This window comes from Tachypleus tridentatus, chromosome 7, assembly GCF_004210375.1.
Source record: "Tachypleus tridentatus isolate NWPU-2018 chromosome 7, ASM421037v1, whole genome shotgun sequence".
NCBI classification, from domain to species: Eukaryota; Metazoa; Arthropoda; class Merostomata; order Xiphosura; family Limulidae; genus Tachypleus; species Tachypleus tridentatus.
In genome coordinates this window covers 173,371,235-173,443,323 of record NC_134831.1, presented here as the reverse complement: position 1 = coordinate 173,443,323, position 72,089 = coordinate 173,371,235, and the positions used below count along the sequence as shown (strand labels likewise).

The following is a 72,089-nucleotide window of genomic DNA, read 5'->3' as shown; positions in this document are numbered from 1 at the left end:
ATCGCACTACTCTTAGTACGACCTTGAATAGACTGATAACATATTATATAAAAGATAAGGAATCACGGTTAGAAGAATGAGTTATAGACAGAAGGAAAGAATGATAACACAGGAAGTAAAAATGTTCATCTGTCCTTTGGGGAACACGGGATTATAATTTGTTTGAAGTTTAGTACAAAGCAACACTATGGGCTATCTGTACTGTGTCCACCAGAGGTATCGAAACCCGCTTTCTAGCGATGCAGTTTCTCAAACATACCGCTGTGCTACTTTGAGGGGGACATGATTATAAAAAACAACGTCAAAAAGCAGTCTCCATGATTAAACTGATTTTGTTTGTTTTTTTAAATTTCGCACAAAGCTACACGAGGGCTATCTGCATTAACCGTCATTATTTAACAGTGAAAGATTAGAGGGTAGTCAGCTAGTCATCACCACCCACAACCAACTTTTGGGCTACTCTTTTACCAACGAATAGTGGGATTGACCGTCACATAATAACGCCCCCACAGCTGAAAGGGCGAGCATATTTGGTGCGACCCTCAGATACTAAAACTAAAACTAACGTGGCAGGGGTTCAGTTTAGAGAGAGAGAAATCAGAAGAGTTCTCTCTCCAACTGGGATGTTCAGGAACTTTGTAGTTCCTCTTCGTCCCCTTTCGTGGATTGATATTAAGATTAAGTGGTGTTTTTTTATTATTATTATTATTTTAATAAATTAATTATCGTTATTATTCTTGACTTTTTGGGTGGAGGATGTCTCTCTAAATGTTGTTTTGGGTGGAGGCAAAGGCAGCAGTGGAAAGAAAGGCCGGGACCTGTCCCGAAAGGAAGAAGTTGGGCAGATGTGAACATGAATATAATTCATTCAAATCCAGATCAAATCAAACGGCACGATTCAGGGTCTGGCAAAAGAGTTGCCTGGGCTGGGATCTAGAAATCCAATGCCTAAAGATTTTGATGTGGGGGGAAACGGGAGTGCCCCGAGAAAGCCCACTTACATAAGACAGGCGACGAAAGTTTTGCCTGTCGTGTGCCCTGTACCTGAAAAAAAGGAATTCATGTTAATAACATGGATCTTATTTATTTAGATTCTTTGTTGAGTGGATTGTGATTCTTGAAATATGTTGTAAGGTGATATGTATTTTGTTGGTGCACTTGATAATTTGTGTAGTGATGCCGTTAGTTTGTTTCTATTTTCTGCTTTTAGATAATATTTGAGAGAAAGTTCTGTTATTCTATCTCTTATAGTTGGTAAATTACTAATTTGGTGTAGATAATTTGTTGGCGTAAATGATGGTAGGCTGAATGCGGATTTTAATATTCTGTTTTGTTGCACTTGGATTTTCTGGAGTGTGTTGTTTGACATATTGTATGTTACTTGACATCCGTACTCTATTAGTGGACGGATGTAAGCCTTGTATATTTGTATAATGGTGTTCGGTGCGCATTTCGATTGTTTACCAGTTATAGTCTTTAGATATGAAATCCTTTTTCTGATTGATGAGTGTATATTGTTTATGTGTTTTTTCCATGTTAGTTTTGTGTCGAAAGTGACGCCAAGGAATGTAATGTTTTTGCTCATGTTAATGGTTGTGTTTCCAAGTGATAGTTTTATTTTTCTAGATTTTTTCTTTGCTTCTTTAGTTTTCTATAGAAGGTGATTGCTTGTGTTTTTGTTGGATTTAACACGACCCTCCACTTGTTGCTCCATGTTGAGACGTTGTTTAGTGATTCTTGTACGCGAGACATGGCCATTACTGGGTTTCTGGAGGTGCTCCAGATTGCGATGCCGTCTGCGTATTGTGAATTGTGTGTGTATGTTAGATTTGGAAAAGGTATGTCACTGACGAAAATTATGTATAGAAGTGGAGAGAGGACTGATCCTTGGGGCACTCCTGCCGTAAAATTAAATAATTTGGATATGGTTTTATTGACTTTTACTTGTGCTGTTCTATTGGTTAAGAAATTTGAAATCCATTTGACTATCGTGGGATTTATTTGTAGGTGATTTAGTTTGTATATGATGGCGTTGTGCCAGACAAGGCGAATGCTTTTTTGACATCTAGGAATACCCCGATGGTTACTTGATTGTTGTTGTAAGCTTTGTAGATTGATTCGGTGAGTCGTGTGAGGTGATCTGTTGTTTGTCTATTTTTTCTGGAGGCATTTTGAGATTCTGGAAGGATGTTGTTTGATTCGCAAAAATGGAGGAGACGGTTGGAGATAATTTTCTCCATCAGTTTGCCAAGGCAGCTTAACAGACTGATGGGGCGGAAATTATCTGGATTTTGTTCTGTTAGTTTGTTTCTTGGGGATCGTTGTTATGATGGCTTTTTTCCACGTGTCAGGGTAATACCCGGTCGCTAGTGAAATGTTCATGATGTTTGTGAGGTGTTGTAGTAGGAGAGTGGAACCTTTTTTGAGAATAATATTTGGTATTTGGTCATGTCCGGGGGAAGTGTTCTTCAAGTTTTTGATATTAATCTTTAGTTCGGTTATGGTTATTTTTCTATTGATTGAATTTGACTATACTTCTAGTGTCTCGCCGGGGAATCCTGGTGAGAATGAAGCTTGGTTTGTATTTATGAAGTTGTTGACATGGTGTTGGTGTTGTGTGTCGAAATCTACTGAGTTTAAATCGCTAAAAGAGGATTTGTAATAGTCAGCTAATAAGTCAGCTTTCTCTTCGTCCGTCCTTGCGATTTTATTGTTGTGTGTGATATGTTGTAGCATGTGATTTGTGTTTTTGTCTGAAGCAATACTCTTGAATTTTTTCCAGAATTATTTTGGATTGTTCTTGGTTTTTTGAAATTACCCTCAGATTACGAGTCAAACGCCTTAAACCACCTCGCCATGCCAGGTCTAAACTGATTTTATCTAATAACCCATCTAGGGAATTTTGAACATTTAACCAGAGACATGTTTCATTTAGAAAACTTCAAAAATGGAACAGATTGTTTCAAAGACAGTTTATTCTGCTCTGAATTTATTAAGGGAGTTTTTAATTCCTCTTCAATCAACCTAAGATAACTTCGGCATTTGTATAAGTTTTATATTCTTATATTAACGTAGAAATTTTCAAAACTTCCATTTATTTTAAATCTACGCAGTTTTCACACAAGATGTGGTTCACAATAACATTAAGCTCACTTTGTTTTAGTTGTCTTTGTTTCTTTGTTGTTCTCTACCAAAAATTCTTGCACTGCCCAAAGGAGATATTGCTATAATGATGTATATTGTGCAAGAAGGTCAATGACAGCAGTGTCCTTCACTGGTTGAACAGTTAATGTTTAGATATTACAATAATTATTGAACATTACTTTCATATATATTCTTGCTATAAGAACACACACTCTAATTTGAGTAAGATGCGTATGCCAGTGTAAAAAATGTTGTATGGATCATCAAACACTCTTAAGAATAGTCGATGTTTCGAATGACTTTGTTGAGTGTTAAGTTTCATATACCTTTTGAGAAGGCCCGGCATGACCAGATGGTTAGGGCGCTCGACTCGTAATCTGAGAGTCGCCGGTTCGAATCTACGTCACACCAAATATTCTCGTCTTTCAAGCCGTGATGGCGTTATTATATGACGATCCATTCCACTGTTCGTTTGTAAAAGAGTAACCCGAGAGTTAGCTGAGGGTAGTGATGACTTACAATGCTTATTTAGGGTCAGCTAGCGCAGATTGCCATCGTATAGCTTTACGCGAAATTCAAAACAAACAAACTCTTTGAGAATTACGAAAATAAATAGAAAATTAACTCAACATATTAATGACTTAGTTTATGGTTTAAAGAATAAAGAGATATAGTTTTAAAGAGAAAGCATAATTCGAACCTCATTGCCGCAAGAATGCCCTCCACAATCGAAGTTATAAGTTCGTTATAAGTATGATGATCAAATCCCACTATTAGATCAAACAATAGTAGCTCAGGAAGTGACAGGTGGGAATTTGTTGGTCAGCCAATTATTAGACCAAACAAGAGTGACTCAAGACGTAGCGTGGGGGTAGGGTGAGATATGTCGATCAGCTAGCTGCCTTCCCTTTTGTGTAGTTTATCACTTCTAAATTAATAACGACCACATGCAGGTATCCATTTGTGTAATGCCCTCCAGTGGTATGCCTAGGAACTTATACCTTAAGAAATCGGATTTCAATACCCGGAGTAGACATAACACAGTTAGCCCTTAGCGTAGCTTTGTGCTTAATAAAAAAAAAAAACAACTTTTTTATAAGTTTGCGGAAAAAATATAAATTAATCTTAAAGAGAAAGTAAGTGATAAATTATTGTGTACTTCTCACAATACGATGAATCAATAAGTTAAGTGCTGCTCAAAGAACAATGTATTTGTGTTAACCAAACATATTTCTCTTTTTCCGCCTGATACCAGCATGTTTTTTTTTCAATCACAAGCGATTTTTCGCACAATTAAAGAAAGCATGCTGGGTGATTCACGTGAGGCTAATTCGAAACATATCATAAATTAAATGGTAGAGTACAAAGTAATAAAAATAGTAATTGCAGTGTGTTGCACCATTAAAAGTAAACATGAACACCTTGAATTTTTCCACAGATGAGCAACTGCACACGAACCTTGCTTCGTTCGTTAACTTCCTTTTTTCAAGCTAAGCCTCATACAAGTATGTAACCTATAATCAGATGTTAAAAACAAATGGTAATCACAAAGTTATTGTTGTTAGGATACCTGTTTCCTAGGTTACTGCCCGAATAAACACTGTTCTTTATTTTTGTGTATAACTACAAGGACCTCTTGAGGTTAGCCACTGGAACGACCACCTTCGGTGGTTCTGGAGATGTCCAGGGCTATGCCACTGGAACCAATGGCTAGTGGTCAGCCAACCTTGACCACAGGCTAGGAGAGAATACATTGACTTTGTCTTCGTTATGATACACAAAAAGGGAACGTCTTTTAATTTCAAAATGAATTAAAACGATAATTTTCATTGTCGAATCTCGTAATCCTCTTACATTTAGTTTCGTTTCTACCCACAATGTAGCCACTCAAACACCATATCGTTACTTTCAATTCGTTAATTTAAGAAGCGCTTTTATAATGAGTTTAATAAATATCAGGAAATACTGACTCAATATTAACGTTTCTGGATTTCATTGCTCAATATTATTTTCTATTACTGAGCTATATATAATTAGTTTTTCATTAATAGAAAATAGTACACCAGAGAAAATATGTAATTAAAAAATAAAAGAATGTACAATCTTCACAACAAAATTCCTGTGAAGTTTTTTTTTTCCTTCACAATGCACTAAGCGAGAACTATCGTTAGCGTCATAAGTCGACCACTAAGCCACTGAGTTAAAACAACTGGAAATCCTAGAAACCAAGACTTTTTTAAAAGATGAATTCTTGTTTTTAAGAGAGAACTTAATAAATTAAGACATGTTTCTCCTTGGTTTGTTTGTTTTGAATTTCGTACAAAGTTACTTGAGGGCTCTCTGCGCTAGCCGTCCCTAGTTTAGCAGCGTAAGACTAGAGGGAAGGCAGCTAGTCATCATCACCCACCGCTAACTTTTTGGCTACTCTTTTACCAACAAATAGTTGGACTCATCGTCACATATAACGCCCCCACGGCTGAAAGAGCGAGCATGTTTGGTGCGATGAGGATTCGAACACGCGACCCTCAGATTACGAATCGAGTGCCTTAACTACACGGCCATGCCAGACCTGTTTCTCCTAGGAAAGATATAGCTTTCTGTCATTAAGACACGTTATAACACTAGCCTTTTAGTAAGACACTTTTCGGTATACTGAAAGAATATTGAGATTAGAAAAAAATAAAAATAAAATTGTCACAACAATTAACATGGATATATAAGCAGCGTATGTCTAAATTATAAATTCACTTCTTCATTAAAAGCTTGGGTTAATAAGTTTTATTTTAAAATATAATTTATTTCAATAACTACCTTGGCGGGACAGAGGTAACTTACGGACTTACAACTCTAAAATTCAGAATTCGATTCACGCGGTGCATACAACAGATCGTCAGCTGTCGTTTTGTCTTTGAAACAGTCATTTGGTCATTTTAATAGTAACTATTTCTTATCTTTTTTCTTGCGCCTACATAAGAAAAATCTAAAGAGATGGCCCCTCTTTTATTTTTCCCCCCTTTCTTTTTGCTGTTGAATGCCCTGTGTAAAGGATGTTATTCGCTGAGCAACCTTCCTCATGTTTACCCCCCCCCCCATCCACTTAACTCCCTGGTTGGTATAAGTATTAGCTCAGTCATGCAGTTTCTGTAAGTTAGTTATGTATTAAGTACATTAGCTTTTCATACTCTTACATAGAAATTCGGTAGTACTTGAGTTGGTCATGTCTTATTTTTAAGTACTTTTTAAAATACTGTCCGGTGTTTCTAGTCTCATTTGTTTTCTTTCTGTTTCAGTAAAAATTAAACAGCCTTTCTAAACTACTTTCCAGAGTTCCTAGTCTCATTTGTTTTCTTTCTGTTTCAGTAAATGTTAAACAGCCTTTTTAAAATACTGTCCAGTGTTCCGAGTATCATTTGTTTTCTTTATATTTCAGTGAATGTTAAACAACCTTTTTAAAATACTGTCCAGTGTTCCTAGTATCATTTGTTTTCTTTCTGTTCCAATAAAGGTTAAACAGTCTTTTTAAAATACTGTCCAAGATTCCTAGTCTCATTTGTTTTCTTTCTGTCTCAGTAAATGTTAAACAACCTTTTTGAAATACTGTCCAGCGTTCCTAGTATCATTTGTTTTCTTTCTGTTTCAGTAAATGTTAAAAAGCCTTTTTAAAATACTGTCCAGTAATCCTAGTCTAATTTGTTTTCTTTCTCTTTCAGTGAATGTTAAACAACCTTTTTAAAATACTGTCCAAGGTTTCTAGTATCATTTGTTTTCTTTCTGTTTCAGTAAAAGTTAAACAGCCTTTTTAAAATACTATCCAGTGATCCTAGTCTCATTTGATTTCTTTCTGTTTCAGTAAATGTTAAACAGCCTTTTTAAAACACTGTGCGGTGTTTCTAGTCTCATTTGTTTACTTTCTGTTACAGCAAAAGTAGTTAAACAACCTTCCATTGTCCACTGATTCATCGCAGTGGGTCATAGAATTAAAATCTTCTTAAATTGATAAACATTCTTGGTTGACCAGTGTTTTCCTACTTCCGTTTAGATTCTAGAAAAGCTTTACTTTCGATTGGCGTACAAACAGTTTGATAGGCCCGGCATGGTCAGATGGTTAGGGTAGTCGACTCGCAATATGAGAGTTGGGGATTCAAATTACTGTCACACCAAATATACTTGTCATTTCCATCGGCTGGAGCGTTATAAAGTTACAGTGAATCCCACTATTCGTTGGTATGAAGAGTAGCCCAAGAGTTGGAGTGGAATGTTTGTGATTAGATGCTTTCCCTCTAATCTTTCACTGTTAAATTAATGACGGTTAATGCAGATAGTTCTCGTGTACCTTTGCGCGAAATTCCAAACAAACAAACAAACAAACAACAGAGTGTGGTTTTAGGATGTTTAAAAGGGTCAAAAGCCGAATGGATAAACATTATTGGGATTGGCCTTGGAGAGTGGTATCCTGAAAAGTTAAAATCTTGAAGCGATTTACAGCTATGTCCTACATTTTGACACAATTAGTATGATGTCTATTGTTTGTTTTGAATTTCGCGCAAAGCTACACAAGGATTTTCTGCGCTAGCCGTCCCTAATATAGCAGTGTAAGACTAGAAGGAAGGCAACTAGTCATCATCACCCACCGCCAACCCTTGGGCTACTCTTTTACCAACGATTAGTGAGATTGACCGTCACATTATAACGCCTCCACGGCTTAAAAGGGCGAGCATGTTTGGTGCGACGGGTATTCGAACCCGCGACCCTCAGATTAGGAGTCGAATGCTTTAACCCACCTGGCCATGCCGGGTCTAGTATGATGTCATCATGGGTCATCCTTTATTTTTCTGTGCCGCCAGGGGAGAGACAAAATATTTGTTTTTTGGTTTATTACAAAACGCAAAGCTACACAATGAGTTAGTTATCTGTGCTCTGTCCACCATGGGTATCGAAACCCGGTTTTTAGCGTTGCATGTCCGCAGACATACCGCTGAGCCACTGGGGAACAGAAGGAAGAGAGAAAAAACTCTTTATAACTTCGAGGGGGGCTTTTCCTCCGCTAGGTATAAACCTAGAAGGGAGGGTTCTATCACCCTCTCAATTTTCTCGATTCCTTGCTACTTTTTTGTAACGCCTTCATATATGAAAAACGTTTCATTTAGGTCTACAAAGCATCAGAAAATAAACGTTTGTGGTTAAACATAAAACAACACAATCGACAATCTGAGCTTTGCCCATCGCAGGGAACTACATTACTCTAAATGAATTAATAAACGACGAAATCCTTCTCAACACGGAAGTTATTACAAGATTCACATTTCATTTTCTAAACGATTATAATTTAAGTACTAGAAAATCACCTAGTATTTATACTCAGTGGCCCAGCAGTACGTGTGCGGATTTACAACTCTAGAAACCATGTTTGGTTAGCCGTGGTGGGTAGAACACAGATTGCCCTTTGTGTAACTTTGTGCTTAACTCCAAACAAACAAAACCTATGTACAGTTAGTCCAATTTTTAAAGCTTTTTTATTTATAATTAAAGCTATATTCTTTTAGTTCTAAGTAATTATTATATATTATACTACATTAAACAGTTACATTTAGAAATGAGATAACAATTAATTCTTACACACCTTCGAACTTCAACGTGTCGTTTTGCACTTGTATTCCTGTTTTTGCATTTAATGATAATGCTACTAAGGCTGTCTCTCACCATCCCTAATTTTGAAATACTAACCAGAAGTAATCCAACCAATGGACATCACTTTATTACATACCATTTCCGCTAATGGATTGATTGTCACACTTATAACTCATCCGCAACTTAAAGTGCTAAAGATATGTTGTGGTATCACACGGATTTGCATTGGGCTCTTCAGCTTCGATATTATTAACCCTAATTAAGTAAATAAACCCAAGTCTCTTTGTTACGTGTTATTTAAATACACGCCAGTTAGTCCTAAGTAAAATGTAAATCATATAAACTCTATGCATGCTTTAACGATAGTTAGCTTGCCTTTAAACTCTAGAATATCTAATTTTTGGAATAACGTTATCTGGCATTGAGATTTTTTTTTGAATAATGTTAAAAAAAGCGCTTTCCATTACAAACTTTTATTCAAATTATCAGAATTTACTTAAGTCTTCATTCAGACTGGTTATATGTTGCTGACATGACAGTCGCAGAAAAGGTGGAATATTGAGAGAATGTTGTAGTTTTCAGTAACTACAAATGATTCTATGTAGAAATGTTATATATGCTTATTATATACATTCCGATGATGTTAAGGACGTTTCTGTGTTGAAACTTTGATTGAAAATCAAAATGCATGACAAGAGGATACCCAATTTTAAATTCCAAACGTATAAGAATATGTGATATTTTTATAGTCGTCTTAGATTGTCATAGTTCCTGTTTTGTCCGTAAGGTTCTTGTGTAACAAAACAATATCACCGATTATTGAGATCCTTTAACGAAAAACCTAACCTAACAAAATTGAAGCGAAATACACATAAACTTAACACAACTAGCCACATAATTAAATTTAAGAAAAAATTAAAGAGAACAGAAACAAACAAAACAATGATATCGAATATTGAATCGCTAAGCAACACATGGAATTTGACAATTAACCAATAATAACGTTTATCACTATTATCTGTTCTCTTTTTTTTTCTGTACGTGTATATATATTTTACACATAATTACCCTGTTACATGTTTTCTATTATTTCTTGTTAGTTGATAGTTAAAAGTTCAAAATTTTTGAAACTTTGGAAGTAAACTCTATGAAGAGTTCGTTTAATGGATTGTATCCAACGTTATCCACCACATTTATTTAGGCCTTGTCCTCCGTCCGTACTATCTCTTTAATAGTGAGTTCTCCCAACATACAGAGCTCACATGAAAAACCACTCCGCAAGGTTTCTCTTGGGTAACATCAATCATTGTTAGGCTTAGCAGGATGGTTTGGGTGATATCATTCGTAAATCACGTGACTGATAAGGTGAGATATTGATGTGGAAGTGGAGAGGTATGAAATAGAATTGTACTTACAGTACGGTCCCTTGTGGGATTAACTATGGTATGGGAGGATTTATGGAACAAAACTCACCTGAAATTCTCTCAAATATAACAATATCAAAAAATAATCGAAAATTATATCGAAATTAAGATAATTTTTCGAAACCTTTTAAAGGATCTACAAAGTATCTCTTAAGTAAGCTCGAAAATAATGGAAAAACATATGGAAAAATAATGGTAAGTGATAAGATCGTGTTTGTCTACTTTTTAAACAACTTTTAACAAACTGTTTTCTAACTCATAACATCAAATATTCTTGACTATTTTACTTTGTTGGAGATGCTATATTTATTATGTAGTTTTGAGATGCTATATTTATTATGTAGTTTTCTTATCCATTTAGTTACGAATAACGTTAAACAATTTTAATATAATCATCAGTGTTAGGTCACATATAAAATATCCGAGAAACCGAGTGTTTTTGAAAAAAATGAGCTTCTACACTTAGAAGGTATTCAAGGTTTCGGGTTACATATTTCAGAAATTAACATAAGATTTAGATTTTAACATATTCCCATAGTTACGACATTTTAAAATAAAATTATTTAAAGTTGTTTTATAAAGAGAAGGTAACATAACATTTGACGCGTTTCAAGGCAGATAAAACAATCGAAAGACACCTCGACTGGTTTTAAAGCAGGACTAACCACAGTAACATAAAAGAAAAAAAAAAGATGAACGAAAGAGACTACAACGCTCACAAATTTATCCCGAGGCAGTAAGGTGACTTATTAGAACGTTAATTATAAATATTTGTTTGTTTTTGTTTTTGAATTTCACTCAAAGCTACTCGAGGGCTATCTGCGCTAGCCGTTCCTAATTTAGCAGTGTAAGATTAGAGGGAAGGCAGCTAGTCATCACCGCCAACTCTTGGACTACTCTTTTACCAACAAATAGTGGGATTGATCATCACAGTATAACGCCCCGGCTGAAAGGGGCGAGCATGTTTGGTGTGACGGGGATTCGAGCCCCCGACCTTCAGATCACAAGTCGAACGTTTTAACCCACCTGGCCATTCCGGGCCAAATTGTAAATATATTATTATTTAGCAGAGGGCTCAAGCGTCAATTTCAGACTTGTCCTAAAGTTGTATAGAGTCCATCAGAATAACGTGTAGAAGATAGGTAATACTGATTGTGAACTCCACCGGAGATGAATCACAATAAATTTACTGAAGGTTTTTTTCTCCAGTTTCTAATATATATGTAAATATAACAAATATAGACTAATATTTTCACTTTCGGAAAAGATTAGCATCCAAAACTGCGATTGTTAATGTAACTAAAGAATATCCCCTTAATCAAGTTCTTGTTGTGTGACGTTACAGAGATATTATGTTTTATTCTCCACTACAAAATTGTCGAAACAGAACCAATTAACAATGTTGGTTTAATTCTCCAGTAACTCCAAAATCCTAATTTATTCACCAAAGTTTCTTTTCAATAAGTTTGTCATCTTATAGCAATTACACCCGGGTTTCGGTTCCCCACGATGTACACAGCAGATAATTCAAACAAACTAACGAAGTTTTTTTCGACATTCTAATAATATTTATTCTGTTTTTAAATGGTTTGTGTAAATATGGTTTTTGTTGGAAAAAAACAAACAACATCTAATGTAAGTAGAACCACTGAGTCGAAGTCGACGAACTCAGTTCACGTTGTTCCTCTATAATTCAATTTCCGGCCGTGCCAGTAATTGTGTATCTCTTTAAGATTATCAGATGTTGCTGACACGAGTCCATGGTTTGGGCCCTCCTGTGGTCTCGGGCTCGAATCTCGTCACCGATCATGTTTATCCTTTCATCCGTGAGGCTGTCATAATATGACGGTCATTCCCATTATCTGTTGGTAAAGAATAGCCCAAGAGTTGGCGGTTGGTGGTCTATCAATTCAAAATTAGGGACGGCTAGCGCAGATAGGCCTCGAGTAATTTTGTGGGACATTCAACAAAGAAACAAATAAGCATAAGGTCAACTAAAACCTGTCGGGAAATGTCACATGTATAGGAAGAGTCAAACCATAATTCGACATGGAATCCACGTGTAAGAAGATTAAGGAAGTCCTATAAAACCATGTAATGCTGTGCAAATGCTAAGTGCTATTATTACAAGTTCCAGTAGAATTTTGCGAGGTCACTCTGCAGTTACTTTGATTTAATGATCATAATAAAAGAGACCTTATTTCTGTTTGTTTAATTATTTTTACGTCTACTTCCTAAAGTTCCAGGGCAAAGCAAAACTTGTACCAATATTGCAGGGCTTTTTTAAGTTGTCGTCCACATGGAAATCACATTGTATTTTTATTGACTGAATTGTATTCAAACGTCACGTTTGGCATGCCTTTTTTCATTGGCCTAATGGAACATGACGTCAAAAACTGGGTTTCAATCGCTACTGTGAGCAGAGCTTAGACAGTTCAGTGTGTGGTTTCGGGTTTAACAACAAACAAATCTCCATTCGTGCTCCGATTAAACACTTTGACTTTACAAAAGCAGCCAATTAACATTAGGCCTGTGAATCTAAACTTCATAAAAGTTGTTTTGATTTTAATAACGAATCTCTCCATAATACAGCAGCGCAAATCTCGAAGTAGTGTTCATTTTTCTCTATCAGATAAAGCTTTTTTTTTTTTAATCGGGAGGGAACTCTTACTTATAAGAAACTTACCACAAATATAACAGAATATGTCTGGGTCATTTACACAACCTATCTTACTTATATTACATTTATAAGAAACTTACCACAAATATAACAGAATATGTCTGGGTCATATACACAACCTATTGTTGCCATAGCGACGAATAAATAATATTGAAAGAAAAAATAAAATACACACACAATTACCTTGATATTAAACAATGACCTTCGAGTTACCCAAATACCCTCAAACCATACAATTACCCTCACGGCTGCTTTGAATTTACACAGTTTAACTCTTCAGTGCAAAAATTCGTCCACACGCATAAGTTTATAGTAAAGAATGTTTGGACAGGTGAACTTTAAATGTTTGCTTCTCAACTAATGATACGAAGAGCGATTTTATAATACTCTCTTACCACGCACAATCAATTTCAAGAAATTCATTATAAAATACACCCTGTCGTTAGTATAGGATACACACACACAGACACACAAAATGTTTTACTAACATCGGGAGCAATTCAGAATGAACTTCACTTGTACAGGTCACGTGACGCGTGACAGAGAATCACTTGTACAGATCACGTTACGAGTGACAGGGAATCCCTTGTATAGGTCACGTTACGAGTGGCAGAGAATCACTTGTACAGGTCACGTGACGCGCGACAGAGAATCACTTGTACAGGTCACGTTGCGAGTGACAGAGAATCACTTATACAGGTAACGTTACGAGTGGCAGAGAATCACTTGTACAGGTCACGTTACGAGTGGCACAGAATCACTTGTACAGGTCAAGTTACGAGTGGCAGAGAATCACTTATACAGGTAACGTTACGAGTGGTAGGAGAATCACTTGTACAGGTGAAGTTAGGAATGGCAGAGAATCACTTGTACAGGTCACGTTACGAGTGGCTGAGAATCACTTGTACAGGTCACGTTACGAGTGGCAGAGAATTACTTGTATAGGTTATGTTATGAGTGGCAGAGAATCACTTGTACAGGTCACGTTACGAGTGGCAGAGAATCACTTATACAGGTCACGTTACTTGTGGCAGTGAATCACTTATACAGGTCACGTGACTTGTGGCAGAGAATCACTTGTACAGGTCATGTTACTTGTGACAGAAAATCACTTGTACAGGTCACGTTACGAGTGGCTGAGAATCACTTGCACAGGTCACGTTACTTGTGGCAGAGAATCACTTATACAGGTCACGTGACTTGTGGTAGAGAATTACTTGTACAGGTCATGTTACTTGTGACAGAGAATTACTTGTACAGGTCACGTTAGGAGTGGCTGAGAATCACTTGTACAGGTCACGTTACTTGTGGCAGAGAATCACTTATACAGGTCACGTGACTTGTGGCAGAGAATCACTTGTATAGGTCATGTTAGTTGAGACAGAAAATCACTTGCACAGGTTACGTTACGAGTGGCTGAGAATCACTTGTACAGGTCACGTTACTTGTGGCAGAGAATCACTTATACAGGTCACGTGACTTGTGGCAGAGAATTACTTGTACAGGTCATGTTACTTGTGACAGAGAATCACTAGTACAGGTCACGTTACGAGTGGCTGAGAATCACTTGTACAGGTCACGTTACGAGTGGCAGAAAATCTCTTGTATAGGTCACGTTATGAGTGGCAGAGAATCACTTGTACAGGTCACGTTACTAGTGACAGAGAATCCCTTGTACAGGTTGCGTTACGAGTGGCAGAGAATCACTTGTACAGGTCACGTTGCGAGTGACAGAGAATCACTTGTACAGGTCACGTTACTTGTGGCAGAGAATCACTTGTACAGGTCACTTTACGATTGACAGAGAATCACTTGTACAGGTCACGTTACTTGTGGCAGAGAATCACTTTACAGGTCACTTTACGATTGACAGAGAATCACTTGTACAGGTCACGTTACTTGTGGCAGAGAATCACTTGCAGGTCACGTGACTTGTGGCAGAGAATTACTTGTACAGGTCATGTTACTTGTGATAGAGAATCACTAATACAGGTCACGTTACGAGTGGCTGAGAATCACTTGTACAGGTCACGTTACGAGTAGCAGAAAATCTCTTGTATAGGTCACGTTGCGAGTGACAGAGAATCACTTGTACAGGTCACGTTACTTGTGGCAGAGAATCACTTGTACAGGTCACTTTACGATTGACAGAGAATCACTTGTACAGGTCACGTTACTTGTGGCAGAGAATCACTTTACAGGTCACTTTACGATTGACAGAGAATCACTTGTACAGGTCACGTTACTTGTGGCAGAGAATCACTTGCAGGTCACGTGACTTGTGGCAGAGAATTACTTGTACAGGTCATGTTACTTGTGATAGAGAATCACTAATACAGGTCACGTTACGAGTGGCTGAGAATCACTTGTACAGGTCACGTTACGAGTAGCAGAAAATCTCTTGTATAGGTCACGTTATGAGTGGCAGAGAATCACTTGTACAGGTCACGTTACGAGTGACAGAGAATCCCTTGTACAGGTTGCGTTACGAGTGGCAGAGAATCACTTGTACAGGTCACGTTACGAGTGGCAGAGAATCACTTGTACAGGTCACGTTGCGAGTGACAGAGAATCACTTGTACAGGTCACGTTACTTGTGGCAGAGAATCTCTTGTACAGGTCACTTTACGATTGACAGAGAATCACTTGTACAGGTCACGTTACGAGTGGCAGAGAATCACTTGTACAGGTCACGTTGCAGTGACAGAATCACTTGTACAGGTCACGTTACTTGTGGCAGAGAATCACTTGTACAGGTCACTTTACGATTGACAGAGAATCACTTGTACAGGTCACGTTACGAATGACAGAGAATCACTTGTAGAGGTCGCGTTTCGTGTGATAGAAAACCTCTTGTACAGGTCACGTGACGCGTATTTTTCTCACTTACTTCTGCCGCTTGAGTGGTCGTCACGTGTTAGCCAAGGAAGCTGTGATGTGTTTCCAGCAGTACAATGATGAACGGACGCTGACGTTGACCAAACGATACTGGTCACCATTCTTTTCTTTACGGTCATGGTCATAGCGACTGGGTTAACTAGCCACCAGTTTTTGTGTGAACAACAAAAAATATAAAAAGAAACTACTTCAATTACGTCAGTAACAGAAAAGCCAGTCACTGTTAGTTTTATCCTCCAAATGATGCGTACGTTTTGTTTTTCAGTGGCTTTTTTAAAACTTTGAACAGTGTACGTTGCGATTTTTCTTTGTCGTTGTTAAATTATTGTGATCGTACACGTGCATATAAAGCATGTTTTATGTTGCTCTCTTCATATAAAGTCGTGAACTATTATCTATTATTTCTTCTTTTCTTCTTCAGGTTATTTTTTCCACAGTACAAATACAGTTTTTTTCAGACTTCGAGACGGGTAGTCAATGCTGCTTTGTCTTTACGATTACTATGTGTTTGTCAGTTAATATCTTTTGTTGTATGTTTGACCAAATGTTGAAAAAAGTTAGATGGCTTTAATATTTCTTTCATTGAGTGAACTTTAGCTAACCTCTATACTTAAAGAGTCAACTTTATCTGAGCTCTATATTTAAAGGATCAATTTTATCTAACGTCTATACTTCAATGGTCAACCTTAGCTAACCTCTATATATAAAGAGTCAAGTTTAGCTAATCTCCATATACAAATAGTCAACTTTAGCTAATCTCCGTATTTAAAGGGTCAACTTTAGGTAATCTCCATATTTAAAGGGTCAACTTTATCTATCCTCTATATTTAAGGGGTAAACTTTATTTAACCTCCTCTTTAAAAAGGGTTAAATTTATCTAATCTTCATATTTAAAGGTTCAACTTTATTTCACCTACTGTTTTAAATGGTCAGTACTTTACCTAACCTCCATAATAAAGGGTCAACTTTATCTAACTTTCTTATTTATATAGCCCAGCGGTATGTCTGTGAGCTTATAACGCCAGAAACAGATTTCGATACCCATGGTGAGCATTGTACCAAAGTCCTATTATGTAGCTTTGTGCTTAACGACAGCCAAATATAAAGGAAAAAAGTCTTCAGTTCCTATGAATTAATGCTAGACTGTGGAACAGTATCTTCATCGAAAGTTATCAAGATCCTATGATGCGGCAGGTGATACATTATACATTGGTGGGCTTTCCTCGTGATGTATCTATTTATAACCACTGGTGATACATCATACATTGGTGGACTATCCTCGTGATGTATCTATTTATAACCACTGGTGATACATCATACATTGGTGGGCTTTCCTCGTGATGTATCTATTTATAACCACTGGTGATAGATTATACATTGGTGGGCTTTCCTCGTGATGTATCTATTTATAACCACTGGTGATACATTATACATTGGTGGGCTTTCCTCATGATGTATCTATTTATAACCACTGGTGATACATCATACATTGGTGGACTATCCTCGTGATGTATCTATTTATAACCACTGGTGATACATCATACATTGGTGGGCTTTCCTCGTGATGTATCTATTTATAACCACTGGTGATAGATTATACATTGGTGGGCTTTCCTCGTGATGTATCTATTTATAACCACTGGTGATACATTATACATTGGTGGGCTTTCCTCGTGATGTATCTATTCATAACCACTGGTGATACATTATACATTGGTGGGCTTTCCTCGTGATGTATCTATTTTTAACCACTGGTGATACATCATACATTGGTGGGCTTTCCTCGTGATGTATCTATTTATAACCACTGGTGATACATTATACATTGGTGGGCTTTCCTCGTGATGTATCTATTTATAACCACTGGTGATACATTATACATTGGTGGGCTATCCTCGTGATGTATCTATTTATAACCACTGGTGATACATTATACATTGGTGGGCTTTCCTCGTGATGTATCTATTTATAACCACTGGTGATACATTATATATTGGTGGGCTTTCCTCGTGATGTATCTATTTATAACCACTGGTGATACATTATACGTTCTAGACACATACATATATATATATGATTGACCAGGCGATGCACGAAGTCTCTTTTATTCTGTAGCAAAACATGAAAATTGTGTTTTATGTTTTAATCGTTGGCCCGTGCTTTCAAGGAACTAGGATCGGAATTTCTAAACACGCGTTTTTGGCACATCGAAATTACTTGGTCACGCACACACGCGTTCAGCTCCCGTACCGTTCGTGATGTATATGTTTAGGTTTGTACTCCATTTTGTTAGAAAACCAATGCGTATAATAATAATTGACGCTGTAATATAATGGAGGACAAATTTGTTTTTTACTTGGGCATGTAAGAAAATCGCGAGTTAGGTTTGTGTAAAACATTAACAAATGCGTAGACTGTCCCACCGAGGGATGTAAACATAATAAATAATTTTGTATGTGGTATGAAGAAGATATACGAAGGTTCTGAAGAAACATGTACCACGTTCTACCATCAGTAAAATTATTTGTTATAAATCGTTGTTTACATGTTTTTCATTAAACTGTTATTTTAATGGTAGTGGGTTTGTTTGTTTGTTTTTAATTTCGCGCAAAGCTACTCAAGGGATATCTACGCTAGCCGTCCCTAGTTTAGCAGTGTAAGGCTAGAGGGAAGGCAGCTAGCCATCATCACCCACCGCCAACCTTTGGGCTACTCTTTTACCAATGAATAGTGGGATTGACAGTAACATTATAACGCTCCTATGGCTAAAAGGGCGAGCATGTTTGGTGCGAGGGGTTAGGAGTCGAACGCCTTAACCCACCTGGACATGCCGAGCTTAATAGTAGGGAAATATCACATATTTTGAGTATGTGTGTGTAATATTATTTACCGATATTATGTAGTTGTGTGTGTGTCCATGTATATATATATATATATAAGGGCATAATGGATATGTATAATAGCGTAATGAATGTTTTCTCAAAGTAAAAGTTTATTTATCAGCTAGCTAGATATAGAGATAAATAAATAGACAGAAAGGCGAATAAAATGAGCGATACAGTCGAACAATTACAGACTATACAGAGACAGGTGCCGAGTTAAGTATATACTTATATAGCTGTTTAGTTAACTATACATATGTACTCATGCGTCACATTGTATCTATGCCTTTATAAACTTTACGACTGTTCGTACCTCTCAATCAATTTGCCTATCAGTCTATCTATTTATCCATCTATCTGTTAATTCTTTGCTGCTATTACTACGTGATCCCACCTGAGAAGAACAAATTATCACTAAGAAACGGAAGTTAGTGTCGGATGATTCAGGAAAATATTCGAAAAATGTTTTATAAGTTCACATTTTAGTAACTTTACTATTTGGTTTGATATCGTCCAGAAAAAACTGACGTCAGAAGATTATAGAAAAATAGAGTATTGTTAATTAGAAATAAACAAAACGACGACAGCCTTTGAGTATAAATATTGTCACTAGGGGTACTAAACAAGCGTTGGTTTCAGATTTGTTTAAAAAAAAAAAGACCAAAAAACTTTAGAAGACAAGATAGAGAGATAAATGAAGCTAGAGATAGTTAGTTACAGACAAATAAAGATGAAGTAGGCATGATATAATAATCTGTCTTTATGTATAATAGACCATTAAAAGAGAAGTCCTCTGCGTATCCAAGGCTTAAGTCTGATCAGTGAAGCAAGTGCTAAAGAACAACCGTGTGTAGATGATTCGTTGATGATAGGATAGCAGACGATCGGGAACACTTACCACACACTGACCCCCTAGAAATTCTCTAGCGAAGCGGAGATAAAAATTCGATATCTTGAAGGGGAGGCCGTTACTGCTTTCTCTGTGGCTTGTGGAGTTGCTAAGATAAGGCTGTGTTTGAGAAATATCTAATTTCACAGCACTCGTCTTTCGTGGACTCTTTGTTTTTGTTTTTTAATTAAAATATTATCTACTGGATTAAAATCCAGATACAGGGATAGGTTGACGAAAAAACTTCTTGTTTTAAGTGTAAAGTATACCAATAAAGTATGTTGACTGTGCCCACCGCATGTATCAAATCACAAATTGTAGCCTATCACTCAACCACCGGAGGGTTTGTTTGTTTGTTTGTTTTTGTAATTTCGTGCAAAGCTACACGAGGGCTATCTGCGTTAGCCGTCCCTAATTTAGCAGTGTAAGACTGGAGGAAAGACAGCTAGTCATCACCATCCACCGCCAACTCTTGGGCTACTCTTTTATCAATGAATAGTGGGATTGATCGTAACATTATAAGGAAAGCATGTTTGGTGTGATGGAGATTCAAAATCGCGACCCTCAAATTGCGAGTCGAGCGCCCTAACCACCTGGCCTCCAGCGGAGGGAGGCATTAGACAGACACAGCTTGATAAACAATCAGATAGGAATGTAGTCAGACAGATAGACAAAAGAACGGGCTGTTATAGATAGAAAGACAACGTATCTCGAACGTAACAGAGTGCTGTAAGTTGGCACAAGGTTATTTGCAACGACAACTGGATATGAACCATCTAGTCACGAGACGTCACGCAGGAGATGAATGCGGTTTTCTTCCCGACAAATGAGACCCCACCGAGCAGTAGGGTAAAGAACCCATCTTTACTACATTGACTTTGTGTGCGCACACGAAGAAAAACCTTAATAACACTGTTGTGTTTATTTGCGTGTTAAACTGTGTTGTTTTTACATACTGTTTCTCATCCTTTTTTTACTGAAGTTTTTCTTTCCTTTGCCTTTCAAATTATTCCTTTTTTGTCTGTTCTATTTTTTCTTCACGATCTTTGTACTTTCTTATTTTTGTCTTCTCTCCACTTATCCCTTACTCTTTAAATTAATTCATTCTGTTGTTAGTTTGGGCTATCTGTGCTTTGCCCATTGTAAGTCCGTAGACACACCACTGTGCCACTGGGAGGGGGTTTCTCATAATCTACCTTCTTAATTTACTCCTCAAATTTTCCGTCACTCTATTTCTCGTATTCTATCTATCTCTCCTTTCTCTTTTCCCTTACATACTTTCTTTTACCCGTTCTGTTACATTCTATCAACATACTGCTCCTGAATATATTCTTTTATCACAAATTTCTTCTATTGTCGCGCTTCTTCACGGTTTTCTTACCATCATTTCTCATATTCTTTCTATCATCGTATAGCTTCTGTCTATTTTATCCAATTTTCTCATAGTGTTTATTGTAATGTTGCAGCTGTTTTTTTACGCTGTACACAAATAAAAATATTGTAGGTATTCTGATTATATTAAAGAACTACAACTTACAAGTTTTAATAATCTTATCACTATATATATATATTCTATATATTCAAAAAACTTCCGAGCACACTGAATGATATATTAATAGTGTACAAATAAGAAAATAAAAACATAAATCGTAAAGTTAAATTTATGGGTAACCAACACCAACAAACGTCACTTACATTAATTAACACGTGCAACACTCAAATATAATTTTCTGAAACGAATTCTGAAGTTTTTAAAGAATCGATTAGAATATAACGTAATAAAAGGTCGGTGTAAATATACAGAGAATATTACAAACTGAAAAGTGTGAGAGGGCCAGTCTAAACGAAAACGAAACCAAAACCTATATATTAAACACAAAATAATCGTGATTGTATCAGCGGATTACTGCTAGAACAGAAGAGATAAAACAATTAAAACAATAAATCTATATCAGCGATATATGTTCGCAGGAGATACTAAAGTAATGTTTACAAAGAGTTTTCTGTTTTTTTGGTTCAGATTTGATTCTTTTTCCTGGTTTCATCTGTCCCCTGTAAAGCTCGTTTTCCCCATAAGCTCGGTTAAGCTTACCAGTAAAGCCTACGGTCCAGGAGCAATACTTTAGTCGATTGGAGCGATCGATCTCAAATGCTAGTTTTTTCGACTGGTGTAGGATATTTCTGAATTATATACTTCGCTCCATTTCCACGTCATTATGGAAGTAATTACCGTTTTCAGGTGAATTCGTCAGGTAATGGAGCAAACTCTCCTCTTTCCAGCTCCTATCGACCACCTCTCAAAGGAGAAATCAGACCCGGGAGTATAATGTCATGACAAAGCATCGTTCCAAATGCATAACGTCGAAAGGTTCAGTGTAGAAAACCAAATAATGATATTAGTGTATAAGTAGACATACACACCATTTTACTACTTAAGCTCGTGGCAATAACTTTGAGTTTATTATTATTATTATTTTGAAACGTCTACTTTTCGAGAATCTTTACTTGAACTTTCCATGTGAGCACATACAAGTGTTTATAATTGGCGCCGTCAATTTTGCTTTAGTTTTTTATGCGCACGTGTCAACAGCTAAATCTATTGACACAATAAATTTATTGTGTTATTTAACGTACACACTTTGATTTATACTAGTTCTGAACTTACATTTATCTACCGCAGATACTTTGGTTTCTATGTGCTCTGAACTTGTAGTCATTTAATGTACACAGTTGGGTTTCTATGTGCTCTGAACTTGTAGCCATTTAATGTGTACAGTTGGGTTTCTACGTGCTCTGAACTTGTAGTCATTTAATGTACACAGTTGGGTTTCTACGTGCTCTGAACTTGTAGTCATTTAATGTACACTGTTGGGTTTCAACGTGCTCTGAACTTGTAGTCATTTAATGTGTACAGTTGGGTTTCTACGTGCTCTGAACTTGTTGTCATTTAATGTGTACAGTTGAGTTTCTACGTGCTCTGAACTTGTAGTCATTTAATGTACACAGTTGGATTTTACGTGCTCTGAACTCATATGTCTGTGGTTTGGTTCCCGTTAGCTCATAAATATACTGACCAAATTCCACTATTTTATCAAATAAGAGTAGTCTTACTGTTGGCAGAGGGTACTCTGTAACTCTGGTCTATTAGTTTTAAATTATGAAAACCTATCCGCAGGTAACCTTCGTGTATATTTTCGACATTATCTCAAAACATAGGTTTCAGTTGATTTATTCCGTTCTATTTTCTACTAACAAGGGACCAGTTCATAGCGTCTAACTCAGCCTTATTCGTCTTCATAACCCTATTGATACAAACATCTACAAGTGATGAAAAAAGAAGAAAAGACAGCGAAAATGATAAATGAATAAAAAAGTCATTCTTTATTTTAATTATGATCGAATAATACATAATACATAAGACGAATAAAACAGGCTTAAAACGTTTTCTAATTCATAAAATTAACAAAACTGCTTTTATAGGACATTTTCTTTCGAGATATAGATTCCAGCTAAACTTTAACCGTTTTGACCAGTATGCTACAAGTTCCAACTTGTACCAACCATCTTAACTGTTGATACAAGATCCAGTTGAACTTTAACCTTCTTGACCACTACACCAGCTAAACAATGACAGTGTTCTAATGAACGAGAAAATCTTAACGGTAATTTTGAGATTGTATGTTTTTATCACAAGGTACAAGCCACAATGTTGTGAACATTGATGTATATACATAGAGAGACGTAGGAATTCAACTCTATTATTTATTGGTCATTTCCTAGAATCAAGCAATGTTTTCATGGAGTAACTTTTAATAACCTGGTTAAAATTAAACATTTCCTAAAATACTAACTCACCGCTCCCAAGTGCTTATTAATAGCTCCCCATAAAGTGTTAATTAATTAACACCCAGTACTTATTAATCTCACTCGCTAAAAGTGCTAATAAATCGCCCCCGGAAAATAATAATTAATTTCATCCCACAAAGTGGCGCTTAATCGACTCCCCCCTCTTGGGGCGTTACATTCTAACTTCTTTAACTAATAAGTACCGTAAACATAACGTACATGTTAAACGTGTATTGTTTCATTTTCACACCCACCTGACACACACGAGTCAGAAATAGTGCGTCGCAATTACCATGTATCAAACGTTAATATATCACATTTAATAAGAAACAGTAAAAGGAAAAAGACTAACTCGCAGATCGCTTTAAAACGATGTAGGTTTTCAAGTCTTCTTTGATGCTATCAGAATAAATAAATAATAAAAACATAAATTAAGTGGGATAAATCTCCTACTATTTATTAGTATTCACCAACGTACAACTAGATAGACAATTACAAGCCGCGAGGAACAACTTTTCCAGAAAATTCGAGAGCAGTCTTGGTCTGAACTGTCTTCTGCATGTTGACCACGGAGCGCACACTCATTAATACATCGTTTAGCAGCAGCTAATGGCGTCCCACACACGGTGGTTGTTTTAACTGTCATTAGTGGGAAGAGGTAATTACCAGCAAAACTTGTGTGTGTGCGTGCTACAAACGCACGTTCTCACTTCTTATTTTCAGAGGTTTGGAAAACGTTCGAGTGCAAGAAAACAAAGGCTTGCGAACTTCGGTGTTGTATTTATGACGTTTATTTGTTTATCGGAGATTCGATTCGTTAGATAGGGGTTCGATTCGATATTTTCTAATCCACAACACTTCCGGTAAATTTTAAAATGTAGCTTTTAATTCATTCTGTATAGTGAAACCTAATTACTTGTAAGAACACTTTTCTACCCTTACTTGTAAGAACACTTTCTTACCCTTACTTGTAGGAACACTGTTCTACCCTTACTTGTGAGAACACTTTTCTACCCTTACTTGTAAGAACACTTTCCTACCCTTACTTGCAAGAACACTTTCCTACCCTTACTTGTAAGAACACTTTCCTTCCCTTCTTCTTCCACACGTTTAAGTATATTTATACTAACTACTAACTGAGTGCTCATACACTCTATTTATGTAACATAAAACAAAAAACATTTTCTATTTGATTTAGAATTCAATTCAGCCTGTATACCCTATGGTCTGTATATGCATAAAGAGATTATAGAGCGATTCTAAATGAGACATAGCTTTCTGTACTAATGAGAAATGACATGAAGAATAAAGAATGCAAAATATGAACGTTTTCCATTAGCTACTGCATTTGTCAGCACTACACGCGCGTTGCTTTAACGACCATGTGACAGCGACTGGTGGTCCACATCTTGTTTTCATATTCCGATGAATAAATGATAACATGAACAATTCTTCTTTTTACTTCCAAATAAAGTAGGCCTGCTGGCTAGGGCAACCGATTCACTATGCCTTCACCAATGTTAGTTGGTAATAGAATACAGTACAAATTATAAGAACATTACTTGGTAGTAGAATACAGTACAAGTTATGAGAACATTAGTTGGTAGTAGAATACAGTACAAGTTATGAGAACATTAGTTGGTTGTAGAATACAGTACAAGTTATGAGAACATTAGTTGGTAGTAGAATACAGTACAAGTTATGAGAACATTAGTTGGTAGTAGAATACAGTACAAGTTATGAGAACATTAGTTGGTAGTAGAATACAGTACAAGTTAATGAGAATATTAGTTGGTAGTAGAATACAGTACAAGTTATGAGAACATTAGTTGGTAGTAGAATACAGTACAAGTTAATGAGAATATTAGTTGGTAGTAGAATACAGTACAAGTTATGAGAACATTAGTTGGTAGTAAAATACAGTAGAACATTAGTTGGTAGTAGAATACAGTACAAGTTATGAAAACATGAATTGGTAGTAGAATACAGTACAAGTTATGAGAACATTAGTTGGTAGTAGAATACAGTACAAGTTAATGAGAACATTAGTTGGTAGTAGAATACAGTACAAGTTAATGAGAACATTAGTTGGTAGTAGAATACAGTACAAGTTATGAGAACATTAGTTGGTTGTAGAATACAATACAAGTTAATGAGAATATTAGTTGGTAGTAGAATACAGTACAAGTTATGAGAACATTAGTTGGTTGTAGAATACAATACAAGTTATAAGAACATTAGTTGGTAGTAGAATATAGTACAAGTTATGAGAACATTAATTGGTAGTAGAATACAGTAAAAGTTATGAGAACATTAGTTGGTAGTAGAATACAGTACAAGTTAATGAGAACATTAGTTGGTAGTAGAATACAGTACAAGTTATAAGAACATTAGTTGGTAGTAGAATACAATACAAGTTATGAGAACATTAGTTGGTAGTAAAATACAGTAGAATATTAGTTGGTAGTAGAATACAGTACAAGTTATGAGAACATGAATTGGTAGTAGAATACAGTACAAGTTATTAGAACATTAGTTGGTAGTAGAATACAGTACAAGTTATAAATAATAAACGACCAGTGTTGGTGATCTTCGAATAGTTTTACTTATAATTTGAAGCTTAAGACTTGTTGAATATCAAACAATCTTTATCTGAACCCACAAGAGTAGAGGAAAAGCAAATACAAAATGCCCTACGTTTATCGTAAGAGTATGTTAGGTGTATTTGTTTCTGAAAGAACGCTTAAAGTTACTGTTATGAATATGATATATGTATTCATTATATGAATGTTCCTTCTTCTATATAATTTGTGCTTTAACAGCTGAATTATTTTTCTGTCTCTTTTATTTACTTTATAACAATTAAAATATTTTCGGCATTACACATTTTATAATGCTACTTATTTAGCCTTCAGTGACAGTGAAAATCTCGTCATACACGACGAGCCTGTCGTATGTTCCGATGTTTCCCGAAAGAGGGCGCTGTCACTTACGAGTGTTCTTTGAGGTTGGTATTCTAGGAAGGTTCGTGTGTTAGCTTGAGCACTGGTTCCACACCGTTATCCCATGTAAACCGCAACCAACCTTACTCGCTGCTCTCACACGTGCACGTCTCGAGGCTGCTCGTAGTCAGTTAAGACACTACCCGTAACCTCATGCACTTGCCCGCAGATCTTCTCGGCTCTCCGGCCGCGCCACTCAGTATCATGAGCGACTTGTCTTTTCCTGGTGAACGCCCCATGCTCGAGGTCCTCGGCGAACATTCGGGAGAACTCATGCGAACTGGCAGTCCTAACCTTGTCTGTTCGGTCCTACCGTCACATTGGCGATCCAACAAAACCTTACCCGTGGCTTTCAAGGTGGTAGCGCTGGCGGACATCACGGACGGGACCGTAGTGACGATTCGAGCTGGAAACGACGACAATTTTGCGCCGAGCTGCGAAACGCCACCGCTGTCATGAAGAATCAAGTGGCGAAGTTTAATGATCTGAGATTTGTTGGAAGAAGTGGACGAGGTAAGAATTTAAGTATGACTGGCATATGTTTATATAACCGGTTAATATTCAACTAGTTTATCAGTAACTTACGGCGTCATTCAGTCAGAAACTAACTTATACTCTAATAATAAGTGGCCATAATGGAAATTATACGTTAAGGAACCCCATTAGAAATTTCGAAGGTTAACTGACCCTAGGACAAACTTGGGTGGTTACATTAATCATTAAAAGTTTGAATAGGTTCTCTTAGTAGTAGAATATTAGTTCGTAGTAGAATATCGTACAAGTTACAAGAACATTAGTTGGTAGTATATAATACAAATTATAAGAACGTTAATTGATAATAGGGTACAAGTTACAAGAACATTAATTGGTAATGGAATAAAGTAGAAGTCATAAGAACGTTAGTTGGTAGTATATAATACAAATTATAAGAACGTTAATTGATAATAGGGTACAAGTTAGAAGAACATTAATTGGTAATGGAATAAAGTAGAAGTCATAAGAACATTAGTTGATAGTATATAATACAAATTATAAGAACGTTAACTGATAATACAGTACAAGTTAGAAGAACATTAATTGGTAATGGGATACAGTATAAGTCATAAGTACATTACTTGATAGTACATAATACAAATTATAAGAACGTTAATTGATAATACAGTACAAGTTAGAAGAACATTAATTGGTAATGGGATACAGTAGAAGTCATAAGAACATTAGTTGGTAGTATATAATACAAATTACAAGAACGTTAATTGATAATACGGTACAAGTTAGAAGAACATTAATTGGTAATGGAATACAGTAGAAGTCATAAGAACATTAGTTGGTAGTATATAATACAAATTATAAGAACGTTAATTGATAATACAGTGCAAGTTAGAAGAACGTTAATTGGTAATGGGATACGGTAGAAGTCATAAGAACATTAGTTGGTAGTATATAATACAAATTATAAGAACGTTAATTGATAATACGGTACAAGTTACAAGAACATTAATTGGTAATGGAATACAGTAGAAGTCATAAGATAGGTAATTGGTAGTATATAATACAAATTATAAGAACATTAATTGATAATACGGTACAAGTTAAAAGAACATTAATTGGTAATGGGATACAGTAGAAGTCATAAGAACATTAGTTGGTAGTATATAATACAAATTACAAGAACGTTAATTGATAATACGGTACAAGTTAGAAGAACATTAATTGGTAATGGAATACAGTAGAAGTCATAAGAACATTAGTTGGTAGTATATAATACAAATTATAAGAACGTTAATTGATAATACAGTGCAAGTTAGAAGAACGTTAATTGGTAATGGGATACGGTAGAAGTCATAAGAACATTAGTTGGTAGTATATAATACAAATTATAAGAACGTTAATTGATAATACGGTACAAGTTACAAGAACATTAATTGGTAATGGAATACAGTAGAAGTCATAAGATAGTTAATTGGTAGTATATAATACAAATTATAAGAACATTAATTGATAATACGGTACAAGTTAGAAGAACACTAATTGGTAATGGAATACAGTAGAAGTTATAAGAACGTTAATTGGTAGTATATAATACAAATTATAAGAACGTTAATTGATAATACAGAACAAGTTAGAAAAATACAACCCTCTTACGTTAACGAAAGCTCTTGTTTAATTTATGAAATATCCATCTGAACCTGACATATTTCCTCGAAATACAGTCCACAGTTTCTTTCCATCTCTAGCTTCCTTAAGCAGTTGATGCTGTAAGTTATACCGCCTTAATTCAGCTCTCTGATATAGTAACATAACTTTGTTTTTGCATTCAGTAGTTCAGGCTCAACTGTATTACATCATAATGTCATGTAATTTATTGAAGTTTCTGTTCACATGATAGTTAGACCAATAATGTTCCTGTATTGTAGTTTTCAGCCACCAGGTGGCTATTGCTCTATGTTGAACTGACGTAGTAATTATGACGTACCAGAGAATTTGACTTAACTTCCTGACAATAACAACATGAATGGGCGTATTAGATATTTAAATTAACAGCTGTTTAAATGGGTGTGTTTATACTGATCAACCCATGAAACATCAAAGGACATTTCCAGAAAGCGACAGATGTGGAGCTCGTACATTTTCCCTACTCATCCAGGTTTAACAATAAGCTGCAACATATAACTTACGTTTCCGTATTAATCTCCTTGTTCATAAACATAATGCGAAATTTAAAATATAAAGGAGGGAAAAAAAGGACCTTTTATGCCACTTCTTCTCTAGGATCAAAATCTTCTTTACCTTTATTAAAGTTTGGAATCATTATTTCGCAGCTGAAATATGTATATCAAATTAAGACACGTGATCGTATGAAGCCAATTAAATAACTACAAGTAACCCTTTTTCTCACCATATATATATTGAACATTACGCTGTTTCTGATATTAGTGTGATGTTTAGAATGTCACCAGTTTGTGTTTGCACTAAAATATTATTATTATCAGTTCATTTCTATATTTTTTATTCATATTCAGGACATTTTTCTGTTGAATTTTACTAGCGTAATATTTATCCTCCTTATATCACTCTAACACGAACAATCTGTCACTAAACTATCTTTAATAAGTATTTCCTGAACCAATATATATTCTTGTAGTATTTTAAGACCAATGTACCACTGTAACAATACACACTCTTGATGGCAATACGTAACTGTAACAATACACACTCTTGATGACAATACTTAACTGTAACAATACACACTCTTGATGACAATACTTAACTGTAACAATACACACTCTTGATGACAATACTTAACTGTAACAATACACACTCTTGATGACAATACTTAACTGTAACAATACACACTCTTGATGACAATATTTAACTGTAACAATACACACTCTTGATGACAATACTTAACTGTAACAATACACACTCTTTATGACAATATTTAACTGTAACAATACACACTCTTGATGACAATACTTAACTGTAACAATACACACTCTTGATGACAATACTTAACTGTAACAATACACACTCTTGATAACAATATTTAACTGTAACAATACACACTCTTGATGACAATATTTAACTGTAACAATACACCTCATGATGACAATACATAACTGTAACAATACACACTCTTGATGACAATATGTAACTGCAACAATACACACTCTTGATGACATAACGTAACTGTAACAATACACATTCTTGATGACAATACTTAACTGTAGCAGTACACACTCTTGATGACAATATGTAACTGTAACAATACACACTCTTGATGACAATACGTAACTGTAACAATACACACTCTTGATGACAATACGTAACTGTAACAATACACACTCTTGATGACAATATGTAACTGTAACAATGCACACTCTTGATGACAATATGTAACTGCAACAATACACACTCTTGATGACAATACGTAACTGTACCAATACACACTCTTGATGACAATACTTAACTGTAACAATACACACTCTTGATGACAATACCTAACTGTAACAATACACACTCTTGATGACAATACTTAACTGTAACAATACGCACTCTTGATGACAATACTTAACTGTAACAATACACACTCTTGATGACAATATTTAACTGTAACAATACGCACTCTGGATGACAATACGTAACTGTAACAATACGCACTCTGGATGACAATATTTAACTGTAACAATACACACTCTTGATGACAATACCTAACTGTAACAATACACACTCTTGATGACAATATGTAACTGTAACAATACACACTCTTGATGACAATATGTAACTGTAACAATACACACTCTTGATGACAATATGTAACTGTAACAATGCACACTCTTGATGACAATATGTAACTGTAACAATACACACTCTTGATGACAATACGTAACTGTAACAATACACACTCTTGATGACAATACTTAACTGTAACAATACACACTCTTGATGACAATACCTAACTGTAACAATACACACTCTTGATGACAATACCTAACTGTAACAATACACACTCTTGATGACAATACCTAACTGTAACAATACACACTCTTGATGACAATACCTAACTGTAACAATACACACTCTTGATGACAATACCTAACTGTAACAATACACACTCTTGATGACAATATGTAACTGTAACAATGCACACTCTTGATGACAATATGTAACTGCAACAATAGACACTCTTGATGACAATACGTAACTGTAACAATACGCACTCTGGATGACAATATTTAACTGTAACAATACACACTCTTGATGACAATACCTAACTGTAACAATACACACTCTTGATGACAATACCTAACTGTAACAATACACACTCTTGATGACAATACCTAACTGTAACAATACACACTCTTGATGACAATATGTAACTGTAACAATGCACACTCTTGATGACAATATGTAACTGCAACAATAGACACTCTTGATGACAATACGTAACTGTAACAATACGCACTCTGGATGACAATATTTAACTGTAACAATACGCACTCTTGATGACAATACTTAACTGTAACAATACACACTCTTGATGACAATACCTAACTGTAACAATACACACTCTTGATGACAATATGTAACTGTAACAATACACACTCTTGATGACAATATGTAACTGTAACAATACACACTCTTGATGACAATATGTAACTGTAACAATACACACTCTTGATGACAATATGTAACTGTAACAATACACACTCTTGATGACAATACGTAACTGTAACAATACACACTCTTGATGACAATACTTAACTGTAACAATACACACTCTTGATGACAATACCTAACTGTAACAATACACACTCTTGATGACAATACCTAACTGTAACAATACACACTCTTGATGACAATACCTAACTGTAACAATACACACTCTTGATGACAATATGTAACTGTAACAATACACACTCTTGATGACAATATGTAACTGTAACAATACACACTCTTGATGACAATACTTAACTGTAACAATACACACTCTTGATGACAATACTTAGCTGTAACAATACACACTCTTGATGACAATATTTAACTGTAACAATGCACACTCTTGATGACAATACTTAACTGTAACAATACACACTCTTGATGACAATACTTAACTGTAACAATACACACTCTTGATGACAATATGTAACTGTAACAATACACACTCTTGATGACAATATGTAACTGTAACAATACACACTCTTGATGACAATACTTAACTGTAACAATACACACTCTTGATGACAATACTTAACTGTAACAATACACACTCTTGATGACAATACTTAACTGTAACAATACACACTCTTGATGACAATACTTAACTGTAACAATACACACTCTGGATGACAATATGTAACTGTAACAATACACACTCTTGTTGACAATATTTAACTGTAACAATACACACTCTTGATGACAATACTTAACTGTAACAATACACACTCTTGATGACAATATTTAACTGTAACAATACACACTCTTGATGACAATATTTAACTGTAACAATACGCACTCTGGATGAAGATATGTAACTGTAACAATACACACTCTTGATGACAATATTTAACTGTAACAATACACACTCTGGATGACAATATGTAACTGTAACAATATACACTCTGGATGACAATATGTAACTGTAACAATACACACTCTTGATGACAATATTTAACTGTAACAATGCACACTCTTGATGACAATATGTAACTGTAACAATATACACTCTGGATGACAATATGTAACTGTAACAATACACATTCTTGATGACAATATGTAACTGTAACAGTACACACTCCTGCTGACAATACTTAACTGTAACAGTACATTCTCTTTTACAGATTAATGACATATCATCGCAGCTCTTATATTAGTTGAGAATTAAACGTTTACGATAATTAGAGACCAAATCGTCCGTTGACTGGTAGATGATCGTTTTTTTTCTGTGTTTCTTTGATTTTTAAAGAACGACAATATATTAAACCAGGATATGTCAGGTAAGTCGTGCAAGTGAGTCAGACAACTCCGTTATATTTATAAAATTCAGACGTGCAGTTTTGAGAATGGATGACTGGTGGTCTACAGAACTTAATCATGCACCAATTTTAAATAACGAGACCCGATTATGGCCTTGAAAATAACAACAATTTTCTACTTTTGAATTTTTAAAGTACATTTAAATAAACTATTTTTGAAACTACACTGATAAACGTGTGTTGAACTTACCCTGAAAAACAACTCTTCTAGTTTTAAAACTACATTGAAAATTTGAATTTCGATATTACACTTAAGAAAAACACTTGTTTTAAGTTTCTTTTGTTTTTATCCATACAGCTACATAGTGGGCTACCTGTGACCTGCCCATCATGGGCATCGAAACCCAATTTCTAGCGTGGTAAGTCCACAGATGTACCGATATTCCATTTCGTGAGGGAGGCATTTGAATTTTGAAACTACAAAGAAAAAGATCGAGTTTTGAAATTACACTGAAAAATAGAGACGCATTGTGAGTTTTGAAACTAAACTGTCAAAAAATTAAATCTTATACTTAGTAAGAGAAAAATAAGAAGTCGCTGTGTCGATAAACAGTATTTCTGAGACTTTGCAACTGATACATACAAAGAAGAAAATTGTATGAGTCTTCTCTGAACTATTTGTATTTTGTTTTTCTTTCCAGTTTCGTGAATGTTGGATGGTTATAATAGATTATGATATTTGAGAAAAGAATAAGGTATATAATAAATGACGGGATAATGAAACTTGTCTCCATACAGACAACGTTCTGTAATTGAAGTTCTGTAAAGGCAAAAATATTTCTCCAACTAAAATTGAAATAAACTAGAATGGTGCATATAACGGTACAGTTATTTACTGTTTCATTTTCAGACAATGTATATATATGCATGCATTTCGACAAAGACTTCTTGAGAGAGGTGATAGTTAAAGTTCGTCTTGTGGGTACATCTGTTACCATGATTACATAAAGTACTTGAGGTGTCGTGAGAAATCATTTTTAAGGTGATGTCAACAGACATTCGAACATAAATCCAAGTTTCGCGCATTAAAGTGCACTGCTGAAAAAAAACAACCGTAAAACAGGTACGAAAATATGCTCAGGATTCATTACTGGACTCCAGCCAATACTTTCAAAGAAAACGGTACAACGCGAACCTGATAGGCGGCTATATACGAGACTTTCAATGTTTCGAAGAAGCTACATTTCTTTTTGTTAAGATACAGTAACTGCCACAAACTGTGGACTCTGAAATAGTAGCAAAAGGTAATCTGATCAAAGCTGACATTCATTTATATCCTACAGAATATATATATATGTGTGTGTGCTTGAAGATAATCGAAGAAGTGCACATTCCGAAAGCTTGATTTACACTTTAAGGGGTGGCCGTAGTTTCATTATGGGCTCGACCATAATTTATTGGCGTGATCTTCATCCAACCATTAGTGTGAAAGGTATATTAACAGCGAAGCACTGGGGAAACATCCCAGAAGAGCCATGATACAACACTTTTATCTTGCTCATGATGGGTTTCTCCAGTAAAAACTGCTGCACATAAGGTTACATAATTGAACCATTTTAAGTTAATGTTGAAACTCCATTTAAACAACGCTTTCTGAGCGTTCTGTCCAAACCTTCCAACACCACCTTAATGCTATCCTTATTCCCATTTTAGTCTAACATTATGCTAAACTACTTGTTGCCTCATTATACAAAAGCATGCAATTGTTGCTAAAAGCTTATGAAAAAACGAGTGAAATGACTCTTCTCTTAAGAAAAGTCTGTATAAATAGCTATCAAACATGAATTATCACCCTAAAAATGAGTTTTCTCCATTATTTTGTAATCTTAAAGTCTAGGTTTCTATTACTCTAACGCTAGGGTACAATCTACATTATAAGAATAGTGTCCGAGGAAGTTGGATTGAAAAGGGTGAAATGCACCTTACTAAAAGAGGCGTCTTCACCTTCCTTATTAAGGTACATTTCACCCTATAACACAGAAGAGAAAAATTCACATTGAATAAAATATAGCTAAGATAAAATAACAAAATCCACACGATTTATATCCTTCTACTTATTCAACAAAACTCTGAAGTTTCTGTGATACATTTTGAAAGAACAACGTCTCAGTGGTAAGCTGGTAATCGGTGCGGTTAGCACAACATAGATAATCTATTTTTCAACTGCAAAAATCTAGAACTGGTTTTCGTAACTTATCTTTAACATCTTGGCTTCTTTATTTTGGATATGTTTTTTTTTTTATTAGCTACCAACGTATTTTATTTTATTAAAAAAACTATACTACTAACATTTTAACCCTTGTGATAATCTTCGGTGTATATTTTTTTCTTGACATGCAAAAATACAAGAAAGGCCATCTTCGTTGTGCCTTACATGGGTATCGAAACCGGAGTTTTAGAGCTGAGCGACAAAAGGATGGGCCTTCATCCTCATTTAAACTTATAGAATATTAAATATCTTGTGTTTCAGTAAGATTTCTCCAAACCTAAGGCAGCGCTAAGCCTATCATAAACATATGGACTGTCTAGGTTCCAGAAGGGGAACCCCCCTATAGAAAAAGAAAGTTAAACCATGCAAAATAAAACCCTCTAACCACCGAATGAGTAACGTTACTATTCATCCACGTCAGCGAAAATAATAACATGTTCGAGGTAACCCTATCACACTTGAATGGTCTTTCAGTGCTAGTTGCCAGACAATTTAACTCAACCAAGGAGGAAAACCCCTTTAAGAAAATGATTAACATGTTAAAAAGCGTCTTCATTGAAGTATCCACTTGACTTGAACATATCGCAAGATTACCTCTTTGAAGTCGTATACTGGAGTTTTATTCTTTTTTTATGTTACACTTTGATAATATTAATGTATAATATAATTTATTAGCGGTAGAGTATATTTATTTATATGTACTTGTGTTGCTAGCTGTTCTTATGTTATTTTGCGGGGTGCTTACTTTATAAACTTCGACAACTACTGGGGCAGCGGATTTACAATGCTGAAAGCAGGGGTTCGTTTCCTTTCATTAGACGTGGCAGATAACCCGATGTGATTTTGCTATGAGAAAACACACACACACACACTTTAGAACTATCTTTAAAGTATGGACAAACAAATTTGTATCAATATAACTAAATGATATATATGTACAATATTTATAAATAAGGTAGAGATGGCTCATGTGTTTTCTTAGGCTACACAATGGGTTATCTGCATTACGTCCATTTAGGGGAACTGAACACCGAATTATTGCCTTTTTAAAGTCCGTAAAATCATCACTGACTCCCAGTCGAGGAAGGCGCTTAAGTAAATAATCGAAACCATTAATCTAGCTGTTCGGATATAGGCCAGAATTTGATATTTATGTACGTGTTTATCTAGTCTAGTTAATATTACATTAATCTAGCTGTTCGGATATAGGCCATAATTTGATATTTATGTACGTGTTTATCTAGTCTAGTTAATATTACATTAATCTAGCTGTTCGGATATAGGCCAGAGTTTGATATTTATGTACGTGTTTATCTAGTCTAGTTAATATTACATTAATCTAGCTGTTCGGATATAGGCCAGAATTTGATATTTATGTACGTGTTTATCTAGTCTAGTTAATATTACATTAATCTAGCTGTTCGGATATAGGCCAGAATTTGATATTTATGTACGTGTTTATCTAGTCTAGTTAATATTACTGCGTCACCTAAAGTATTTGTGCTACTCGGATAAAGAGAAATAAAGAACATAAATTAATGTTTTTGTGTTTTAATTTCAATCCTTGGTTGAACGTTTGCACATTTTATTTCTCTTGCTTATACTATTTTATCATACAGGTAAACGTATATTTCATCAACTTATACTGGTATGATATATAGACAAATGTGTGTTTTACCACCCTGTACTAGTATAGTATATAGATAAGCGTATGTTTCAATAGTTTATACTGGTTTAATACACATGTAAACGTATGTTTTTACCAATTTGTACTGGTTTAATTTATAGGTAAACATAAACTCCAAAATCAACTTTAATCTCCTTTAATTTCAATTTCATATTCCCGTCGCGCCAAACATGATCGCCCTTTCAGCCGTAGTGGCGTTATAATGTTACGGTCAATCCCACTATTCGTTGGTAAAAGAGAGCCCAAAAGTTGGCGATGGGTGGTGATGACTAGCTGCCTTCCCTCTAGTCTTACACTGCTAAATTAGGGACGGCTAGCACAGATAGCCCTCGAGTAGCTTTGTGCAAAATTCAAAAACAAACAATTTCATATTCTCATAAATGTCTTTTCCTCCCTCCCTTAGAAAGGTCTAGAGCAAAAAAGGTGGGTAGTGATTAGATAGAAAGTTTTGTTGTTAATAAACTATAAACGTTATTTATAGTTAAGGAGAGAAGGGATGTAGCAACAGTCGCGTGTATGATACGTGTCATTTGCAGATGATGTGTTTACAAACACACTTTGGGTTCCCTACTGTTCACAGTTCGATCGCTGTGGGAATCGCTTTCGTCTTGCTGTGAAGAAAAACGGTTTTATTTCCTCATCATGTAAATATCACGCCTCCGCACTTTAGTCCACAATTCAATATTTATGGTACAGCCATATAGATTGGGTTTTGGTTTCGGTTGATGAAGTGCCACAATAACTAACCAAGCTATCAAGAGCTCCTCTGCTTCTAGAATATTTTATCGCATATTTTTTTGTGTAAGCAGTTGTTCTGTGAATTCATTTCGTTGGTTATCCCTTATAGTTTACATAGCTCAAAAACTCCTCCGTAACTCTGATCACGAGGTTAACATGTCAGCCACCAAGCGGTTATGGTAAGAAACTAATCACAAAGTTTACTCAGACGGTTTATTGCACTCCAAAAAATAATTTCATAACAATTACACGACTTTTGAAAGTTTATACAATAAACCTACAATATACAATATTATATAATATAATACAATATACAATAAACCTACTTTATTCACCACAGCTTAAAATGAAATGAAACAATAATTTGTTTTTAATTGTGGTATTTCGGTGACTTAACCATAACTTCAGGTAACATAACTGTTGTACTTATATTCTGCATAACAATCACAAAGGTGAAACTGACAGAGGCACCATTGGTCAAGGATAACTGTCCCTAATTTAGACGGACATTATTTTTCTTGTTTATTTTCTTATTGTTGTTTTATTTTAAATATAACGTATTTTCTTCCCATAGTACAATTATCTGTGCTAGTCGTCCCTAATTTAGAAGTGACAGACTAAAGGAAAAGCGCCACTCATCTCCAACTCTTGGAGTGCCTTTTTGCCGCGCCATAACGGCTCATAATTCTTCAAGTACAAACTTTTAGCTCATAGCTCCGTCGTCTTTTGGCCAATTTGAGATTGTATTAGTTTTTAGACTCACGAGGTCAAATTCTTTCGAATGATGTATTTGATCACACTCAAGACCTCGTAGATTAATTTACTCTAATAATGTCTTAAAATAAAGGCCAGCGATAGCCACGTGATTAAGACACTCGACTCGTAATCCGAGTGTCGCGGGTTCGAATCCCCGTCACTCCAAACATGCTCACCCTTTCAGCCGTGGGGCGTTATAATGTGACGGTCAATCCCACCATTCGTTGGTAAAAGAGTTGGTGGTAGGTGGTGATGACTAACTGCCTTCCCTCTGGTCTTACACCACTAAATTAGGGACGGCTAGCACAGATAGCCCTCGAGTAGCTTTGAGCGAAATTCAAAACAAACAAACAAGCCTGAAATAATTTTAAATTTGAGGGTGGGCTGGGAGAGATACTGATGAGTAATAAAATTTAATAGTGTATATGCGCACCCCACAAATGTTATTGCTGGCGCACAAAATTGTAGTTAATACAAAGGGAAGAAAATATCTCATATACGAATTTATTTTGATTCTGCCCACAATAATTTGAAGTGCCATGGACTCCCTCTAGCTTATCAACAAAGAGTGGGACCGACTTTCTTATATATATATATAACTTATATGGTTGAAAGGGCGTCACGCAATTCGATCCCCAGATTGCGAGTCGAGTGTCTTAACCACCATGTTGTGTCATACCAGTACAGTTAGTTAGTTTGTTTGTTTTTCAATTTCACCTTTGCTTGCCTTTTATGAAGAGATGATGTTTCTTAGGTATTTTTACATCGGTAAGCTAGAGAGCGAAACATCTTTTATCAAACCTGTTCTGCAAATGATTCTAAGAAACGGAACTGCTAAATTAGAGCACTAGAACAGCTGGATAAACGATTAGAAGCGAATGATATCAGGCTGATTGGACCTTTCAAAGAAAGTAATGTATATACATATGTAACAAGTTTTAGAAAACCACCATAGTCTTCAACGAATAAGCTAACTATATCAGGAGACTACAAACAATTAGTTACAGACACACAGATATTTATATGGACGTTCTTTCTCGAGTGTTATGCACGTGAAGGTGGCAAAACAAATAAGATAAACTGGTTTGAGTTTGATTTCTCTACTGCACGTGCTGTGAGCTTGACTGAGGATGTTTTCTGAGAGTGAAAAAAATGAAGTAACTGCTTTTTAGTGAGTTCGTTTGAGGTTTACACATCAGTAGTGAAAGTCTAGTAATGTAGCTATTTAAATAAAAGAAACAATGTAGAAGTAAAATTAGCTCTAAAGGATATCAGTACTCTGTTTTAATCGTGCATGTCTCTCCAGCGTTGGAAACAGAAGTATGAATTATAACATACATTACTTCATTTCAGTTTATAAACTTTATATCTCTTTTACATATCACGTATTTTAGTGCCTTTGTTTATCTTCTATCTAATCGTTTATCCTATCCATTCATCTCACTGTACATCTATTTACGAGACAACTTCTGTTGAGTTACACTGGGTTAAGGTCTTGAGTGTGGGGTCGACAATCACCCAGGTCGAGATGCACGTCTGAAAGCACGTGAGACTAAGGAATGCCGGTAATGACGCTAAGTCTGCTCTTCATTGAATCATAATATTTTAATCACACATAAATACCAAGATAACGGTGGCATTCGGCGAGTTCTGTGGCAAGGTATGGTATATGTGCTCGAATTAATGAGATAATATCAGACAAAGCTCAACAATCGCCATAAATCTTGTATAGAATATGGAGATCCGGATAGAACAGGTTTAACAACTGAAAAGAAGGGAACAAATGCTTGAAATACAACAAGTTAGACCTTAAACTACTTCTTGATGGACCTATCTCTACTTCCTTTTTTTTTAACTTGTAAGTTGGAATTACAGCTTTTCAGACGAAATTAATTATTTTTACAATTCCGGTTATTTGCGTCGAGATTTGTAAAGAAACTTACGACCGCGTGGCTAAAACAATACTTTTAAGTTCAACCTATCAGAGAGACTAGTGTGTAAGCGAAAGACAGAGCTAGTTTGGATTATTTTACTGCAAAGAAAAACTTCATTGTGTCTGTTCTGTGGCGTCTAACTCCTATGTAGCGAAAGTTCAAATTTATTTAGACTTGTTTTTTTTTGTATGTTTGAAGTTAAGCACAAAACTATACAATGGGCTATTCTGCGCTCTGTCCATTACGGGTATCGAAATCCGGTTTCTAGCTTTGTTAGTCCGCAGACATTCCACTATGCCACTGAGGGTCATTTATGTAGTTCAGACTCTGCTCTACGCATATAAAATATTTTGCTTGATTGCTTACAAAGACGGTTAGATGGCGACACTGCCGAATACTGAAAGCCAGAGTTAACAACATATAAACGGTTTAAGCAGAATATTAATAAATAATGCTTGACTAAAACAGATCTGTTAACCCTGGAATCACTTCTAGAGTTCATGAACCTTATCGGCTTTTAAAACCTAATCTTTGTGTAATGATAACTTTGTTGGTTAGAAGGTGTCAAATAACATCAATACTCTAACTAGCCCCACCAGTTCCCTCCTATGTATTTTAAAAGGAATTTAATTATTCGCCCATTTTATCTGTTCAGCCCTTAAACACTGTGTGTTGTAACAACATGAATGTTAAAGTAGTCCACATGATTCAGAAACTGGACTAAACCAAAAACAAACACTATTAAATCAAATCAATAAAAGGGTTAATAAGCATCTCTTAATATGGAAATATTTCTACTTGTTTGCCTGTTTAGCGCAAAGCTACACAATGTGCTATCTACAATTTGTCTATCACAAAAATCAGACAACGAAACTGAACTCTGTAAACCCATACTTTTAGCATAGCCATACAGTGGAAACATCAAGATGTATTTTAATTGTTCGTATTCGCAATATTATTTCATTGCTGTTTAGCGTAAAGTTGTAAACTGGACGATCTGCACCCTTTCCACTGCGGGGAATAGAACTTGATTTTTCACGTATTTCCCTAATGGTAATTCAAAGGGCTGTGTAAATCAAAATCATAATATTTCATTTTGCTGGTTTCGATGTAATGTTACTTTTCCACGCTTTTCTGGCCCGGTATGGTCAGGTGGTTAAGGGGATATACTCGTAATCTGAAAGTCAAGAGTTCGAAACCCTATCACACCAAACATGCTCGTCCTTTCAGCTACAGAGACGTCATAATGTGACCGTCACTTCCACTATTCGTGACAGTAGCCTAAGTGTTGGCGGTGGGTATTGATGGATAGCTGCTTTCTAGTCTTACGCTGCTAAATTATGGACGACTAGCGTAAGTTAGCCTTCTTGTATCTTTGCGCGAGATTCTAAAACAAACAAAACAAACTTTCAAAGACTAAAAATTTGAACACTGAAAATTTTAAACACTCTAGCTACCTCCCGGTTTAAGCTTAAACCAATAGACGAAAAAAGAAAAAGCCTATTCTACTATTCAAATATCTCTCTTCGTTGGTTTTTATCACTAGCGTATTATATATAAGTTATGTGGTCCAGACAAGTGTACTTCCATAAATACTTTATTTACCATTAAGTGAAGGGATAGAGTTTTTATACACCTATCCTGTGGATCTGTAGTCAGTTTATCTTCGTGAGCACGTTTTTTATTTGTTGCGGCAAAGATCTCTCTGGCATAATGAAAGCGCACAAAAAAATTTGTCACGTAAGTTTTGTACCACTGATTTTTGTTTTTCTTTTCCTCTTCTAAATGATTTCTTTTTTCTGCAGAGTGTTCGTCTTCTAATTTAATGACACTTTATTTCTTGAACCTAAAGGCATCAGGTTAGGGTTCTCGATTCGCATTCCCCGGGTTTGAATACCCATCCTACCAGATTCTATAATAGTCTTAATTTTGTTTTATGCTATTACAGAATATTACATTTTTTTATAATTTAGAGACACTTGTAATAAACATATAGCCCCCTAGTGGCACAGTGGTATGTCTGCGAACTTACACACTAAAAACCGGATTTCAATACCCGTACTGGGCAGAGCACAGATAACCCATTGTGTAGCTTTGTGCTTAATTCTAAACAAACAAACAAAATAAACATATCTGAACATATTTATTTCCGACCAGCCATTACCAGGTGGTTAGGAGCGCTTGACTCACATCTGTGGGTTTCGGGTTCGAATCCCTGTCCAATTAAACATGCTCACCCTTTCATTCGAGGAGGGAGGCGTTGCAATGAGACGACTTATCCCACTATTCGTTGGTAAAGCGTAATTCAAGAGTTGGCAGTGGGTGGTGTTGACTAACTGCTTTCTCTCTGATCTATCACTTCAAAATTAAAGATGCCTTATTGCAGATAGCTTTGTGTGTAATTCATAAACAGATAAGCATAACCCTAAAATGACAGTCATAACTAACGTATGACAAGATTATTGACCTGCGAACCCTGTACTGAAGTATCTGAACTTATGTTTACTATACTGTTTTGTTTTTTTTCACTAGCCCTTATATTTCACGAGTACAAAACCTTAGAATCACCAGTCGGCTTGTTTCGATATAAACTTGTTTGTTGTTTCAAAGAAAACGTGAAACCGATTACGACACATATTGGTTAAGCTGCTGTGTGGATGGTGAGTGTTACATGACTTATAAATATCTGATTTATCAAGGAAATTTAAAACAATCTAATATTCATTTGCTTTCTTTTGAAACCAGTTCTTTTATTTTTGCGGGCCCTCGTTGTCTCAGCAGAAAGAGTTGGAGCTTATAACACTAAAAGATGTTTTTCGATACTTGCGGTGGGCAGAATACAAATAGCCAGTTGTGTAGTTTTTGGACTTAACTAGAAACAAATGAAAAAAGAAATTACCTTTGCAGTGTATAGCCTTGCATCCCACTGGTTGATTTGGTTTTGTTTGTTTTTTTGATAGCATAATTTTTTTAAATAAAATAAATCAATAATTTCTCATGGCCTTCATCTATTTTGACCTTAAAATTAGGCGACGTTTCAGATTTAATATTTAGACCTTCTTCTGATCTAGATACAAGGGAACCATTGTTTCGGATTCGAACCTGCACATTTCTCCCACCCTACCTTCCAAAGATGATTCTGCCAGACAATCTACGATGCTTAAAAAAATGTCCCGTTTGTTCTAAGAGATGCACGTGTTTAGTTAGTTCTCTGTACCTTCAGCCAGATGTCGTAACGAAATCAAAAGTTTGTTTAAAAAGCAGTTAAACTCGTAAATAAAATACTGAAGAAATGTAGTAGAATTTCACTCTTTTCAACACGTGATTTTAATAAAGTGGAAGAAGTGTCTACATATCCATCAATTTCACGAAGGCAATTGAAGAAACAGATAAATGCCAGTAGACATTGTCTAAGTGTAGTGGATGTTTATTTCACTAAAACACTTTAGTAACAAATCTATCCATCTGCATTTGTAGATTCCTAGTTTCATCCTGAAAAAGAAAGGTCCACCTTCCTAAAGAGCTCGGATTATATAGGGTTTTTATTTCATTTCTATCAAGACTTCTTGAACCTCTTAAATATAGTAACATTTAGTGAAGTTTGTTTGTTTAGAAGTTACGCCATTTGTAATTTTGAGCTGAGAGACTGAAGGGAAGACAATTGTCAACAGTGCCCACCGCCAATTCTAGAGCTCCCTCGAGGGGTATTCTTATAGCATACATTATGCCTGAAAGTACGAAACTTGTTTATCTGGCAAGGACACGTTAAGTAGGTTAAATCCTGGGCCACTTCTGTTCCTTTCCTAAGACATCAGGGTATTTCTAAAGATAAAACGCTAGGATAATAATAATGTCTAAGCAAAAGATAACATTTATTTGTTGACAATTCAATACGTAGTTTCTAGGCATGGCATGCTTTGAATTTCGCGCAAAGCCAGACGAGGGCTGTCTATATTAGGTATCCTTAAGTTAGAAATGAAAGACTATAGGGAAAACAGCTAGTCATTTCCCTATTCTTTGGGTAATCTTTTATCAATGAAAAGTGGGATTGGCCGTCACATTATAACGCTCCCATAGGCCTGTGCATGGTAGAAGGGATTGAATATCAATGCTCTGCTCAGGCACTGACATATTGTTGTATTTCATTGTAAACTTAATCTGCATATAGATATTATTTAATGACAATGTTCTCGAAGGACCGAACTGAATAGCCTTTGTAAGCACATTTTTCTAAACTAATTTTATATCAAAACTCATGGGAGTTGCCAGGATATTTTTCGTTGTAGGGAGGGGGGGACGTTTGCGAAATCGATAAATTTTGATCCAATAAAGTACATAGTCCATACCCAGAGTTGACTTTGTTTCTTTTAAAAGAAAGCCACATTGGGTTATCTGTTGTGTTTTCCACCGGGAATCTAATCCCGAATTTTAACACTGTAAATCGGTAAACTTGTTGTTGTCCTAGATTTAAGAAACACGTTACTAAACAAGAGAATGCCGTATTCGTACGTTTTGGAAGCAATAGATTTAACTTTCTGTGATCTTCAAAATTCTGTTATTGATTATACATAAAATTATATACAAAAATAATAACTCTAAGAACCTAGAGAAAGGAATATGTGAGCCACACTATGTCTGTTATATCCAGTGCTGATGAGGCTTTTCGTTTAACATAGGTGTTCAGTATAGAAGTAAAATAATAATTCATTATATGTACACATTATAATACGACTCATTATTTTAAAACTATATCATAATTAATCTAACTACTTATTTGTTTATAGAGGAAAACATCATTGGGCTATCTGCTGTATCCACCGCGAAGCATCGAACCTAGAATTTTAATGCTTTAACTTCGCAGACTTATTGCTGTCCTATCAGGAGGATTAATCCAACTTATTTCTCTCACGGTTCCTTACACATACAACACAGAGAACAAGTGACTTGACCAATCTATTTTGGTCATCTTCACGGACAGTGTCGTGACAAAAAAACCATAAATTGTTGTTATAGTTTTCAGAATATCGGGATTAAACTAAGTCGATAGTTGTAGGGTAAATTAGTTGTAAAAATAAAGGTTTAACGTAACACATTAATACTCAATGACAGACTTTAAAAAAATTCAGAACTTTTAAACAAGGACACCGATTGTTGCTTTTTTACTTCTAGGGCAGATTCATTGACATTTGTTTTTTTTTGTTTTTTTCAGGAAAAAGTTTCACCTTGACAATAACTGTCAGCTCCAGCCCTCCTCAAGTGGCTACTTACAACAAAGCCATCAAAGTGACCGTAGATGGACCCCGTGAACCCAGAAGTAAGACTAGTAAGTTAAGACCTAGACCTAAGAATCAGCCTACAGTTTACCTATGCCTTTTCGATTATAACCGATAAGTGAATTGACCTTACAACATTTGTCCTAGAACAAGAGAGAGGAAGAAATCATTAGTATTTATTAATAACTTCTTTTGTTTTCTCGAATTGTGCTTATTGGTTTGTTTTGAATTTCGCGCAAAGCTACTCGAGGATTATCTGCGCTAGCCGTCCCTAACTTAGCAATGTAAGACTAGAGGAGAGGCAGCTAGTCACCCCCACCCAACGCCAACTCTGGGGTACTCTTTTACCAACGAATAGTGAGATTGACCGTCACATTATAACGCCCCCACGGCTAAAAATGGGCGAGCATGTTTGGTGCGACAGGGATTCGAACCCGCCACCCTAAGATTACGAGTCGAACGTCGGGCTTCCCTAATTGTGCATCTCATAATTATATTACTAATATTTTCTGCGTACTTTAAAACCTCTTCTTATTTCGAGACCCGACATGGCCAGGTGGTTAAGGCACTCGACTCGTAATATGAGGGTCGAAGGTTCGAATCCCTATCACATAAAACATATTTTTTCGGCCATGGGGGCGTTATAATGTACGGTCCATCCCACTATTCGTTGGTAAAAGAGTAGCCCAAGAGTTGGCGGTGGATGTTGATGATTAGCTGCTTTCCCTCTAGTCTTACACTGCTAAATTAGGGAGGGCTAGTGCCGATAGCTCTCGTGTAGCTTTATGCGAAATTCAAAAACTAAAAGAAAAACAAGCAATCATATTCCGCGAATTTTCCTTAATTGTGTGTTGTTTTTTAGAGAAATATTTGTTCAAATAATCTGCGAAGAACTTAAAGAAACAAACAGCAAGTACCGATAATACGGACAAAAGTTTGGATGGTATGAGCATAACATAGAGAGAGAAAAAAAAAACAAAAAACGTGACACTTAACCTTAAGAAAAAAAAAGAAGTGACATTAATTCATGTGTTTTTACCAGAAACTTCTAAAATAGAAAATACGATTATTTATGAGTTTAAACGATAAAGATCTTATAAGAAATGACACACACAACATATTTATGTCCTACAAACCTTCCGGAAGTAAGTCCTTTTGAAATAAATAAGCTGGAACAGTATGTCCGTATGACGTCACTTCCGCTCGGCTTTTCAAACAGCCCTGGTTGTGTTGTGACTCACTCTCTTTAAGGTCTTGAAAATTTCAATGTATTTAATTTTTATCAACTACTTACAAATTGATAGAACTAGTAGTGTACAAAACTCACAGACCAAATGTTTGTTCTGCAGATTTAATTTAGGTAAATATATGATGTCAACTGCACCCCCTCCAATAATTGTACATATGATAAATTAGACTAGGAGATAAGTAACATACAAATGACATTGATTATGGATGTCCTTTTGCTAACCATTTTGTTAGTGCCTTTTTTCTGCATTATCCTCAAGGTGTTTTGTAGATCAATGTTTATATTGTTATTTTTAGCCTAAAATGAATTTTATACTAAACATGAACAAAGCTTTGACCTCTAAGGTTAATCAGAGGAAGGGTATCCAATCAGCAGCGATCACTGTCGAGACTGATTGTGTCGCAACTATCATGCCAGAAGTGCGTGGTATGTTCAACGTCATTTTGCAGCTCGGGACTTGGACCTTTTTTTCATAAACTGACACGCTAACCTTTAGGTTATACTAGGCTTACCACAGCTGGAACAAAACGTATTATTGTTGTTAGTATAACTTATATAAAGTGTAAATGAAGTTTATCTCGCGTTGTTTCTTTTGGGCATACAAAAATATTTTGAAAGATGCATGTACAAATGACTAGAAAAGATCTAGAAGGACAAATCCAGTTATTAACTACTAATTATGAACTAATGGTATCACAGTTAAAGAATTATTTATTTAGTAAATGAACACTGATAAGATGTTAACGAACAGGAGTGCGGTGGAAGTTAGTTGAGTATCTTCTGTACTGCCACCCATGATAAGGAAATTATATAGGAACCTGGAAACCTACGTGTTACAGTGAGATATGTATATATATATATATATATATGTCTAGTTAAGTAAATTACCCAAGGTCATCGTATTTCTGATTCGTGACTGTTACGTTTCTTAACGTGTAGCATTTGGCCTCACTCTGTCCAAGTTGAGACCTGACCTATAATTATACTTACCAGACACTCCCTTACAACTGTGGGCTTTAAGACAACACATGTATGTACAGATCATGTCTAAAGACAACACAAGTTTGTACAGATTATAAAAACGGCGAATACTTGTATAACCGACCAAATACACACTCTGATATAACCATATGTTGTAGTTATGATGTTCAGAAGTGATTACAAAATATGCTCGCTGACATCATACAAGTGTAATCATAAAAACAACTTGTACACACCTGTTTAGAATACCAAAGGACCCGAAATAAGTTTAGAAAGTGGATGAACATTTGCAGTAAGTCTGAAACTCTCTGGTATCGGACATAAGTTTTAAAAGTAGTTCGATTCCCTTTGGTGAACACAGCAGATAGTCCAACGTTGCTTTGCTATAAGAAAAATCAAATACACCAATAGAAAGGGTTTAACTTCCTAAGTCGGAATCTGTAATTACATTTCAAATCGGTTAAGAGATGACGGAGCTGTAAGCTAAAAGCTTGTAACTGAAAAACTATGAGCCATCATGCAGCTGAAGAGGTTATCCAAGAGTTGTAACTCAAGAGGTTATCCAAGAGTTGTAACTAAAGAGGTTATCCAAGAGTTGTAACTAAAGAGGTTATCCAAGAGTTGTAAGTGGAGGTGCTGACCCTCTAGCTTATCACTTCTAACTTAAGGACGGCTAACGCACACAATTGTGTAACAAAAAATAGATCTGTTATAATTAAAATAAAACAACTACAAAACAAACAAGAATAATAATGCCCGTCTGTAAAACAACAACCACTCAGAGACGTTCTATGAGCCGTTTTACCGCGGATAAAAATAAGGCACAGCGAAAAATATTCAAACCATAAAGTTAAAATTAAAAGGAAGAAGCAGGATCATTAACTAAATTATAGAACGGGACCTCCGCACCAAAGGGAGACTTGAATGCCTTCAAAACATAGAATAATTTCACAAATTACTGATGGAAACAAAGAAATAATATAATGATGTTGCAGTCGCTTCTGGATAATATCTTACCAGTTTTCAGTGTATAATTGTTGAAGTTTAATTTGTATATGTTTGGAAATACCTATAACGAGTTGTCACTATCGTAGCTGTGTCTTTCATCAGAGTGGTTTTAACTGGTTTTAACCAGCATCTGAACCCAAAGTAGGGACGACAATTTATATCACAACATGAAAACTGGGGATCCTATTTCTGTTGACATATTATACAACATCAGAAATCATGTTGTACTAGAATCTGGTTTCTTTTAACGGTCTATATCACACCAAAAATCATACGAAAAATAGGAACCGAATTCTGCTGATGGTTTATATCACACGAAATTCATGTTAACACTAGGAACTGATTTCTGCTGACGGTTTATGTGATATTATAAGTTATATGGAAACCCGGAAACTGACGATCTATATCGCTCTCCAAACCAAGTACAGTATATGAAAACTAATGTCCTCTATTATTGCCTAGTTAAAGTTCAGCCATTAAATAGAATAAGTGGCCAAAAAGACAGAGAGAGAGAGAGAAAATCTTAAGTAAAAAAAATCGCAAATTTTATCGGAACCACTGACTACAAAACTAGTAAAAGCCAAGTTTCATATTATCGCTGATTCGAGAACGTACCTGTACCTTTAGTGATTCAGCCTTCAACTAACATAAAAAGCCCTCCTGTTTGTGGTTACGAGATTACTGCACTCCCTCGAGTGTGTATGTGTATATCAATCACTCCTTCACGCGTGCGCAAGCTTAATATGACAGATATTTGAAAAGACCAGGCAAGCCCATTGTTCCTTCTAGGTCCAAAGATGCTGAAATATATTTCAAAGTAAAACGAATGAGTGATGCCTACTTCCTTTTTCCCGGTACTTTTTCCTTCAGAATATACAGGAGTAGAGGAAGCAATTTTTAATCAATTAATTAATTAGGCAACTCAGAATAGTGTGAAAACAGGAAATGTTTGAAAAATATGTGCTTATTGGCACTTACACTCACTATAGCTATAAACAAACACAAGCATCTGCAAGTACAGCTTACACAGCTAATTTATTATCCATGGTTATAGTGATTCACACGTAGTTACTATAAATCTATCCATCTGGTGTAACAAAGTGGTGGCCCGGTCTACCAGACCTGCTCCGGTGCACGTGATTTAAATTTGACATTTGATGAACTTTAAAGACACTATTAAGTAATCATTAGGCAGTACTTAACAGTTTGAAGGCTGGTACTATTAAGAAATAATTAGATAAATATTGGGTTCTAACCGAGTTCAGTATTCTTACATATACTAGAACTTTCGCTGTTCAAACTCCATATCTTAGTTATATAACTTCAGCTCTTTCTCACGATCGTCTCTGCCTACGCTTTAATTTCTAATATATTTATCTTCGTTTCCTTTCCTAAGTATTCCACTGTTTTAAAGAAAGTTTGGTAAACATATGCGTCTGCTTAAATTAATTTTTTTCCTTTTTTTAGTGCATAGTCAATAACTTCCAGATGTTACCATATTACCACGGGCAACGAAGATCAATGGTACACAAGAAACAGACACTTACTTATACATAACGACTATCTTGATAATTCATTGTGTACCAACTTTGCTTTTGCTTTTCTTATGTTATCGATATTATGTGTTTGTCTGTCTGTAGGACAAAAACATTATTACTTTACAGAACTAAAAGTAATAAAATAGAAACATATTTCATTACATTATACCTTAAGAAATATTTTATCAACTAAATGTTTATATTCTCAACCGTCTTCTATAAAAACTGCAGCTGATGAAGGAAACAGAAACTTAAAACCGGTGTGACTCAGTCTCGTATTGTTTGTTTAGTTTTTGGAATTTCGCGAAAAGGTACTCGAGGGTTATCTGCGCTAGCCGTCCCTAATTTAGCAGTGAAAGACTAGAGGGAAGGCAGCTAGTTATCACCACCCACCGCCAACGCTTGGGCTACTCTTTTACCAACGAATAATTGGATTGACCGTCACATTATAACAGTCTAGTATAACAGTTAAAATTGAAAAAGGAGACCGAATCACGAAACCGGACTGACACAGTGTCGTAAAACAGCTGAGGTTGATGAAGAAGGAGATAGAAACGTGAAACTGGATGGGCACAGTGTCGTGCTACACTGCTAAATTAAGAGTAGCTTACGACAGTTAGTGTTTGAAACATATGAGGAATTACAGAATGCATCATTTTACCGCGTAGTTAAGCTACAATAATGATAATTCAAGTTCGCTGTCACTAACACTGTACCGAGGAACAAGTGTTGAAAAACATACGTTTCTCTCATCTGTGTATTATATCGTAGTACAGACTAGCCACTCTGTATGTATATACAGTTCATGAGTTTAATGACTTGTCTTCTTAAATTGTCATTTTAACATAATCAACACGTTTGTCTTCTGTGTTTCACTCAAACTGTGTTTCCAGTGGCTCAGGTATAAGCTTGAAGAATATATCGCTAAAGTTCGAGGTTCTTTTCCTACGTTAGGCACTGCGCACGTAATCCAAGGTACAAACAAAGCAAAACTTTAATAATCCTCCACAAATAACAACAACAATGAACAAACATAAACATAAGCCTTTTTAATTGATTAAGAAAATATTTTAGTAAATTTGAGATATTTCTTTAATAACAAATATTTATAAGCCTCCTATAGGAAAGATAAGAAAGTTTATGAAAAACGTTGTGGTAAACCACGAGCGAGTGGAGCTTTAACAATAAATATTATTATAGTTTATTTCGCGAGCTAAGGAAACATTAAACAGTCACCTATAAAGCATCAAAGGATGAAATAATAATTTTGGGTGAAACAATTAATGCACATATTAGTGGAGCGACCTCTGTAAATTAATCATTTATTTTTATTAAATATTCTTGTGGATTTGTCCCCTGGATTAGGAATTCCCAGAGTAGCCACGTAAAGCACTATGAACGTCTGTTTTTATATAAAAAAAGAAGCTGATAGATTGAACAGGAGATTAATCACTCCTATGTAGGAGAGAAACAAAATTAGCATATCGAATGTTTATCGATTTGACTAGGTTTTATGCTAGCGGCAAACTTGGATAAATCCATCAAACGCTGTAAGCTTTTCTTTTGTTTGGTTGGGTTTGTTTTTTTTACTTGTTTGTTGCTCTAAAGTAAAATCTATATGGTTTAAATTGCACTGCAATTTTTTGAGATAAACTGATAGAATGTTTTGCAGCCCCTTAAAAAGGGGACAAATAAGATTAACTTCAACCTATAGTGTCCCGAACACCTTGTGAGCAAAATTGTTGTTTACTTTTTTTGTGGGTGTTTCAGTGTGTTACCAAAAAAATAGTCTGGTTAGACCTATAATGAAGCATTCCCCCTGTTGATATTTTTTGAAACTTCAGAAGCAACGAAATTAACTTTCGAATAAAATCGTTTTATCTGATATTCAAAAATTTAAATGTTTCACAAATAAAAACGCGCTGTTCCAAAACCTTTTACTGAAACAAAGGTTTTCATTTCCTTGAAAGAGTGATGCACTAATGATATTCATTAAAAAAAAACCAACAAAAATATATAAATCGTAAGAATAAAAAATTACTAATAATGCATAATGAGACATTAATTATTTATTAACATCACATTATTTGTAATTTTATCTCGGTATCCAATGAAAGGCCTTCCAATAGTTCAGCAGAAAATATGAGGGCTTGTAACGCTAAAAATCGAGTTTAAATACCCGTGATGGACAGAACACAGATATTCCATTGTATAGCTTTGCATTTAACAACAACAAAAACATCTTATAAAAGTTTAAAATAAACTCTATTTAGTGACACGCTCGTCTTTCAGCTGTATTTGTATTGCCATCTGGCGGTATTGTATTGTATTTAAAAAAAACGTTACTTTCTTTAACCGTTTTGATTAAACTGTTTTATATATAGAATGTTATTACCTTTTAATTTTGTTTATTTGTTGTTATTATAACTATATTACAAAGATTGCTTTGCACTCGAAGGTTAATATACGTGTTTAACCCTAACCTTACCCTCCTAAGTTGACCAAACCTTGTAAGATATTAGTATTACGACCGAAAATATTGTTAACAACGTGTTTACCACACGAATTAATTCGCAACACTGATCGCCATGTTGATTTTTCGTTTTCCTCTAAATACATAGATTGCTCTGATTAGAAGTTAATAATAATTATTGAATTAATTAAAAGTCTTAAAGCAGAAAAAAAGTCCTGGAACTCGCCTCGACTCTAAGAAATCATAATGAAAACAGATTGTGTTCGTTAAGATGAATCGTGCTTTGTTTTCATCAGTACTCATCTGACAGCCAATAAGGAGAAATGGGTCACCTGCACATTTTGCCAAGTGTTTTTAAAATTATTCTCGATTTTTCTTTCATGTTTTCCATAGGGAGTTTCTAGCTTTTGTGGTCCAGGCGTGGTCATCTCGTAAGTGTGCTGGAATGTGAATCCAAAGATTATTGGTTCGTGTCCCGTTGTCCAAAAATGAACTAATGATCTGCACTTTAGGCAGTGGTGCAGTATAAGTGTGTGATGGGCAAATTTTTCCTATTTTATTAGAATAGCCCAAGAATGGGCGGTGGGTGCTCTTGAATAGCTGCTTTTTCTACTCTATCAGCTCAAAACGAGCGGGGGCCCTGCATAGCCAAGCGTGTTAAGGCGTGCGACTCTCGTCGCACGCTCTCTTACTTGCCTCGCTTTTCACTGGTAATTCACAGTTACAACGAGACACTATTATGTTCTCTAAACTCTTCAGTGAAGACGAACAAACAAAATATTAAACATTCTTTACACGTGAACAAGACCTGAGTTCATTGTTTTAACGTGTCTTATAATTGTTTGAAGTAATTGTGTGCGAACGTTAAGTATAAATTTGTTCATTCTTGTCGGTGGCTCAACGAGAATGTGTGTTTGTGTTTTCTTAGAGCAAAGCCACATCGGGTTGTCTACTGAGCCCACCGAGGGGACTCGAACCCCTGATTTTAGCGTTGTAAATCCGGAAACATACCGCTGCACTAGCGGGGGGCGTCTCAACGAGAACTTGATGGCTAATGTGCTAAAATTAGGAGTTTATTCCCTGCGATAGGTGCAGTACAGTTACCCCATTGTGAAGCCTTGCGATTAACAATTAAACAGTAAACAAATACATCTTTTCTGATTTCTGTAGGAAGGAAACTATTAACTAGTTTACTGCAAGATCAGATATAAAAGGGAACTTATACTTTATCTGGGTTAGAATAAAGTCTTAATGATAGAAGACAATGTTTATTTTTATGACATAATATATTTTTATGATAATGTCATGTCGTCTGTGCATCAACCTGATTTTAAAACTTTATCTAGGGAATACTTGACCTTAGACATCAGTCCATTCCTGACCTGGTGCCGGGTCGACGAGTGAGAGTTGTAAAGCACATGTTTTGTACACCAGAAGGTGCACATGACCACATAAAATGTGAATATTGACTGTAAATAGAATGTGTCTATTGTGACTGTGAACATAACTCACATATTGGTCTGTATAGTGTGATAACCTATTTATTGTGACTGTGAACATGACTCACATATTGGTCTGTATAGTGTGATAACCTATTTATTGTGACTGTGAACATGACTCACATATTGGTCTGTATAGTGTGATAACCTATTTAAATGTTTCGATACTTGGTCATCCACAGAAAGGGAATTCTTATTTCTTATTTCCTACTTTTCCCCCACTCCTGAAATAGGAAAGTTTTAATTCTACACTCGCTAGCCCTATTGCCTCTGAGACCATTTATTTGTCCGTAATTGTCTTATACCTGGTTTCAGATTTCTTTTCTTCCACAAAATTTCAAATCAGTGACACCAATTTTGACTGTGTGAAAATCACACTTTGGTCTTGGAATCTAAAACTATATTTGTCCAAGTGTCATGCCAAGCGAGTGTTTTACTAACTCAGCCAAAGAGCTTGTAAAACGTTTTCTAATAACTTACACCATCACGTCTGTACAGTCAGCCATTCGTACTCACGTTCTTCATTGTTTCGAAAATAACAAGAAAGACTCAGTCAGGGCCAAACCCGGGATGAGTTTTTTAAACATAAATACTGTCACGTATTTAATATTTGTTTTCTGTGGCTAGACCAGTACAATAAAGCGTTGTAGTCACTATGTACGAATTCTGACCCTGGTGACGACCTATTCACCACTTCATCTCTTACCAGATAGTGAAAAAAAGTCCAGATCGGATTGATACAGTACTGATGGAATCAAGTCCTCTGTCCAGGAATTCTTGTAGTACAGTACAACAACGGTCAATTAACAGCTACAAATTAATGTTATTCACTTGTGTCTTATTTGATATGTGTATATATTGTGTGAATGTGTGTTTGTGTGCGTAACTTAAAACAAATTAGTAAATAAAAAAATACTTTGTATATATATGACAGATACAACTATAATTGTGCTACCTAATTCACGTAGTATGATGTATATATCCAGAGTAAAAGCGGTATGTGTTGGTGAGATATAATCTACACAGTAGTGAGGATACACCGTCTATCAAGTGCATGTTTAAATCCATAACATCCCAAATTTGTAACTACACTATTCACCGACCGATTCACATTTTCCTGATCTCATGATTCTATTTGTATGATGTACAGTATGTATCAGTATGTGGGTCGGGCGTAATTTTATGATTGGCATGCCGGAACTGTGAATCTGAGGGTTCGTGATTATTGAAAAAAAAAAAAAAATGCCACGCACATTGGAGACTGAAGATGGACTATACGAGTGACGGTCGAATCCCGCTATTCGATCAAACAAGCCTCCCAACGCTGGAAATCGGGTTTCAATACCCGTGGTAGGCAGAGCACAGATAGCCTATTGTGTAACTTTGTGCTTAATTCAAAACAACAGCTGTCAGACAAGAGTAGACTACCCGTTGACGGTGGGTGTTGTTGAGTTGCTGACTTCCTTCTAGTCTATCGCTTGAATACTAGGGACGGCTAGTACATACAATCCTGTATGTGTGTCTGTGTGTAGCTTTTCGCAAATATTCTAGGCAAATGAACAACTATCAGTACATTCGATCTGGTTTATTTCAGGACAGCAGCAACATCTAAGGGCTTTTGCTACCGCCTTCGGGCAGCGCTCACCTTTCTTTGAATCCCTGCGGGAATGGGAACACTTGAGACGGAAAACAGCTGAGCAATGGGCGTTGGAAATGCCTCGCAGACTGCAAGGATCGTCAACAGGTACTTGTAAGGTTCTGTCATTTTAATATTACAGAACAGAATTTTATTTTGTCTTCTTTTTTGTCATACACTACATAGCCAAACGTATGTGGACACCCGACCATCACACTCATACGTGCTGTAGCATTAAGATTTCCCTTCATTGGAACTAAAGACCCTAGCCCAAACCATGAAAAACAGCTCCAGACCATTATTCCTCCTTCACAAAACTTTACAATTGGCACCATGCATTCAAATAGATAACGTTCATTGGCATCGACCAAACCCAGATTTGTCCATCAGACTGACAGATAGTGAGGCATGATTCATCACTCTAGAGAACGCGTTTCCACTGCTTCAGATTCCAATGGCGGTGTGCTTTACACCACTTCAAGTGACGCTTGGCATTGCGCATGGTGATCTTAGGCTTGTGTGTGGCTCCTCGGCTATGGAAACCCATTTCATGAAGCTCCCGACGACCAGTTCTTGTGTTGACGTTGCTTCCAGAGGCAGTTTGAAACTCGGTAGTGAGTGTTACAAGTGTGGACAGACGATTTTTACGCGCTACGCGCTTCAGCACTCGGCGGTCCCGCTCTGTGAGCTTGTGTGGTCTACCGCTTCGTGGCTGAGCTGTTGTTGCTTCTAGACGTTTTCACTTCACAATAACAGCAATTACAGTTGACCGGGACAGCTCTAGCAAAGCAGAAATTTGACAAACTGACTTGTAGGAAAGGTGGCATCCTATGACAGTGCCACGTTGAAAGTCACTGAGCCTTCAGTACGACCCATTCTACTGCCAATGTTTGTCTATGGAGATTGCATGGCTATATACTTGATTTTATGCACCTGTTTGCGATGGGTGTGGCTGAAATAGTTGAGCTCACTAATTATAAAAGATGTCCACATACTTTTGGTCATGTATTTTCTCTATTAAAAAGAACTCCACCTAGACAGAACTATAAGAAATATCAATAATTTTGACAGGAAAATAAAAACCTATTTTTCTAGAATCTAAAATAAACGGTAAGAATGAGCGTTAATTTTAATTAGTGTTGGGTTCTATTTATCTAAGACTAACTTCCATTTAGAACGGTCAGGCATCTCTGGGAAATTGTCAAATTATGTCTTTTTATTAGAGATTTGAAATTAGGTTTAGGACAGCTGCCTGCTTGCGGGAAGTGTTAGTTTCTATTATTAGGTTTATCAGTTTAAGATAGTATAAGACTAAATGTCTGCTTGTAGGAAGTGTTAGTTTCTTTAACAGTGGAGCGCCATTAAGCCGCGGACCAGTAAACCGCGAAATCGCTTAAGCCGCTGTAGCAAGTCTTGTCCCAACCTTTTTGATGTATTAAATCTACTACCTGGCTTTTTAAAGTTTCTCACACTCTCCTTGTCGTTGACACTGACATGACAAATGTGAGCGAGGATTATCGCGGCTCACCGCTAATTTAAGAACGTGTAAAAACGCGGCTTACGAATTTAATCCTGGCTTTATAACTTCAAGGGGATATTTAAAAAGGATTTGCTTTAATTTGGGAAATAAATAAAATATATTACAATTGTATCTGAATACTCTATACATTAATATTATAATGATCATGCAATGGCCCGGATGAGGCTCCTCGGCGGAGCTGTTGGCGACTTCGGCTTTTCAGTTACAAAGGTTTAAGCCGCGGTTAAGCAGGTTGACCCCCCAAATATCGCGGCTTAACGGCGCTCCACTGTATTAGGTTTATCAATTTAAAATAGTATAAGACTAGATGTCTGCTTGTGGGAAATGTTAGTTTATATCAAAACGTCACCAGGATTTTTGAGGGTAGACATCGATTCCGAAACAATAACACAGATGGGTCTAGGTAGTCCGTGGGTCAGTATCCGTCCATGACATGGCCCATAAACAAATTCATGTCAGATTGTAGAAGTAACTTAAGAAGCGAAGAACAAATATAAAGACTAATTTCCAGCAACGGAATTCTGCCGTGATCGGTAGAACTTGAAGCAATAAATTCAGTTTTGTGTGGCCATCAAAATGCAGCTGATATTCAAAAGGGAGATGATTCACATCCGTGACATCTGGTAATGAATATATTATAATCCTGTATTATTACTACTTCCGACAGTTATGAACAAGATTTCTCTAAAACAGCTGAATAGATTTGGACGAAAGCTGGTATACATTTGGACTGTTTAGAAATGATTAGTTTTGAAGGGTCAAGGTCACGAACACAATCCTCATCTGTTAACATGGGGACCGATTTTGTACACTCAGTCAAAATTTATTGTATTTTAATTAAACTTCGCAGACAAACATATGTAGAATGCTATTTCTCATTATTCTGCCAAAAATTGTCCGAATATGTTAATAACAACGGATATACAGACAGATTTTCATATTTTTTGAGGGCCGAATATAATCAACTCTGCATAGCGGCGTTGTGCGTTCTGATGAGTGTCCCTCTAGTTATAATAAGTGAATAATAGTAAGATAATCGTTCGTTTCTTCACCTCTTTTATCCTGCCAAACTTGAAGATTAGTGTTTATTTATGAATGTAAAGAAATGGACTTTATCATTTAATATTATTTTTCAGACACGTTACAAGCCTTTCAGTTGGCAAATGCAGAACACTGGAATAATTATTCACCGCATTATTCGGCATTCCTTATGTCCACACCAACGTTACAAGCACCAGGTTATATCGGTTCTGGTTTTTCCTGTTCGCTAGATGGCACTGTTGGAGGAAATACACGGGACTCTCCTGCTGCTGGTATGGTATATCATTCAATATATTTCTTTATGGAGTTTGCATCACAGAAATATTTGATTAAGTCCCTGTGTTTTGAAGCTCTATTTGTGTATTGTTTATATTTTTATTTACCCCTAGACCACTTAATTGTCATTTGAAAGACTCTATATCCCAGTACAGAAAGGTAATCTGTGCTCTGCCCACGGCGAGTATCAGAACTCCATTCTTAGAACTACGTGGTATAGAACATGATGAACGTTTTAATAATAATTTTAACTAAGTAAACACACTATAGATTTTATCAATTCACAACACTGCAGGAAATTATTATTTACGAAAGCACATTTCTACAACTTCTTATTTTTTATTTTTTTTTAATCAAGGAACAATGCTACGTTTTTTTGTTTTATTAAGGAACGATAATATAAACATTACTTGTATTAAGGATTACATAACATGATTTTTTATTAAGGAACAATGTAACATAAAATGATTTTTACTAGGAACAATGTAACAAAGTTATTTTTACTAAGGAACAATCTAACAAAGTTATTTTTAACTGAGAAACAATGCAACAGAAAGTTATTTTTTTGCTAAGGAACAATGTTACAGAAAGTTACTATTTTACTGAGGAACAATGTTACAGAAAGTTACTATTTTACTGAGGAACAATGTAACAGAAAGTTATTTTTTTTACAAAGGAACAATGTAACAAAGTTATTTTTTACTAAGGAACAATGTAACAGAAAGTTATTTTTTTACTAAAGAACAATGTAACAGAAAGTTATTTTTTTTACTAAAGAACAATGTAACAAAGTTATTTTTTTTACTAAAGAACAATGTAACAAAGTTATTTTTTACAAAGGAACAATGTAACAGAAAGTTATTTTTTTACAAAGGAACAATGTAACAAAGTTGTTTTTACTAAAGAACAATGCAAGAGAAATCTAGTTTTTACTGAGAAACAACGTAACAGAAAATTATTTTTATTATAGAACGATGTGACAGAGTAATTAAAAATTACGTAATAGTTTCAAGCAAAAAACGTTGTTTTTCTAATAATAATAATATTTCAGAAATACTGAATTTTGTTTAAATAACGAATAGACAATTGTTCCAACAAAAATATATTTTCAAGTATGAGTTCCTCTTAAGTTTTGCTCTCTTTTTAACAACTTGGTCTACTGTTTTATGAGTTTTTAGAAGTGAAGCAATGTTAACATAAATTAATTTAAAAACAGTGTATTATCGGATTGATATTTGAAATAAAATTGTACACGTAGCTCCAAATAGTTATTTATTAAAATATTTTGTCCATTCTACCTAGAGATGTGAAAAAATAACATTTTATTTACCTTGTGTTATAGGCGTTTCAAGTATTAACGTTAAAAAACTTGTTTAATCAAGTAATGACACAGGTAGATTTCTAGTGATCAGTTAAAATACTGATCACTTTCATTTGGATAAAATACTTGATCTATAACCATAACAATACTACCGCGTAGATATAATGTCTAGTCTGTAACCGTATACATCACTGTAATAAAGATATAATGTTTGTTCTTTAACAATATCATTGTTACATGCATACAATGTTTGTTCTTTAACAATATCATTGTTACATGCATACAATGTTTGTTCTGCAACAATATCGATCATTGTTCTATGTATATAATGTTTGCTCCATAGCAAAAATATTCATTGTTCTATGTATATAATGTTTGCTCCATAGAAAAATATTCATTGTTCTATGCATTTAATTTTTTGTTGTGAAGCGATCTCAGTTACTATCGATAAAAATATTTCGTCTATAATTATAGTAATTGCTACCATAGAAATTTAATGTTTGATTTGTAACCACAGTAATAGCTGCCACGTAGGCGGAAAAAATTAAATGCACTTCTGATCGGATTTCTGTTAGGGAAAACTAAAATGCACTTTCCATGCCTTAAACTTAATTAAACAGTAAGATGCATATTTTTGCAAAAGAAAAAAAAACACGCTCTAAAATGTAATACATAAAATATCAATGACTCAAATGTAAAGGCCACAGATTAAAATAAAATTCCTAGAGAAACACCGAAAATTATATGAAGCCGTTTACAATATCGTCAAAACCATTACATATTTCACATAACTAAACTGTAATTTTATTACAAACGTTAATATTTCTTCGGATAAAACTGCAATTATTAAATACTTATGTGTTAGTATATATACTGAAAAAACAGTATGTTCTCTGGTGATTCCAAAGCAGGCCTAGCACGAAATTATCTTGCTTTAATTTTGTTCACGATGGCGAGTGCAAAGTAGGCCTTACATTAAGTTAGCCAGTTTTACTTGCTAATTTTAACAAGTATAAAGTAGACCTAACACGAAGTTACGTTGATGTATAATTGTTAATATTAGCGAGTGCAAAGTAGGCCTAATATGAAGTTTACCGGCTAATGTGAGTGCAAAATAGGCATAACATAAAACTATGATACTTGTCGCACTTATAAGTCTTCCCGTAATATGGAGATATAATAAAATATCTATAAGCCAGTCTTGATGTTTCTAAAAAATAAGTGGAAACCAATTCCTCATAAGACTGTTATTTCATTAAAACGTTTAATGTATTATTTACGCATAACACAATATCTGGTTTGCAGTTTACAGTATGCTGGTACGTATTTGCAAAGAAACTAGAAATAGGGTAGAAACATATTTTAAACGTTTCATAAAATTCATAAACGTTACCTTTAACAGCTGGAGTGTCATCTGCCAAATTATTTCAACTGCAATTTACACAGTAACGTGTATCATACAAGTTGGTCAATTAATTATCATATAAAAACGATAGAAGTTTAATCTTCAAAACTGCCCTTTTCCAGGACTGTCTGATCGTATAGGAGTAACCTCTTCATTAGGATCTCCGTGTGAACAACAGGGCGCCCTCACTTTAAAAACCGATTCTCTCCTGACGTCAAGAATCAACAGTACAATGGCAGCGTCCAGCGATTCCTGTCTTACAGGTCGAATCTCAGAACTCCGTCAAGGATTAACTATGCTTGGTGGAAGTGGATTAAGTATTCACCAGAATCCCACGACAAATACATCATTTTTGTCTGGGAACACTGGTGCCCCCTATTTTTCTGCAAGCTTAGGTGGCTATGGAATATTCTCTACTGCTGGTAATTTTGTCAGTGGAGGAGGTACTAATATGTATTTAAGTACTCCTTTTATGCCACCATCCCTTTTTTATCCTCAGTTTTGTTCAAGTATATCTCAGAATCCTTTGCATCCGTCTCTTCATCTCCTTGGTAACGAACTGAGATCTGTCCTGGATACGTCATTGGTGTCACAACCGCAAAGAAGTCATATAACTGGTGGACTGACCAACATGATGTCCTCCCCTGGAGGAAACTCTGTTGGTAGCAACCGTAACGAAACCAGCAACGAGGAAAACCGAAACCAGATGACGCTGCACTCAAGTTCGTCGGCCACATCGAGTAGCCTCTTGAGTTTATCAACGAACGGACCAACAGAGGGCGCTTTATGGAGACCATACTAGCCACTGGTGTTCTTAAGAAAGAAGTGTAGATATATATGATAATGAAGATTATGAAATCACTATATTCGCACATCGTCCTGCCATAAAGGTGGTTCAACAACACGTAATGAAGATGAAGTGGTAGGCATGGTGATACATGTATGAACTGAATAAACAATTCAGATATTTAAACAAAGCTTACAAAAACCCACCATGAGATCAAACTCAAATCATTTTTACCTCCATCTGAACGTCCATATTTATTCCTGTCGATTTGTTCTTTTGTTTATCGAAATAAGAAAAGATGTGTGTGTGTATACACACATTTCTTTGTATGGAGCTATATATGTGAGTGTGTGTGTGTGTTAACAGTTTGCTTATGTAAACAAATAATAACAAAACAAAATCATGTCACACAAACTCAACGTTTTACAGCTTATAAACTACAGAAATGGGCTTAAAATAATGGCTATTTAAAGGAACAGTTTTCTAGGATTAATAGTTACTTTTAATTCTGGTGAGTAAGTACAACTTATCAGCATGACATTCTGTATAATTATTCGTAAAAACAAATACAAATAATTAATTACAAATATATAAAATATTATAATTTTACAACTACCTCAAGATCAAAATAAACTACTACCTTTTTACCGTTCCAATTAATTCACTCCTTACCCTTAGGGAGCGCATGTTTTTGTTTATCCCAAATTTTGAGAAATGTTCCCTTCTGTGTAATAATTTACTTATTTTCCAACCCGTTCTCAGGACCTATTGTGTTGTATGTACACCCATTATGTAGGGTGTGTAGTATTTTAAACCACTAGGTTTACATCTCTGTGGTTCGTGGTAAGATTATATTTTTCAGTTTTAAATAGTATTGTAAATTTTTCCCATGTTTTTAGTGATCATTGTGAAACCTTTTCAGTTAAAAGTTATTATTTACCAACTTTTTTTATAGCATGTTAAACCCTAAATTTAGAACGTGCATGCAACCCTCTTTACCAACAGGATGATAGGCCCGGTACTGTCTTTTTAAATCTTACAAATAATAAAAACGATTTATTCTTCAAAAGAATTCTACTACATGTTTTATACTTTTTATCTAAACTAACGTCCATCCAGTGGGATAGCGGTAATTCTACGGATTTACAACGCCAAAAATCCTGGTTCGATCCCCTCTCCCGGTGGGCATAGCAGATAGCCCAATGTGGTTTGATTTAAAAAAAAAACCACCCAGCACAATTCAGAAGCATTAAATTAATTAGAATATACATACATAAAGACAGTGTTAAAGTAGTAACTAATAATTTAAGTGTTTATTATTGAAACATTATTGAAACACAAATTTCGTAAACCACTGAATTGCTGAATGGTTTTCCACTATTGATCCTATATTTTATGTAACTGTTAGGTAGATATTTTATAATACTTGTATGTGAGTGTTTACTGTGATTACTGAAATATTATTGTGCTAAAAAAACAAAGTAAAATTTATAATATTTTAATCGACATTGTAACTTACTTTGGTACTCTCTGAGAGAGAAAATAAGACACACATTATCTCATAATTCAATTAGATAAGTTATGTAATTTGAATGGATTCAACACTGTGTACATCTATGTACAATCCTTTTTGTATTTGCAAATCTCAGTGGTTTCAATATTTCGTAAATAAAGTTCCGAACAGTAACATGACAAAAGGCTTACCGTACTTGAATAACCAGTATAACGGATTGGGAAAGCGAAATCACATTTCATAAATTAGGCCTAACAGAAAGTGGTAAAATTATAAGAAATGTGGCAATATTGTGGTTTGTATAAGCATTGTAGTAACAAATTTTATCGTTAGGGAAAGATTGTTTTATACTCACTGGTAAAAATAATGTCAAGTCCAGTCGACGTAACGATAGAGAACTAAATTATTTCTTTAGTAGTGTTTGCTACAGGTTACGTTCATTTTGACGCAAGTTGTACGCCAAAGTTCACAAACAAACTTTTCAGTACAAACGCAGAAACTGGTGTAGGTATAGTACACTAATAACGTCCAAGAGAAATTTACTCAGTTGATAACGAACCTGTTTAACTTTACTTGATTACTCTTCTGTCGAATTCCATATTTCTAACACTGAATAATTTATATTATTCTCAATCACTACTGTATAATATATCAATAAATAATTTACTAACTGTCTACTCATAATTATAAACAATGCACCCTCATAGACGAAGCTTATCAATAATTAATATTCAAGATCATTATAGATATTACATCATCACAATTAACAGCTCCCTCTAGTAAGTAGATAAATTATAATATTGAGAATATAGCTCACAACAGTATGGTAAGTTATCATACAATGTACTTCGAAGTTAGAAAATCTTAGCGTTGTAAAGATATAGGCACAGGTAGTAAGTAATACGTATTTATTTATAAAAACGTATAGTTAATTTTTTCAGTAAGAATAAGAGCAAAAGTTAGGACTAAACCTTACCGGCTTAATTCTGAACTGTAGTATAGCTGGTACTGGATAAAATATAGATTACAAAGCAGGTCATCTTTCCAATTTTTCAACCTCAAATGTATACTATTCATTATTGATTTAATACGATGTTTTAGTACTTATAATAAATGTTTTGCTAAATAATTAATATTACTATAGATTTTTATGTTTTCCAACCAAAAAATATGTAACTTGTAATTTTAAAGTAAAATTACTACAGTAATAACTTAAAGTTGTGACGTCAAAAATAGGCCACACGAATTAAGCTTACTTTGTATTAGTAGTCATATTAATAAAATATACTTAATGGGAGTTAAGACTACGTCGCATTAATTTCTTGAGTTAAATTTGCTTTGACGTTGAAAAATTAGGGATAACTAGAATTAAGCCTACTTCATGCAAAGTATTAAGTTAATACAGCGTATAGATATGTCCTTTTCTGTAAGGGTTTACTAGTTATAATTGTCACTTTGTTGATTAGTATTAGAGTGATGAAGTTTTGATGATTTACAAAATTAATTTTAAATGTCTATTAAATTTTCCCGTTTTTTCGACATGCGAATCTATCCATTTTTGTTCGTGTGTTCGTGTATGTGTAAGATAAAACAAGTATCGATAAATTGAGTTCAGAAAAATTTTACTTTGCTGCTTTTCAAACACACCTTCAACCTCTATTTTTATTCACAAAGATCTTTAGTCTGTATTTTATGGAATCTTTTAGACGTGGTTAGACATAGGACTGATCGCCATAGACTGTTTTGTATATGGATGGGTACCCAATAAAATAAAGTTTTATATAATTTGCAGGATCTATTATTGCTCTTAAAATAAGACATTACCTATGAAACAATATTTTATTTACTCCAAGTGATAACGTAACGTTTATTAAAGTCAGCAACGATAGTCTTAAAAATTGTATGTAAAAAGAGGGCATTGGTTAATTAGAAAATTTTGAAGCTCCCCTAGTGGCTTATAACGCTAAAAATCTCGTTTCGATACCCATGATGGGCGCAGCATAAATCGTTTAGCAACAGACAAACGAAAATCAAAACTTTGTTGTGTAGCAAGATATCAGAATAAGTTAAAAATAAATAATTTTATAACAGAAAATCTATCGAAAGAGAAACTAATTTTACAAAACAGATAAATTTGAAATTTTCAAAGACACTATACCAGACATGCAGGGTAGGAGGAGAGGCAAACTCCGTAAAAGAGAATAAGTTCAGCAAGGAGGACGTAAATTAGTTGCAGAGAACAAACATGAACAGACACGTTTGTTCAGGATAAACAAGAATCCACGGAACAATGAAAAGAACAATGGATTTCATGAAAATAATTTAATAAAGGTCTAAACTTATAATCTCAAAATCATTATTTTCATGTATATAAAAGAAAGACGTAAATATATTTTAATTGCAAGAGAATGGGTAAGAAATTTCAAAAAATACCTGTTAAAATATTGGTTTTGACGTAACGATTTATTGGCTATTTACTGAAGAAATAAACAAAGAATTTTCGCAGGACATTAATCTGGTTTTTCAAGCGTCACCTTGTCGATAAATTCTTAGCTTGTCATCAATGAGATCTTCAAATACGTCACTACTACGTGGCAGCACTGTGGACTATGTTTGAAACGCTAGGTGTTGCTGAATGTAAGGTTCGACACACTCGTAACGTTTGTTTCTCAAATGAGCATTCAGTCGTTGTGTCGTATGATACAATAAATGAAATCTGTCTTTATATATAATAATGTTGTGTTCTGTTTCATTTAGTTGACGGCATGTTTTCACATGTAATGATAACTTGATGTTCCACATGGGATTAAGACAGCATATTTCTCACGTAACGATAACGTCATATATTCACGCGAGACGACAAAATAACGTTTTTCATGCGTGATTTCTCCCGGTCTGTCAACAGTAAGCCTGCAGACTAACAACGTAAAAATTCAGTATTCGATTCCCTGCGCTACTGGTAGCTCATTGTGTAGCTATGCTGTAAAAACACGACACGAACAACATAAATGATGGTTATGTTGTGACAGTATGATCTTCCCCATGATTATTAAACATATGACGTTTTTTTTCACGAGACTACAGCACGCGATAACGAGGCGACGTTTTCAAGTGAGGAGAATAACTTGTGTACCTTCCAATAATTTTTATTTGTTCTGAACAATGTAATCTTCGTTTATTATTATCTGTGTGAATTACAGAGGGAAGCGTAATTTAATTCATTATTTTAAATTTAAAAGAAATCACAAATACTTATATCTTAATGAGTCTATAAAGTGAACAAGATGGACATTACATTGGAAGAAACAAAAGAAATATTATGAATTCGATTTACAGGTGTGTTTAGATTACAAGTAAAAAAATACTTTAATAATCACATAAACAGACCACATGTTACACAGAATATCTCTGAGAAAAAGGTTTTAAGTGTTCATTGTAAAGAACTTAATTCTAAATATTTAACAACTATCTTTACAAAAAAAGAATTTCTAAAAGGGATTTTTGGAAGAATTGAAGTGTTTCTTATAATCGAAATATTTAGCTGACGTGGACATGTATACAATTATAAATGAACTGGGACTGGCGTGTCTAGCAGTACTCACTAGTACGTTATAAAAACTAGGACTAACATACGTAACCAGTGTGGTGTAAAAGCTACAACTAACAAAAGCAGGAGTATTCGCTAACATGACAAATACTAGGCCTGACAGATATAACAGTACCCACTGGTACAATATAAAAACTAGGACTGAAAATTGTGACAGTATTCGCTAGTATTTTATGAAAAATAGAAATGACATATGTAGTAGTATTAATAGCCATAATATAAGGAAGACAATTATATAACATCACTGCTATTATTTGGTGAATTATGAAGACTGCAAGTGCAGTTGAAACGACAGACTCTCTAATTTGTTTAGAAATATTTGTGATGTAATGTTACTGAAAGACGTTTTGCTACAATAAAAATATCACCACTATCGAGTTTTTGAATTATGATAATATATTACTTTGATAAACGGATTATTTTTCACTCAATGTTCAATCTGTAGTGAAGTGACTTAAACTGTCCAACTTTACTTCAACCCTGGTGGTTCAATAGTGCGACAAGAACGGGAAACAACAGTGAAGTAGAGAACTCAACAGTGTACGTCACACAGCAACGACGACATATTTCAATCCTTTCGACCCGCACGAGGGAACCTAATCATTCTTCGTAATCTCTTGATCTTTATGCACGCGCCCGCTAGGCGTCTTGCCGCCATGGCAATCAAGCAGATTAGATTATCCATTCCGAGGGCACGGCTTGGCTTGAAGCACATGCAGATGAGACACGCCGCATGCACTCATTTTTGCGACGATGGACACTTAACACTTCAATCAGCTCCTTCCTTCTCCCTGTCCTCACGTGGTGACACTAACAAACGACGTGCAATGATTCCAGAGACTCCACTATTCTTGTAAAGAAAAAGCAGAAACCTGGAGATTAATCTATAAGAAGCCACCGAACTTCAATATGACAAACGCCTCTTGCGTTAAGAGGAAATTGACGAAAGTTGGGAACATCTGCTCGCTAATCCCCACTTTGTTCTTTTTTAGACGAGTTTAAACATCACGAGCAGTAATAAGTAATTATAGATTTTCTTCTTCACTTCGACCATTTATCATCCGACAGCTTTTCTGGAGAATTTTACTGTGAGGGTGAAAAAAATAATAATTCTTTATAAAGGCAGAATATTAAGGAATATGCAAATATAATAAAAGAAAGGTTAGTTATTAGGATCGGTGGAAAAGTCCATCTATCTATTTCGTCTGTTTATTATGATTTATACAATACTCTACTCATTTCTTATGGTTAGAGGGAATTTTTTTTAAATACAACTTAAAAACGCACAATACAATATAAATATTTCGTTACATTCTTTGACTATTCCTTGTTTTTGTGGAAATGTTTAGAAATGTATTTACGAATATTAAATATTTTCATTCGTTAATTTGCTAAATTAGAAAAAAATAGTTCTTAAAATAGCGCCTCCCAGTGGCACAGCGGATTCCCACCGCTAAAAATTGGGTTCGATACCAATGGTGGGCAGAACCTGTTATGTAGCTTTGTGAGTAATTCTAAACAAACAAAATTTTAAAATAGTTTCCCATGTATGTACACATTAGTATTCCTTTTACGTGGATTGTACTCAGAAATATCTTTAACAGAAAGATACACCAAACTAAATATTTAATAAATTCTAAAATAAGTATACTGATCTAAAGCATTAAATATTTCTGGTCAGTTAGTATACGGACTTATCTTTATCGATTTATAAATTATTTTTCAAATTATGGTGGTTCTGATACATACTGTCAGCTTCCTTTCGGTCCGGCCCGGCATGGCCAGGTGGGTTGAGGCTTTCGACTGCTAATCTGAGGGTCGCGGGCTCGACTCCTAGTCGCATCAAACATACTCGCCCTTTCAGTTGTAGGGACGTTATAATGTGACGGTAAAAAGAAGCCCAAGAGTTGGCGGTGGTTGGTGATGACTAGCTGCCTTCCCTCTAATCCTACACCGCAAATTTAGAGACGGCTAGCGCAGATAGCCCTGTGTAGCTTTGCGCAAAATTAAAAAACAAACAAAACAATCCTTTTGGGTCCAAAGTTTTTAATTATAAAATTCACAAAATTCCATATTAATCTCAGAAAGTCGTGCGTAAAAAGTGTTACTCTTGCCTCAAGCGATTGTATCATGTTGTGGTCGATACTCAAACTCATATTTGAAGTTTACTGTCTTTCCCAATACAGTTTAAATTGACGATTTAAGGCTTAGGTTTTGAATTATTTTTTATCCGGTTAATTATAACAAAACCTGTACTATTTACAAGTTTCTGCAACCCAACTGTGCTGTATATACGTGGTACTTTCGGGTTATGCTGAATACAATGTTATTCGAAAAACAGGAAGTTTTCTTAGCGACACTTCGACTTTGATAACTTAAAATATATCAAACCAACTATATGCAGCCTGTCAGAGCGTGAAGAGTAAAATAAACATTATGTATTTGTAAAGACCCATTCCGTAACCTTGACGAATGTGATGATGGAAGGCTTGTCGTAACTAAAGAGCATACTTTTAAAAATGGGAACAACAAAAACGTCCACAAGTTTAAACTTGTATTGAGCTTTCTACGGTGTCATACCAGCAAGCAAACAAAAACTGACCTTCTTTACATCATATGTGACGTGCAACTAACTGGTCGTAGTTTATGAACTGTATCTATTTTAGGGCAAAACCACATAGGACTATCTTGTGTGGAATCCAACTCGGGATTTTTAGCATTAAAAGTACCTAAAGTGACCACCGCTTTATAAATGGTATTCACAGATATTTCCATGATTTTGTGACAGAAAGAGAAACGTAGATCATAAAGACAAGAAAATATGAGGCCTAAAACTCTCTACTTTAATTCGGATTACTGTGGTGGTTAAGTTCATAGTGCTTCAACCAAAATGAGGCCCGGCATGGCCAGGTGGTTAAGACGCTTAACTCGTTATCCGAGGGTCGCGTGCTCAAATCCTCGTCACACCAAACATGCTCGCCCTTTCAGCCGTGGGGGCGTTATTACGTAACGGTCAATCCCACTATTCGTTGATAAAAGAATAGCCGAAGAGTTGGCTGTGGGTGATGATGACTAGCTGCCTTCCCTCTAGTCTTACACTGCTAAATTAGGGACGGCTAGCGCAGATAGCCCTCGTGTAGCTTTGCGCGAAATTCAAAAAACGAACAAATTAAAGGTATCATAAGTGGGCCAAGGAAAAGTAGGCCTGTGTCTGGAGAACACATTTAATCACAGCACCTTCCAGTTTCTGAGAATGAACGAATACAATTATAGCCAGAGAAACCAGTTTTAACTGAAATATCTTTCTAAGTATTTGTCATCGTTTATTGTTTTCACTCTGACTTTCCTGAATTTGTGTGTAAAATAACCAATTATTCAGTTCACCCTTTAATTTATAACCACTAGTAAACTGAATAACAAAGGATGTCAAACCCCACAGATGTTCTAGTGACTAGCAAGTCCGGACTGTGATTCAGAGGACACGTTACCGAAACAACGCACTGTGACTCATAGGTGCACTATAAAATTGGCGGTAAAAATCCCGTTGTTTATGTTTATAGCTGACTATTTTTCACTCTAGCTTATCCGTCCAAAAGTAGGAAAGTTTATGTGTAGATAGCCTGCTGGAGTTGAAGATCAGTATTTTCTAGTTCTGTTGTTTAGGTAATTATTTCAATTACAAACTCTTGTTTTTACTGTCTTATAAAGACAAGTGTTAAGATCCATTGGAGATTGGGTAGATATTTACCCAAAATATCCTCGCATAGAATAATTATTTTTTTATTTTTTTTTTAATAACGAGCAGGATAAACAAGTTGATGTATTTATAATTTTTTTAAATTACTGCCCGCACATTCAAATTCAACTGGTACAAGCTAACGTGGATGGTGACACGTTCCTTCTGGACAGGATGCCAGTCCACAGCAAGTTAACCACCATATTGAAGCTGGTATCCATAATACAACCGTGTAGACTGGAACAAATAGGATGAAACTTGCTTATGAAACAGCAGGATGGCTTGTGCTAGGCTCGAACTCGCAACCATCTGACCACGACTCGAAAGTGCTGTTAAAGGATACTTCAAATAACGAAACATCTCCAGTCCTGACGAATAACATCCGTGCTTCACAGAAATACCGAGAAGAGTGTTTTTTGTGTGTTTTTCTTATAGCAAACCCACATGGGGTTATTTGCTGAGCCCACCGAGGGGAATCGAACCCCTGATTTTAGCGTTGTAGATCAGTAGACATACCGCTGTATTAGCGGGGGGCGTATCAAAAAAAACCCATTAAGAATGAAAAATACACAGACGTTGATGGCGCCGCCTATATTTCTATAAGAATATTTAAAACGAACAATGATAACATAGGGATCCGTGACAGACCGACAATGTACTAATTCCCTAATCCATCTTGACCCCACCTCCATCCAATCTTCCTGCCTCTTCTTTCGTACCAGCACAGCAGTGTTGTCTGTTGTAACTAACAACTTGAAATACGTAATAAACCACACCTGGCAAAGAAAACAAAAATCAAACAAAAACAAACACATATTCTTTGTGGATAAAGGATCACGAATATACCTAATAAAAAATATGTACATCACGAATTCAGCAAAGAAAAAGAATAATAGCTGCTTCAGGCTCGCATTACTCGCGTGGGAAAGACGGACAATAAACTCGAATTTGGT

At 35.3% G+C, this 72,089-nt stretch overlaps 1 pseudogene across 1 annotated transcript; it reads left to right on the top strand.

The window, feature by feature from the left end:
- The first annotated feature begins 26,418 nt into the window (after positions 1–26,418).
- Positions 26,419–63,388, top strand: LOC143257265 (uncharacterized; annotated as a pseudogene). The gene is made up of 5 exons (XR_013031755.1): positions 26,419–26,906; positions 45,463–45,567; positions 55,869–56,018; positions 58,587–58,763; positions 61,616–63,388. The product of XR_013031755.1 is annotated as an uncharacterized LOC143257265 (transcript).
- The last annotated feature ends 8,701 nt before the right edge of the window (positions 63,389–72,089 follow it).